At 39.4% G+C, this 72,089-nt stretch overlaps 1 pseudogene across 1 annotated transcript; it reads right to left on the bottom strand.

Annotated features, from left to right (window-relative positions):
* Nucleotides 1–50,826: 50,826 nt before the first annotated feature.
* LOC143547109 (transcription factor bHLH148 pseudogene) lies at nucleotides 50,827–52,367 on the bottom strand (annotated as a pseudogene). Its single transcript, XR_013137720.1, has 3 exons — nucleotides 52,178–52,367; nucleotides 51,770–51,820; nucleotides 50,827–51,736 (listed from the first exon to the last, which is right to left on the bottom strand). The product of XR_013137720.1 is annotated as a transcription factor bHLH148 pseudogene (transcript).
* Nucleotides 52,368–72,089: the final 19,722 nt, after the last annotated feature.

The raw sequence follows: 72,089 nt of genomic DNA, 5'->3' as shown, positions 1-72,089 counted from the left end.
TATAAGTGCTTAAGCACCCGACGTATTCATAAATATACGTGTGTTTTGAAGAAACTTTGTGTTATTTTACTTTGTCAACTCGTGTTCTTGAATCACCGAGTATAGGTATTCCGCACCATACTTGTTGTGTTGATATCATATTGTAGTGATCCAGATTCGGGACTTACAGGATCTAATAATTTAGCCACTTCAATGGCGTCTCCTATAATCATGCCATCATCTAAGTACCATGCATGGAAAAGTAACTTGCAACCATCTCGTACGTGATGAATGAGGGGGTGTAAAACTAATGCAAAGAGAAGGGGTCCTAAAGGATCGCCTTGTTGAACCCCAATAGTTGACTGGATATAATAATTCCCTACATTAGCCTAGCCGGTTGCCCGTATAGAAAATTAACCCATAGGGAAATAGATGGGCATTTGACATGAACGTCCTGCAGGAGTGTGGTCCTATCCACCAGGTTGAAGGCATTAGAAAAATCTACTCTAAGCAAAGCCAACGACCCATCAGAGTGAAACAGATTAAGAAATTTATTCGCACTATGAAGCACCGCCTCCGCTCCACTCGGGACCCCCACCCCGAATTGAAAATCACCAAGGTATTTTGTCATCTCTTTCCCAACACTCCTCATAGACACTTTGGATACCAGCCTTCTCCAAATCGCGCCAACGGCAATAGGCCTAACCCTATTGTCGGGCTTAAGCAGTGGCGTTAAGGGGGCCGGAGCCACAAACTCCGCCAAAGCAAAAGGGCATCTCCCCTAACCACAAGTTAACCACCTCAGTGATAGCCTTAAGCAATACCACGGCAATCGCGGATCCTTCCCCACATAGGGCATCCAAAATATGTTGGGCCCTAAGCCCATCTTTACCACAAGAAGGCTGATAAGATGGGATGCTTATCAAGCAACGCTTTCATAGTAGCGTCACCAAGAGGAGCAACCCTCGAAGAGCACTAAACTTTAACTGCGGCCTTGAAGTGCATATCGGCAACTTTTCGAATACATTGCTTAGCATTGAGGCCCTCCCTCGAATGATCACCCCCGAAGTAGGCCTCATCGTATCTTGAGCCCATATCCATCGGTTGGTTAAAGAGCGATTGGATATGATCAACACATCCGCTTCCATCATCCCTATTTGCTAGGGCCTGCCGAATAGAATGGCATTGTAAGGATTTCCTATTCCCCAACCTACGATCTTGTCGGTTGGAAGGCTTGACAACTTGTAATGTGCAACGGGGTAATATCAAAAGTTTAACTCATGCTTCAATGTACTCTAGCCTAGGCACCACCTTGCACAGCTAGGAGGGATGCTTTTTACTGTCTTTACCGGAACCACATTAACTATTCGAGTAGTGATTTCCAAATTATAACTTCAGGAGTGATGCAAGAAATGACACGACTAATCACCATGCGAATCATGTCTAACAGAGTTGGATTCTTCCTCCAATACATCCCGTTAAGTTGTGGTGTACCAAGTAAAGTTGACTTGTGTACTAAAAACTGAACAACACATGAAATAGATTTGTGTTCATGTTACATTAGACCATGTGGTGCCATTCTCACGACCTCTTGTGTGATCCGATTTGGTAATGCGATCCATAGGAGTGAGCCCGGGGCGTGAGTTTATTCAAACAATCCCTCTTTTCCTATGTTCAGTTCAAAAAAATTATTGAAATTCTAACCCTTACAAAAGTTTAAAAGCAAAAGAATTTTTTACCACGTTTCTCTACTCACCTATACATACAATATTAAGCTTTCAAACATTGCACACAATCATCTTCTAAAATCTTTATTATCTTTACACTTTATCACAAACATGAATATGAATGACCGAATAACCACAACCCGTTCTTCATATCATCTCCACCACCCTAAACTACAACCTGAGCTCCGTTTTTGCAACACCACAGTGGTTGTTTGGCGAGTGGAACTATTAAGCTACCAACTTATAGAGTTATAGTATGTCATGCCAACACAAAAGCCAACTTGAGACATAACCCTTAAATGTGATCTCACATTGTAGAAGAGTTGTTGGCTTGCACTTGGATCAAAGTTTCGGAGGATATTTGATCGTTGGTAAAGCACAACCCGGACAACCAATTTGTTAAAAAAAAGACCGGTAGACTTGAACCTTGTTCCTACATGACCCAATCAATTCGATCGGACACTCGCTATCTATTTTCATTGTTCAACTCTTTGACAACATAAAAAACCAAAAGCTCTGCCCTCCCTCTCTATCTATCCAAGGGATGGAAGGGCAGAGTCCTTTGGTCCCCCCCCCCCCCCCCCGAGTCAAGAATTGGGGCCTCGCAATGACTATTTTATCTCTTATCTTTCTTCGTTCATGGTCCAATATTATGGTGTCCTGGGCGTAGAGTTGGTGGTTAAACTCTACTGCGGTGAGGATACGTAGATGGTTGTCTTTTATTTTTACTTTCTTAGTTTATATATCTTAAATTGCCAAAACCAAAAAATATACAAATAAATATAAAAAATCTATTTTCGTATCCTTCTACTTATCTCAAGAAACTATACAATTTCTGAAAGAATTTAAACACTTTTACATGTAAGTTTTTCGTTTTTTTACGTTTAGAACTTCGTAGACGTTTTCTACCACCTCATTTTTTTAATTAATCTATATTTTTATTTTTTGTAAAAACAATTAATAAGTTTTGGGCTTATTGGGCAAGGACAAGACCATGGCCCCTCCATGTGATTTATTAAAACTTTGAATTAAATCATACATTTTCTGATTGAATGTCCTTTTCATTTTCCATGCCCTTTGTTGGCACTCACATGCCATGCCCAAATTCTTGGATTTTTAAATTCAAGCCATACATTAAAAAATGTGATGCAAAAAACGAAGGATTGAGACATTTGATTACCTATTTTGACAAAAGAAAATTATTATATTAAAATTTTTTATATTATTACACTTTTATCAAAAACTAATATGCGATTTGGTGTGTCAAATATATGTTAAACCTTTACATAAACTAAAATAATCACATTGCAGTGTGTGTATATATATGTGTGTTTTTTTACCTTTTCAGTTATTAATATTATCAATTTGTTAGGTTTTACCTTTTATGTAGATGTTTTATTTCCTCATTTATGCTCATGAGCATGTGTGTACGCCCGCTCATTTAAGTTAGTTTATATTAATTTATGTTTGTTAGTTTACAATTTTTTAATTTTGTCCGTTTATGTTTGTTAATATATTCAATTTTTTTAGTATATTACAATTTAGTCTTCTGTTAGAAATTAAAATCATTGGTCATTACAACTTAGTCTAGTTTTATTAACATTTTAGTGTAACACAATATAGTTAACATATACTTATAATTGGTTTGAACACATTTATGTTGAGTTATGTTCGTTCTTTACAATCTTGAATCATTGGTTTAGTATTAACAAATAATCATGAGCACACTCATTTTCTTAACGGGCAAACACGAATAAGAAAACCCTATTTATCTTACATGTTTACTGTATGAACATGGATATTAAACCCCATCCCAAATGGGTGATTCAGACCCATCTTTGGAGGTATGAATCACTTTGACGTTTCTTTGGTTTACCACGTGTTTCCTACTAGTTCTTTGATGCGCGTGTGGTGGACTAATAGACTTGACTAATAAAAGAAACAATTTCATATATACCATTGAAAACAATGAAAATATCGTATCTAGAATATATACCTAACTTTAACTCCTTTAGAGGGACCTGTATAATATTGCTTGGGTATATATATATATATATATGATACTTTAAATGTTTATAGGAGTATACATGATACTTTAAAAGGATTGAAATGAACTTGTGAGTGATTTGATATAGTCATATAGTAATGCGAGATATTATATATTATATGTTAGTTGATAAAAGAAGAAGCAGCAGCAGCTTGAAGTGTTCGAAAGATGATTATCATATGAGTGCTACATTTGGCTTTTATGTTTTGCTACCATGCATACAAGTCGAGTAAGGGAGACCATAACACAAGGAGAGAACATAGATGTTTTCTTGGCAGGCAATGAGACGAACATTAAGGTATAAGACCAAATGTGTGATTAGTATTAGAAATTTTCGTTTGGCATGAGTTAATAATGTAATACCCACCCACCCTATTACCCGAAAATAACAAGATATTATAATATTAGCAAATATAGTAAAAGTATTTTGAGTTGTTAGAAACATATAAATTCTAAAATTGCAGAAAACGTTAAGTATATTTATTATTTTATCTTTCAAGTCGAATTTATCTTAGTTTAAGATTGAGCTTCGAATAATAGACATCAATCATTACAGGAAAATTTTAATCACATGAGATTATAAATGAATATACATGATATTTATGAACCCGATTGATATGCAATCGAGTATGAACATGGTGTTATGATCGGAGATAAGACTGTATTACCAAAATTCGATCTATTGGTGTCCCTAAAGACAATGTTGTAAAAGTGGGTCTAGAAGATTGAGTACTCTCCGAATAATCGCTACAAGGTACGGCCTTATGACGACTTTCTTTAACTCTGCCCAGTTATTAAGAACCGATCAAAGCTGGTCAACCCCAACCAGAATCAAATCTAATTCATTAAAACGATCAATTGGATTCTATTTTCTCGTAATATATATGCCGACCCTAAACCTAATTCATTATACATATAAATGATTTCAATAATCTAATTAAACTTCCAGATACCACCTCCTAACTCTAGATGTCCTTAACCCTCAACCCAATTGGATTTTCGTCATTGTTTAATAGTCCATTCATCATCGAAGAGAGCCAACCCCAGTTCGTTCAATTAAGCCATCATACAACGTGCTTAAAAGGTAATTGATTTGTGATTTAGGTTCGTCACTAATCAATCTACAATAACCATAACTTAAAATCATATTAACAACGACGGATTAATCCAACTGTTATTTCTAGGGTTTATACAAATTGGGTTTATATTGCTATTGGTTTATAAATTATTTGTTTGATGTATTAACCAGGTTAGAGCATTCGCATCCCGTTCCTCATCCCCATCTCTATAATTACACTACAAAATACTACATTTATCTTTCATGTTTTATTAAATAATACTTTTATCATTACAGTTTTACTCTCCTCTACTCACAACCAATCCAACAAATATTAAAAAATAAATAGGGGCAAACAATGTTCCCCAAATGTTTCCCCAAATTTACAAAAAATCACTACATTTCTCTCTACACCCTATAATTTACACTCACAATCATTCAAAACTCACCCCTATAATTTACCAATCCCCCTCACAAATTATGGGGGATGGGATGGGAATGCTCTTAGATACCAGCCCAGTTGGCTGGTGCACCCCCGGTCAAATTCTGGTGCAAGGTCGCGGGCTTGAGACCCAGCCACCCTATTTTTGATATTTTTTGGTAATTTAATTATATTTGGTCATTTTAATATATATAAATATAATAAATAGTAAATAAAATATGTTGTTATAAAAACCGACAATATTACTAGTATTTTCTCGCATCTTGTTAAAAATTATATTCATGTGTGTATATATATATAATACAACTTGGTTAATTTCTTAGGTTTTATATAAATAAAATTTATTAAATATATCTAAATGGTTAAAAATTACTTTTATAATTACCACAAAAATACATTATATATATATATATATATGAATCAATTAATTTATTTATTTTTATAAAGATGTATTTATAACCTTTTTATATTTATATTTATTAAGCAAGTAATATTAAATACTAAAATATGGAATAAAACTAAAAGATCAACAAATAAGTTTAAATAATATATGTACTTAACAAAATAATACTTTATCATCAATCTCTCAAACCCTATTCTATTTGTCCAATCTTTACGTTCATTTCGTATTTAAATTTTGTATTAGGCTTTAGCGTCAACGCGTGAATCGCCGTCTTCATTCTTATTATCATATTAATCTCGTTGCTCATCTAATAAGGTGAGTATCTCACTTCCCTTTTTTTACTCATTTTTACTGTTTTGGGGACATATGTGTTCGTAGATATTTTATTACTATATATTACTACTTGCAACTGTTAGTCATGTGTGTTTAACACTTTATGCCTAACGTGTTATATGCTTATATGCTTTACTTGAATACATTTCGGAGAGTTCTAACATATTCTCATACTAGTATGATCATACGACCGTCGTGATAACCATCTTCCAGTTTATCTGGTAGCGTGCTTACCTACAACTTATTTACTTGCTTATTGGTTAAATTGCTTATCTCGCTTGACACAGTTTGCTTTTTTTATTATTATATATTCACAAAATCTGGTGTTTTACTCACTCAGCCTAGTGTTGACAAAATTATTGTATTTTTAACGCATATGCAGGTCATCGTGTGATATGATTATCAAGTTCATTTGAAGAAAACTTAGGGTTGCATGTTAGAGAGAAGATAACAAGAGATTGTATTATATTTTGTTTTTATTTATGTAATTTATGGATTATGTACTTTGAAATTTGGAAATTGTTGGATTATTTAAATTGGAATAATAGATATTATAATTTAAAATTTTTGCATGATAGTGTCTTGAGAGCTGTGAGCAATCAGCTCACACCCCGCCATTTCCGTCGTAGGTTGGGGTGTGAAAGTAGACATGTTTTTTCAGTCTTTCTTTATTAAAATACTTATTTCAGTGAATTACGGTTTTCGTCCATATGGTTTGTCCAAATCTATGGTTTTAGTCTAATAGTTTCAAGTTTGCAATTTTCGTCCCTATCAAATTTGCGATCTTTGTCCTTTTAGTTTCATTTTACTTGTAATTAAACCCGAATTTATTAACCTTGTTCAGTCTGGTCGTTAATCCATTTGTGTGCCCTTCACGTGACGGCCAATTTTGTTGTTTTTCTCTAAAAATAAATCTTAATCCTAATTCGCAAACCCCCTCACGGGAGGGGCTTGGGTGTATTTGGGAAAAAGAAAAAAAAAGATAAAATTGTCCCTCACGTGAAGGGCACACTGATAGGTTTAACGACCAGACTTAACGAGATTAGTGAATTCGGGTTTAATTGCAAGTGAAATGAAACCATAGAGACGAAAAATGCAAATTTGCATCTACTGGACTAAAACCACATATTTGGACAAATCACAGGGACGAAAACCACAATTAACTGAAATAAGTATTACAATAAAGAAAGAGTGAAAAGACATGTCTACCCCTGACTTAACGATTAAGTTTAACAGGGTTAGTGATTTGGATGTAATTGGCAAGAATTGAGAACCGTGCTGGGTCCATAAGCAAAGAATAAATTTTTTGGACTAAATTCGCACTATTTGCAAAACCATAAGGACGAAAATGGCACTTTACTCTATTACTCAACATAGTGTGATATTTTGCTTGGCATTGTGTTATATTTTGGGATCTATTATGTTTTTTTGATTTATCATCGTGTTTTTAGTTTATTTTCGTCATTATGTATTTTTTCCTTGACAATGTTTTTTTCTATGGGCTTTGTTCTTTCTTTATTTATTGTAATGAGAAAGACGAGGGAAATATTTTATTATACTTTTTTAGTTTTTAATTATATTTTTAGTTATGATTTTTTAACTATTTTTCTTGAATTTATTTTGAAGGGCTTTTATTTAGGCAACAAATTCTTATCACAGTTCTCATTTTTGTCACCCTATTTATTTAAACATTTTCCTAAAGAATGAATATCATTTTTTTAATTAATGAATAGCAATTTTTTGAATAATTTAGTTTTTTTTTTGTTTTGAAATGACAACTTAAAATAACACTTCTCTCGGTTAGAAAACCTAGCCTAAAGAACAAATGTATTTCTCTTCTTTATACTAATATTCAAATATTTTGTTATAAATATTAGTAAACTTATTATATTTGACACATATATAATATATAAAAATTAGTTTTCGTTATATTTACCATGTTAGAGTACTCTCTAAGTACACCCAACTTCCAAGTCAACTGCCTAAGAACCGTCTATCAACTTTTGTAACATTGCCTAGAAATATGAATATCAAATACTTATTCATTGACATCCCTAAAGATAGGAACCAAATATCGGTGCCATGTTTGGGAACACATGAGATTGTTAGCTTCGTGATTGTTGTTATATTAGACCGTGTGTAGTGGATGGAGGCCCTATGGGGCGTTTAACGTCATGTGACGTCACATCTCTGTAGATCTTTTTGACAAAAATGAGTGTAGTGGATAGAGCATCTTCCAATCATTAATTCATTGTTATTTTATTACTATTATTTATTAAAAAATTCTAACAAAACAACCACCAATCAACCCCCCCCCCCCACCCCCACACACACACACACTTTCCAACGTTTTGTGGCGCTCCCCCAAAGTGAAACAAAAAGTTGAGTTAAATAAAATGATCAATGAAATCTGATTCATCTGTTTGCGATCCTAGACGTGAATCATGCCAGCCCTATTAGACCGTTTGTAGTCATAACTTTTCACACTTAGGTGTTTGTGACACATGGCGGTCGAGTCAGTATTGGAGAGTTTTGTAAATTTTGGTGTAGTGGTAAAAAAACCGATAACTTTCATGCAATCATTGCCACTTAATTTCTTTTCCCCACAAACCAGTGCTATCTACATGACTCTCCAACCTAAAACTTTATCAAAACTTAGGAGGGGGTTGTGTGGGAAGCGTTTTTGGGAGAGTTATGGAGCCTAAAACGGAACCCAAAACGCTCCACTACGGTTGGTCTTAGGCAACCCTTCTAGCCATCGATCTTGCTTAATGCAAATAAATGATAAAATGTTTTTTTCATTGTAAATATTAATAAACCCGAACGTATAAACATGAATATATTTCACAAAATGTTAATTTCATTTTAAACTCAAACATAACATAAGGAATTTAATGTTTTTTTTATCGGTGACTTTCACACTTAAGTTATCTCACTGCGCAAACACGCCGCGCCCCGCCATCCCACTCAGGCCAACTATATTGACATGATTGGGATCCACGCTGGCATCCGAGTTTGGCTTGGCGATCCTGGTAAAACCCAGTTGGCTCACCCCGTGTCACTCCTCAACCTACGGCGGAAATGCCGGGGCGTGAACGGATTTCCCACAACTCTTAAGGTTACTATCATGCAACATTATAAATTTCAATATCTAATTAATAAATTTCAAATAAAAAAATATCCATTACAATATCCAAACAAAATAAATAGTGTATCAAACAAATAAAAACCATAAAACAATTTTCTCATTTAAATTCTCTATCTTTATTCCTTAAGTGATCTTCCAACCTTGAACTATATCACACCACACGATGACTTGCATATGCGTTGAAAATAAAATAGATTTGTCAACACAATTTTGAGTGAGCAACACACCAGTTTAGTGTACATATAATATATCAAAATAAGTAGTGCAACAAGTCATATGAGAATAACAAATTAACCAATAAACAAAGATAAATGAGATGTCGAGAATCACGATGGCTATAACTGTCACACCCCAACCTACGGTGGAAATGTCGGGACGCGAACTGATTGCCACAGCTCTCAATGTTACTATAATGCAACATTATAAGTTTCCAATATCTATTTAATAATTTCAAATAAACAAATATTCATTACAATATCCCAAAACAGATAAAGCATCAAACAAATATAACCATAAAATAATTGTCTCATTAAATTTTCTCTAATATATTTCCTTAAGTGATCTTCCAAACTTGAACTAATTTCACATCACACGATAATCTGCATATGCGTTGAAAATAAAGTAGATTTGTCAACACAAGTATGAGCGAGCAACACGCCAGTTTAAATGTACATAGTATATGCTAGTTTAAATGTACATAGTATATATAAAAATAAGTAGTGCAACAAGTTGTATGAGAATAACAAATTAACCAAATGAGCAAGTATAAATGAGATGTCGAGAAGCACAAAGCTATAACGACTGGTGTATTATCATACTATTCTGAGATTATGTTGGACCTCTCCGAATGCGGTTCACGTAAAGCAAATAAGCACATAACAAGTATGATATAAAATTTGTTAGCACATAAGACAACAGTTGCATTTTTTAGGGGTGCAAACGAGCGAAACTGCTCACGAGCTACTCGAGACGGCTAGTGAAAAGCTCGATCGAGCCGAGCTTATACGAGCCTGAGCCCGAGCTCAAGCCTAAAAGAAAGCTCGTTTAATAAATGAGCCCGAGCCCGAGCTTCACTTATCGAGCTCGAGCCGGCTCGCGAGCCTAAACGAGCCTGTCGTTTATATTTTTTTATAACTATATATATTAATAGATACATATATATTTAATAATTATTAATTGTTATATATAATTTTATGAAAAATAATAACTAAATAACATATTATTTTATATATAAAGTTATTATGAAAATGAATATATAAATATAATTATAAATATATAAAAAATTAATTAATAAATATTAAACGAGCCGAGCTCGAGCTTTATAAATATAGATCAAAACGAGCAGAGCTCGAGCTCGAGCTCCTTATAAGTTAAACGAGCCGGGCTCGAGCCTGGTCAAGCTCGGGCTCGGCTCGGCTCCTTTGCATCCCTAGCAGTTTTGTGTATAAGTGTATATTAGAAATATAATTTACGCATATGTCCCCAAACATTGAAAGCGGTAAAATAGGGGAATGTGTAACTCACATCGATAGACGAACAAAGGTGATTGAGATAATAAGAATGAGGGAAATCACGCGTTGACAATAAAGCCTAAAAGGAACAAAGAGAAGTACGGATATGCTCAGTATATGAACTAGATAGATTCATGAAAACTCGATAACCATTATTAAGTTAATATTATAATAATATAATATTATCCATAAAGATTTATATAAAATCATTAATTTGTTAATTATGCATAAAGTATATAAAAGTAAAATACATCTTTTTAAAATATTGTTAGTTTTATAAATATATTTATAAATAAAGTTTACTTGTTATATATATATATATAAACATAAATATTGGTTTTCGTGTTATTATATATACGTATATGTTTACATATACATACATACACGGACGAAAGACGCGAGAAAACACAAGTTCTAAGTCGGTTTTTAATAAAATAATTTTATTTAATCATTAATACTATTTGTAACATCCCGTTTTATCATTTCGGTTAATATAATAAAATATGAGTTATTATGAGTCGGGCTAGGGTTGGGTTAAATAGATTTGGGTAATGGACTTGGATTAGAAAGGAAGGAAGTAAAGACCATGGGCTTAAGCCCATGACCCATGATATATAAACCTCAATTAACCAATAATCCATTCATTTCACTCATTCCTTACATCATTAAAACACACACTTAAGCTTTCTCACTCTATTTCTCTCTTTCTCTAACTGAAACCAAGAAGAAGAATTGATTTTCGACCCGAGGTAATGATAGTATGATATTGTATGGACCCAAACCCGCTATATCTAGTCGCGAAACAACGAGCTAACACCTTAAACCGTTAAAGTCACGAGATCCGGATGGAATCAGGTATAAGCCGATCAAAAGATGAGCTTAGGGGTCACCCTAGCTCAGATTTGGATCAAACAGGACGAAAAACGGTGAAAAACGGTGGTAAAACGACTGAGATCTCGCTTTTCCGGCAAGATCCCGTTTTTTCGGCGATGACGGCACCGGAAAAACGTGTACGAGGTTGAAAAGAATGTCAGAACCCTAACCTTAATACGTTATGGAAGACTAACGAATTAACAGTAATTCGTTAACGGAAAGATAACTAATAAACCTTAATTCGTTAAGGGAAGATAACGAATAAGCTTTAGTTTGTTATGCCAATTCGTTAAGGAAAGATAACGAATTAGCTAAGCAATTCGTTACAGAAAGATAACGAATGGACCCTCATTCGTTAGAATGATCATTTGTTAGATCATATCGTTATAAAAGGTCAATTCGTTATGCAGGTCAATTCGTTATGAGCCCCCATTCGTTAAAGAACTGAATAACGAATTAGAAAAGCCGGATAACGAACTAGACTTTGAAAGAATGAGAGAAAGGTCCCTGGACTTAGAAAGGAATGATATAATTACAAAGAAGCCCTCGAACTTTATGAGTTGGCAAATAAAATAATAATTAAGAATCCTAATGGAAAATATGTTAAGACAGTTAATGGAAATAAAATTTTTCCAAGCTAACCTGGCAGCTTGACCCCAGCCAGGGGCTATGCCCCTTAGACCCTACTAGGCGCTGCCCCCGGACCCCCATTCGTTGAGGGTTATAATTAGACTAAAACGCGACATGGGTAGTTATAGTTAATCGATACGTGTAATTGCTATACAGTTAGTTGCGCACACGGCTAAAGAGAGGAGTAACCATTAACGGTGAACGTAACCGCACTCAGGTGAGTTTCTAGCCCCATTTCCTTGTCATGTTTTCGGGGTTGTGTGCATACTCAATGTGAAGTATGAATACATTTACCTTAAGTGGTAAGTGTATGATATAATGATTGATGTGATAGTAAGTATGAATGTTTTGTCGGTGCGTGAACGATCTTCGGATATTGCACGTACCGCCAATGGGAATGACCTCTAAGTGGTTGTTAGTGTGTGTAAATGTTATTATGTAACTTGGTTATTATGTAAATGATGTAATGATATAAAGTGTGTTGTAGACAAGTAGAGGTAGAGTGTGATAGAAGTGGCAAGGGTCTAGTAAGGGTGTTAGTGGCATGACGATAGTACGTGGTAGGGTAAGCCTATGCGTGCCTTCGTTATTAAATTGACATGATGTGAGTACCTGGTAGGGTAAGCCTATACGTGCCTTCGTTATTAAGTGGCATAACGTGAGTGCGTGGGAGGGCAAGCCTCCAAGTGCTTCCGTAAAACAAGTGGCTAAGACGTAGGGGACAGTTAAGTAGTTAAGATGTAAGGTGAACAGCTCAGACCGTGGACTGTGTGTCTTCGGACACGTATGTAATTGCATGTAATGGTTGTATGGTAAGTTGCGTGATTAACTAGAGCAAGCGTGAGAATGGCACATGACGTGGATTGAACGGCTGACATCTGAAGATGGAAGAAATGATGTTTTAAATGTGATGTTTATGTTATGATTTAAAGAAAAGATTGAATGTTTTGTAACGAATAATTGAAGTTAACGTTTCCGTGAAAAGTTTTAATTAACTTTGATTTGTAAGAACTGTGTTTATGAGTAAATCCAACGTCAAAAGTAGGGCACCGGTAACGCGGCCTTACAGCTAGGCGATCGTATCTGCTTGATTAATTGATATATTACAACCAACTTCGTGTCCTACAAGGGTTAACGGTGGCGGTTAGGTTAATAAGGAAAAACGAATCAAATTTGATATAATTAACATGTTTGAGTGTCGGTTAAGGCCGAAAATACCATTGTTAGTTGATTTCCAAGATATTTCACATACAAACGAAAATTAAGGTCCAAGTTATTGATTTATGGATTTGGGTTCAAGAAAACTGAAATGGATACGGGTTTGGTTCATGGATATCCGAATAAAGAAAATGGGTTATAACAATATTTACAATCTGGACTCTGGGGTTTGAGTATGGCCACAATGAGATAAAACTATATAATTTGGGCTAAAAGTGTAAAAACATTAAAGATTTAATTATAAATAATTAAATATTAATAAAATAATCAAAATGACTCGATAATTGCGGAAATATTATTAATGAGCAAGCCTGGACCCATAAATGGGTCGGGTAACAGTTACAAATAAAATGTGGTAAAACCCGAATTTTTAATGTGTGCTTGATTGTATAAAATCTTTTTTTATTTCGCTTCAAATTGAAAAGGGGAGGCATATGTTATCCATCAAATATAACGTGGAATGAAAATGTATGACAATTTTTATTATAAACATTTTTCCTAATTAAGAGTATTTTTGGCAAAATTAGCTGGAAACTGTTGGCTTGAATCTGGTAGTTGTTAATTATAGTTAAATATATTTAGATGTTTGGCAGAGTATGTAGATTTTTCATAAAATGACCAAAATGAGCATAACTAAAAAAATAGTAAATATATTTGTTTTGAAAGGTTGTTATAGTAATTTAAAATACTAAAAATTTATAGTTTTTTCTAAACGCTACTAGTAGAAGCTTTAAGCTTTAATTTTTTCTCTTAAGCTAAAATCTTTAAGCTCCTTTAACCTAAAAGCTCTCAACCAAATATACCATGTATCTCTCTAATTCAATGGCATGTTTAGTAAATATCCAACAAGATAAAATAGACAATTATTCCTTAGGTTATGTGTAATAGTTTAGCAAGCAAACATGAGCTAATGACTTTAGCAATAATGTCGGGGAACATAGCCCTGGTTTGGTATTTTTTTTTTCTTTTGGGTGAAATCGCTCACCAGAGTTGGACGATGATATAGAGTGATTAAGCTTGATTTTCAAAGGGGGCCAAAATTTAAATACAAAGATCCTTTATGCTCATTAAATTGGAAAGAAAAAAATAGATTTTTTTAAATGATCTACAAATAATCCCACAATATTCATCCATCTTTCACACAATCTACATACATTTTTCATCCTACTTTTACATAATCTAAATATATTACATATTCTTCATCCTACTTTCATACAACTTACATAATCTAAATCTGTACAATCCATATAACTCAATCTTTAAAAACCTCAAAACAACCAAAACCAATAAAGTTAAGTAACCCGAACACCCAAATTAATTTAACCCATATACAATTAACAAAAATATTTTCAGCCATAGATTTCTTTATCGCCCCAAATATAAAACCGGCCAGAAAAACTCCTTAACACCTTTGGAAATTGAAATCAAGCTCCACCAACGCCCGAATTGTTCTAAAATGGTTCCCAAAAACTCGACCTAAAAAGAAAGCACGCAAAGAAACAAACCATATCAAGTCCTGATATCATCAAACGTAAAAGCATCAGAGGTGGAAGGTAGAGAAAGAAATTGCATGTGCTCGACCTTAGGTTGACATTTCTGATGCCTGAAAATTGATAACGTATTTTTACTATAAATTTCGTATCTATTTGTTTATTTTTTCTTTTAGTAATGTGTGTATTATTTATTCACTTTTATTTTATTTATGTTCTATGCATTGTTTATTATTTATACGTCATAGGAATAATCAAACTCGCATAGTTTTCTTGGAACTAGTTTACGATATCATCTAAATGGAAGGACCTTCGTCTTAAGGTTGGAAAGTTTAAAGGTTCTACAACCAACATTATAACCAATTTTTCAAAAGTCGCTGATAAATATAAATAAAATTAATATTTGAATATTATAAATATATCAAATATAATAAGTTTACTAATATTTATAACAAAATAGATGAATATCAATATAAATAAGAAACATACATTTTTAAATATTTAATTATTCTAAAAATTGTTAATCATTAATTAAATTTTTGATATTCGTTTTTTATTATTGTAGACATACGAATTATGTTTTATTTTTTTAACTAAAAATCAGCACATGTTGATCAACTATATTTGATAATTTTATTCCATGCATCAATCACGTGTTCAAGCCTCACAATTTCCTTTTTTTTTTCTTATTAATTTTTATACGAAAGCCTTACACACATTAGTAGCTCATGACGTTTATGTAGTTGAAACCTACATTTCTTTTACGTGATATTGCGTTTTCACCTTTACATGACTTCACTACAGATGCCTTTTGGCTATGTATCGTGGATACATCATCATGCCATGTGGGCATGGATGGCGCCATCCACATCGTGTCGTGCAAAATAAAGGCCGGAGTTATAGGATCCGACGTCACCACATAACGACGACATCCTTCGTTTTTGTTTGGAATATTCAAAAGGTGGGGTCCACCCCTACTAACAACCCACCCTTTTTAGTAAAAAAATTCTAATTAAAACTAGTTAACTCATAACGTCTAAATTAATATATGGCTAGTAATTAACCCAATACCTACATGGCAACGACATGATAGAATAACTAGATTTTACCCGTTATCTCATAACACAAATCCTAGCTTTGTGAAACTGTATCAGGTAGCCCTAGGCAGGTTTGTACTGTGCCACCACATTATCATTTAGGGGCACATGATTCCCACGTAATACGACCTACTGAGTTGTGGGGTCACCAACAACCCACATGAGCTTTTACTACGAAAATCTAAAGACATAAGTTTTTCAATAAATATATACAATTATTAATTTATATAAAGAGCTTTAATGTATTATTTTTTATACAAGTATTTATTACTTGTAGTAAATGTATATGTCAACAAATACGTGAAATGTATTCACGCATTCTTTTTTTTTTTATAAGTTTAGTTTTTCTTTTAACAGCTAATTTGATTCTTCATTATTTTTTGCTCTTGTAAGACTAGAACCCCGATTTTTACTAGATAACAACTTTATCACAATGCCATAAGGGATGAGGTTGATAGTTTGATACTAGTATTTCTTTTGTTTGTTTTTTATTAGAATTTTGAGCACCATTTTCTTATATCTTTTGCATAAAAATGCAAGAATATATTCAAAAATGGTTATGATGTATAAAATACTTTTTTGGAAATATTATTTACTAAACGTAACAATATTTTCTTATATCTTCGCGACACCCGTTCGTTAATTGCAAAGGTATTAATGGAGTTTGAAGTAAGAATATTACATGCAAAGAAACGTGTCTTGCGATTCAATCTAAATTGGAGGTGTTGTGTTGAAATATATAGTTGACTTGTAGCACCACCATTTTTAATAATGTTCCTTTTGTGATGTCCAAATTGGTGAGTGACATAAAATTGACCTCCTCCTTATGGGTGAAAAAGTTCAGTTTCGTAATTTTTTTTATTATAAGTGGTTGTATGTTTTGATTATTTTCTTGTATTTTCTTTTGTTTTAATTTGGACAGTCTATTAATAAGTGGTTTCTCTTTTATTTAAGTATGTGAAGAGGTAGGTCCCAGCAGAGCCCAGTTGGACCCGCAAGACTCACCTTAAACAGGGACGTCTGCGCAGAGACCAACTGGATCCGCAGGACCAACCATGCTCAGAGACGTGACGTCCTTACGCGCAGTACGCAAGCTGGTCCCGCAGGAAATGCCTCCCAATGGTGAAGGACTCCGCCTGTCCCCGCAGCCTCGGATACAAGCCATTAGGGAAGGCCACCCGCGCAGCATGGCTACACGCACAAGGCACTTAGCTCTCGATCATTCAGTGTCACCTGAAAGAATGAGCCAAGCCGGGAGCAATCCCGCACAGAGGCGGGAGGGGGAATACTCCCGCCCAAATAAGCCAGTCCGTATACTGAAGGATCTTTTACTGTACCTGACGAGGTATGGGCGAAAGATCTGATCAGAGATACGACAGCTCACTGATACAGTATGGCGAGCAGCATGCTCCTGTACTGTATCACTATTAGCCGCTGCCTACTCACCAACTACTGTCATACCACGTGCGTAGCCGGCAGTTGGTGGAAAGGGAATAGTACACAGCAGGCCTGGTCACTATCAGCCGCTGCCTACCCACCAACTACCAACGGGGCACGTGCGTAGGCAACTGTTGATGAACAGGAACACTGTAGCAGCCGGCCATACCTCCTTGGAAACCTACCTTCGGCTATAAATACCCCAAATGGTATGATCATCTCAACATTACATCATCACATTATCATCATAATATACCTGATATCTGCTCTAGCAATCTCTTAATATACTTTTATATTTAAAGAGCAATCTAGTCTGATTCTCACGCCGGAGGGTGGTCACAAGGAGGACCCCCCCCCCCCCTTCTCAGTGACGAGCTCACGGTGTCTGTTTTGCAGGTTATCAGAAGAACCATCTTCCAAGGGTCTAACCCCTCGTGGGAAACAGCTATCCAACCCCCAGGTTACCAGTAATCTGTCAGGGGTCCGGTTAGTGTTTCTTCATTGGCGCCATCCGTGCATAAAGCTAGAACTTTATTTTTCTCCAGTTTTTTCAAACTTCTACAAAGATGGTTAGAGAAATTCCGGTAACCACAACCCCAGCTACTGGGATGAACACCGGCAACACAGTTTTTACGAACACTACCCCGGCTACCGAAGCCGGGGCAAGTGAAGTAAATTTTACGAACACTACCCCACTTACCAAAGCTGGGGCAAGTGCAGTAAATGATCGCCTACTGGGATCCACCGATACCCAGTTTGAGAAACGAAGACTCCCCCGCCAGACTCTCGATGAAGTTAAGGCATGGGCGGAGGCACGACAAAAGGAATTCCAGGCTGAGTTGGACGAACGCTTGCGTTCCGTGCAACAGGCCGACGAATTCGAATACTGGGAGGATGACTCGGAGGAATCCGACTCCGACGCGAACCCTCGCCATAGGGCAAAAGGGAAGCGTAAGGAAACGGAATCCCAACCGAAAAGGCATTTTGGACAAGCCTTCAAACCAAAACGCACAGGTGGAAGTCCACGAGACTTCTCTAAAATGTTCAGACCAAACGTTGCAAATGCAGGAACGTCCAAATTTGCAAGGGACATTGCTGAAGCAATCGCCCCAAAGAGTGCCAAACAAATGCCCAACATAGGCACATATGACGGTATATCTGATCCAGACGATCATTTGAACAGGTTCATAGCGGGGGCAACCGTCAGCAATTTGACGGAACCCACGTGGTGTTACATGTTCCAAATGACGCTGGTGGGGGCTGCTAGAGCTTGGTTTGATCGCCTACCGGTCAACCACATCTACGACTGGGCAGACTTCCAGCAGAAGTTTAGCCAACACTTCAGCCAGCAACGGAAGTATACTGAGGAGCAATGGACAATCCTCAAATGCATACGAGAGGAAGATGAATCTCTGCCAAACTTCATCACTCGCTTCAACTCAAAGAAGCTAAGTTTGGGCAATATCAGCGAAGATCTTGTTCGCGCTGCATTCATCCAGGGCGCACATGACCCAGAGCTCATCCGCACCCTAACGGGTAAAGATGGCATGCCATCCACATGGGATGGCATCATGACAGCAGCAAAACGCTATGCGGAAACAGAGAAGCAACTGGGTAGAGATCTCCCACAGAGCACAAACCTCTACACTCAGAAGACGAGAGAAGACAACGTCCTCACCGCCAGACTAAATAAAAAGCGAAAGCTAGGCATTTGGCAGTCAAGGGTAAACTTTGACACCTCATCCGGCTTGCAACATCGAGTGGGCGGAAGGGATAATGTACAGTCGCACCGGAACTCCAGATGGACGCCACTCACCAAAAGCGTCACTGAGATATTCGCCACTGAAGAGCTCCCATGGCCAAAGCCTCCAATAATCCGACATCGTCACGATGCTGATCGGAGCAAATACTGTGACTTCCACAAGACAAAAGGCCACAACACTGAAGAATGCATAGACGTAAAGGACATGGTCGAAGCATTTGTCAGAGATGGGACGCTCGCGCACCTCGTGGCACAATAAAGGCTGAGCAGGCGGGTGCGTATAGAACCTCAGCTGGGAAGACACGAATCAATTCCAGCTTCAAAATCGAGACTACATGCTGCGTAAAGAACGAGATCCCGAACCAGGTGCGTATCGGCTCGATGGCACTCCCATCCCAACATGGAAGGGAGCTCATTTACACAGTCTGCATGTAAATCAATTCCAATTTGTAAAGAAAAGGCCAAGAGCCACTTCTAATGGAAATGATTCTCTTTAAGAACACCGAAGCTGATGATTTTACATTCATACTTTTCTGAACACTAATATGCCGGTTTTCACCGCATAATTACGTGAAGTCATTGCATGGGAAGGCGGTCCTACCCGCACGAACCCAATAACGTGACAAACCTACACGCAGGTCAGATAAGGGTAAAGTTTTGCCATCCTAATAAGTGCAAGTGACGGTTCTACCCGCACAATCACGAAAGAGGAAGCAAGACTTCCTGTTATCAACCACGTTCAAAGGTTAACTTATCCTCAAAAGGTGAGGAAAACCTACACGCAGGTCAGATAAGGGTAAAGTTTTGCCATCCTACTAAGTGCAAGTGACGGTTCTACCCGCACAATCACGAAAGAGGAAGCAAGACTTCCTGTTATCAACCACGTTCAAAGGTTAACTTATCCTCAAAAGGTGAGAAAAACCTACACGCAGGTCAGATAAGGGTAAAGTTTTGCCATCCCACTAAGTGCAAGTGACGGTTCTACCCGCACAATCACGAAAGAGGAAGCAAGACTTCCTGTTATCAACCACGTTCAAAGGTTAACTTATCCTCAAAAGGTGAGAAAAACCTACACGCAGGTCAGATAAGGGTAAAGTTTTGCCATCCTACTAAGTGCAAGTGACGGTTCTACCCGCACAATCACGAAAGAGGAAGCAAGACTTCCTGTTATCAACCACGTTCAAAGGTTAACTTATCTTAATGCCTTAGAAATTTCGAAAAGGAAAACCTACACGCAGGTCAGATAAAAGTTAAAGTTTAGCCATCCTACCAAGTGCAAGTGACGGTTCTACCCGCACAATCACGAAGGAAGAAGCGAAACTTTAACCCATTATCAACCACGTTCAAAGGTTCTTATTCTAAACACTTGGAAAATTGCTAATTTAAACTAAGTATGCAAGTCATAAGTTTATAAAGCAAGGAACCCAAAGAAGGAAATAACAATCTTATATGCAAAAAGATTAATATTTCAAGAATATATTACAAGAATGGCCGGGTAACTACCCGCCTAAAAGAAAAAAAAAACTATACAAGTCTATCTTAGCAACGGGAAGGGATCTTCAGGATCAAGCTTCAGGGCCGCTTCCACTTGGACCCGCTCCGTCAGAAGAACGGGGTGGTTCGAGGAACGCTTTGAGGACAGCTAACCCATCATCAGCAGCAGCTACTTCGTCCACCTTTTCCACCACTGGATGCGGGAAGGCGGCGTATTGGTTCAATGCTTGGTCATAAATGGCTTCGGTATCCACATCGAACAAAGGGAAGTTGGAAGGCGGGACGCCTTTCTCAACAAACCCTAGACCAAGCAGGAAGCCGGCCTTTTCCCCATCCTCATGAGAAGCGTTGAGGGCTGCGGTCATAGCATCATCGTAAGAGGTCTCTGAAAAGACCCGACGCACAACCTACAAAGAAAACACAAGTATTAGAACCTTTTCTTACAAAAGAAAAGCGTGAAGATAAAACTAAACATACCTGAGGCAACGCTTCTCGAAGAAGCCATTGGAGGGCAGCTTGAGCTTCGTTATGGGCGCGTTCGGCTTCGCTCTTGTTAAGGTTGGCAAGTAAAACTTCCTTTGCGGCAGCCTCTTCGACGCCCTTAAGTTTCCGCTCGGTGTGGTCAAGCACCCCCCTCTGGTCCAGGATTTCCTGGAGTTTCTTGGCATCTTCCATTGCCAAGGCATCATGAGCGCGTTGGAGAGCCTCTAATTTGGCCTTGAGCTCCTCATTCTCCACACGCAAAGGCTCAGCAACGGCTTCAGCCTTGGCAGCCCTCTCGGTTGCGTTTCGCGCAGTCTCCCTGGCCAGCCGAAGCTGTTCATTCACAGCTTGGGCAGCCTTGGAGCGGGCCTCGAGTCGCGCCTGAACTTCAACCTCGAGGGCCTTGAAGGCCTTCTCCTTGTCGGCGGCAGCTGCCGACAGCTGTTGGTTCTCCTCCCGAAGAGCACGCGCCTCAGATACGTCCCTGGCGTGAGCTGCTTTCAACTTGTCGTTTTCACGACAAAGCAGCTCGACGCGCGGCTGCATCCGGGCTTGGAGAACCCGAAGCTCATTGGTTAGCCTACCCTCCTGGTAGCTAGCCATGGCTTCCCCCAACGCACCATGAGGAGCAGCGTGGCGAGCCCAGTCCACGCACTCCACAGGGGTACGAAGGGTTGTTCCTCGGCGTATGTTCCATCGCGGAACATACACTTCATTGGAATCCGACACTGCAAAAGAAACAAAGGCAGTAAGGAAAAGATGATAAAAAACATAAGGGAAAAAGAAAGGAACCCTACGCACCTGTAGGGTCAATGACAGGCCGATAGCCGCCAAACCCATCACCTGAACCTAAAGGAAATCCATCCAACAGGTCAGGCAGACGGGAAGGGGGCAAAGATCGGCGGGAAGCCCTGCGCGTACCTGATGGTCCGGCCGTAGGTGCCGGTGGCGCGGGCATGGTGGCAGCCGCCGTGGTCGCCGTTGTGGTCGCCGCCGCGGTCGCCGCCTCCTCAGCAGCAGCAGTAACCGCCGGCTCCGTGAAGGATGCGGTAAAAATCGCACTCACGGCCGGCGGTGACGTCATCTCGGCCGGAACAGTTGGCTCAAAGGAACGAGCAACTGGACCAGCGGATTCAGGCGCAGGCGCCTGGGTCGACGCCTCAGGAAGGCTGACCGAGCCTACCGTCATTGGCGGAGAGGTACTCCCCTGCGCTTCACCCCGGAATGCGTCAATATCCACGCCTGCACAAAGAAGAAAGTGTTAGATAAATTTATGAAGTAATAAATCTGCAAAGACATTATGATTGTACTTACGGGTTTTCTTGACCCTGAACGTACGGACGGGCGGGGAGGAACCCGATGGAGCCGGCCTCTTGGTACCGGTCACCGTCGTCTTCGTTGGTTCTCCGGAGGTAACGGTCGTAGCCTCCGGAACAGTGGTCTTCTCACCACCGGGCTTCCCCGCCACCTCTTCACTATCTGACTCCGAGTCAGATAGAACCACTGGATCAGATGTGGAGGCCTTCTCCTTCCCCTTCACGCCGGCAGCAGCCTTCTTCTTCCGCACCAACGGAGGAGCATCTGAGGATTCCTCAGAAGAAGACGGGTCAGGAATTCCAGCAGCGGGTACAGCATTGAGGGATTGAGGAAAGAATATCGCCTTACCTGGCCGCCGGTGGCTCAGGATCTCGTGTCCCGGCGGATAGACCTCCACAAACCGATCCGCCGTTTGCTCCAGGATGGGCAACTCGCCCTCGTCCAGAGCACGAGTACCAATCCGCGCGGGACCGTCGGTTTCCCGCGGGTACAGAAGCGACTCCAAATCATTTCCCTCTGAAAGAAAAGAAACAGTTAGAAGACAAACTCGTATCAAAAAGAAAGACAAGACATACCATAGGGAATAGAGTTCAAACCATATTCGAGAAGGATGGGAACCTGAGACGCATCCTTCCACACCCGGCTCATCCCTAACATGACCATCCCGGACTCCGCAAACCGGTAAACCGGAGATTGGATCCGGGATATCTTCGAAAACCATTCCGCCTCCTGGTAGTTGGGGGCGTGAAGGCTCGGTATCGCTTGGCCATTTTTAAACTTCATGGCAAGGGGGATAGCGCGGGCAGAAATGTAGAAGAATTCCTGCTTCCACGCGCGAAGACTGCGCTCGGTGTCGCAAATCTTCAGACCCTTAATACGGGTCGTCAAGGTGTACCACCCCTGGATGCACCTCCAGGTATAGAAGGTCATCAGGCGGTCCACATGGGGCTCGATGCCCAAAATCCGGCACACCCACTCAAAATGGCGAATCTTGGCGATCGCCATGGGGTGCAGCTCGGTCAAATGAACACCGTGCCTCTCAAGGACACGGTAAACAAATTTTGTCAACGGGAATCTAAGATTCCCATAGACAAAAAATGCAGCATAAACCCCGATCTTGCCTCTGGGGGCATCATACACGGTCTGGTGGGTTTCAGGAAACTCAGGCTCGAGATGATCGAGCATGAACTTCCTGACAACATACCGGTACTGATCGCCGGGCAGAGCACACTGGCACTCGCCAGCAGTACCCCTGTCGTCAGCTATAGCTTCAGCATCACGAGAAGACATCTTGCAGAGAAAGAAGAGAACGATTTCGAGAGAATGCTCGATTGAATAAAGGAGTATTCGCCGGAAATCGCCTTAAAGATGAAGAGAAGAGTAAAAAGTGTGAATTGCAAAGTAACCCTCTCCCCCTTTATATAGTAATCGCAATTAATGCGGTGAAATTAATGCGGAGGAGAGAGAAATCGAATGTGCAATGAAACTATGACACGTGGCAAAAACCAAGCGGGCAACAGCTGTTGAAAGGATGTATGCCAGTAATTTCGCGGCCACGCGCCCGAAAAATCGCGCCCACGCGCCTGAAAAAGCGACTGGAATGACCATGTTCTGTCACGTCACCATAACTTCCTGCACGTCCTGACACAGTCAGAAGAAACCGTCGCACGACGTTTCAGAGGTTTGGACTGTTCTTATCTTTTCACCAACTCTTCGAATTTCAAAATTCAAAATTTTGAAAATATTAAAAAGTAAGCGGGAAAATACCCCTTACCCCTTGGCAAACAAGTAACCGTAAGACGGATGCGGGTACAGTGTAAAGGCAAAACCCTTCACATACCTAGCACCCGCAGGGAATTGAAGCCAAATAAACCTTGGCAAACAAGTAACCGTAAGACGGATGCGGGTACAGTGTGAAGACAAAACCCTTCACATACCGAACACCCGCAGGGAATTGAAGCCAAGTACCTCGGCAACCAAGTAACTATAAGACGGCTGCGGGTACAGTGTTCAGGCAAAACCCTTCACATACCTAGCACCCGCAGGGAATTGACGCCAGGAATACCTTGGAAGTAAAGTAACCGTAAGACGAGCGCAGGTACAGTGTTAAGGCAAAACCCTTCACATACCTAGCGCTCCGCTGGGAATTGAAACCAAGAAGGATCTTCTGGGCAATGCTTGCGGAAACGGAAATAACATCCCCGCATAGCGGGAACGTCGAGAACTACGTTGTTTGAAGCTCCAGGATGGAATTGGTGGTCTTAACATAATTGATCACTATGTTCAAAACTACCAAAACCTCATGGAAAATCCATACAACTGGGACTCAATGCTCCTGACTTGCGAGGAGGTTACAGACCTACCCGCATCATACCCAAAGACCAAGCAGGAAACTCGGGCATTTCTGCAAGTGACAAGGACTTCCGCGGAAAGAATCCCCATGGAAAACCTTACAAAACCCTTTTCAAAACCCTTTGCTCAAGTCCAAAAGTTCACCTCACTTTATTAAACACTCAGGAGAAGAACATTGGACTGGGGGGACTTGAAGAGGTAGGTCCCAGCAGAGCCCAGTTGGACCCGCAAGACTCACCTTAAACAGGGACGTCTGCGCAGAGACCAACTGGATCCGCAGGACCAACCATGCTCAGAGACGTGACGTCCTTACGCGCAGTACGCAAGCTGGTCCCGCAGGAAATGCCTCCCAATGGTGAAGGACTCCGCCTGTCCCCGCAGCCTCGGATACAAGCCATTAGGGAAGGCCACCCGCGCAGCATGGCTACACGCACAAGGCACTTAGCTCTCGATCATTCAGTGTCACCTGAAGGAATGAGCCAAGCCGGGAGCAATCCCGCACAGAGGCGGGAGGGGGAATACTCCCGCCCAAATAAGCCAGTCCGTATACTGAAGGATCTTTTACTGTACCTGACGAGGTATGGGCGAAAGATCTGATCAGAGATACGACAGCTCACTGATACAGTATGGCGAGCAGCATGCTCCTGTACTGTATCACTATTAGCCGCTGCCTACTCACCAACTACTGTCATACCACGTGCGTAGCCGGCAGTTGGTGGAAAGGGAATAGTACACAGCAGGCCTGGTCACTATCAGCCGCTGCCTACCCACCAACTACCAACGGGGCACGTGCGTAGGCAACTGTTGATGAACAGGAACACTGTAGCAGCCGGCCATACCTCCTTGGAAACCTACCTTCGGCTATAAATACCCCAAATGGTATGATCATCTCAACATTACATCATCACATTATCATCATAATATACCTGATATCTGCTCTAGCAATCTCTTAATATACTTTTATATTTAAAGAGCAATCTAGTCTGATTCTCACGCCGGAGGGTGGTCACAAGGAGGAACCCCCCCCCCCTTCTCAGTGACGAGCTCACGGTGTCTGTTTTGCAGGTTATCAGAAGAACCATCTTCCAAGGGTCTAACCCCTCGTGGGAAACAGCTATCCAACCCCCAGGTTACCAGTAATCTGTCAGGGGTCCGGTTAGTGTTTCTTCAGTATGATCTTTAAAAAAAAAGATTAACAGATTGTTTGTGTAGTCCAATAGGTGAATGTCATATGGCATCTACTACTTTTTTTTTTTAATTTTTTTACTGTATGTACATGTGTTATCGGTATGTGTACGTACAATCTTCTTTGTATATAAATATTTGTCTTTTCATCCCTACTAAAAGTACAATGCTTCCCTTATAGTTTACGTTTAATTCTAAAAAAACCCTAAACTTTAACTTTTTAAAATATTAACTATTTATTATATACAATATTATATTAATTCAAATTTTATTGACTTGCGAGTTAACACGCCGAAACACGCTAACATGCATAGTTTAACGTGTTTTGTGTATTTTTGTTCAGCTTAAATGTTTGTGGGTTTACATAAAATAATTTGTATTTTATATAAACTTTCGATGATATTAAAAAAAATTATATTTTATTCTAACAAATTCTTTTGCACTTGTTTTTTTATTAATTCTAAGAGTCCGCGGGGGAGGGGGGGGGGGGTTCTTGAATAAAGTCTATTCGTACAAAATCAACAAAGTGAGGCCCTCCACCGGCAGTGGCGGATCCAGGAATTTTATTCAATGGGTTCACTGTTTTTAAATGCTCTAATTTTATACGACCGACCATAAAAATTCCCAGTTCGATTCGAAGGTTTGGGTCGGTTCAACGGTTCGAGTTGGGTAAGATTCATAACATAACATAAATATGATAAATTAACAAAAAACAAGCATCGTCATTAAAAATAGACAGGTTTTGACCAATTATGGTAGACGGTAACAAACATACAAGACAAAGGTACAACCCATTAAGCATAACATAAATTAAACAGTAGAATATGCGAGTTAACCTTAATTTAATCATTCATATTTATATAATATTATTTCACATATTAAACCAGGTTAACATAGTTCAACGGTTCGGGTCGGTTCAACGGTTCCGTCTTCAAATGATTCATTGAAGAAAACTTCTTTCAACACTCGCCATTGCAACCAGTAAAACTAACGATAACTTTAGTTTGTTTACTAACGGAAGATCATTAAAATCTATTCTTGAGGGTTGTTTACTACTTAAAGTTGATTGAATGTGTGATTGTTCACTTGGAAAATATCTTATAATATTCATAATGCCTACAAATCAAATTTAAAATCACTAATTTTCTAATTCAATTAACAAACTTCAACAATATCATTCTTTCTAATTGTAATTTTTAATAAATAAACATAAATAATTAAAGCAAAACATCAAAATATACCTTACCTGAAGACTGAAGTGAAGGAGAGATGGAGACTAGGATAGACTTAAGAGGAGGGCCGAGGGTGTCGGCCTGTCGCGACGGAAAAGGAGGCGGCCGGCGGGGAGCAGAGGTGGACTGTCGGAGGTTGAAAAATTGATAGATGGTGGGCTGTAGCCTAATAGGGTTTGAAGTTTGAAGTCTTGAATTGCTGTGATGTTTTGTTTGTATAATTAGAGATGTGGGGTAAATAGGTAAAAAAAACTAACTAACGCTACTATACAGAGATTCAAACCCGGGCTGTGGAGAACTGTGGAGAAGTTAATAGTGCAGCGTTACCATCAGACCAAAGTTGTTGATTAAATATGGGTTTACTCTTAAAATATATATGGTTTCACTTTCATAAATTATAACTATATTATCTATTTATCTATATAGATAAATAATGATTTGTCGGTGCCACAAATGTTTACTCTCAATTTGACTTTCCCTTTAAGCGAATTTATTTCTAGCCATTAACAAAGATTGATTGTTGGTGTGATGGCTTGGTGTAATATATTAAGGGTCTGTTTGTTTACCACTTAATGGGACCATTCAGATGTATACGTCTAAATCGGTCAGATGCAGATGTGTTTGGTTGTTAAAATAAATCATCTGAATGTGTTTGGTATACCACTGAACCATTCAGCTTCAAAATATCACTGAATCATTCAGAAGACTCATATACCCACTTCACCTATGCACCATCTCCCACCCCTTTCTTCACCTCCGCACCGTCAACAACCTCTGCCACCGGACCTGAACGCCACTTCCGACCTCGTTGCTAACCAGGTACAATTCATATTCCTGATTCACTCGATTTCGTTTTCAATTCCATCCTCTATCGATTCATAGTTAATCGATTTCTGATTTCTATTTAATCTGTTTTTATTTAATTCAGTTTTTTCATTGTTTGATTCAATAGAGTTCTGAATTTTGGTTTCTGATTTCAATTCAATTTGATACGTACAGATTTTTGGATTCAATCGATTCATTATTTTTTTGGGTTTTATTCAATCTGGTTTTTGGAATATTGAATATGATTATATGGTTTCTCCATTAGATGTGAATTTTGGAATAGTGGTTTAATCTCAGTTGTTTGTCATTAGGACATTGTGATTTAGGGATTAGTTTTTCTTACTTTAATTGAATGAAGCAGTAGCTTAATCACAATTGTTTGTATATCTGTTACGGGACAGTTTGTGAGAAATGGGACACCATTGAAAGTAAGGGTTTTGTAAACATATAGCTTTGTAAGTTTAAATGCTTATTACTCTTGAAAATATATAGCTTTGTAAACATAATTCACATAAATGATTATTCTTAAGAATTTTATAATTTTGGTTCTTACTGCACGTGCAGTATCTTTGATCTCTTCGAGTACACCCATACATATTACCGAGATAAAAGATGCCTTTTTAGTAACTTTGGTGTCACTGTGTTACAAGTTTAATTTTACTTACGATTTTAACCTTATTTATATAGTCAGTGTAGACATTCATTGTGGAAACAAAGTATTGGTCACTTACGGAGCAAAAGGAAATATCCAGATATTTTCTTTCAATATTGTGATAAATATGTCAAAGCTTATTTGAGCGAGTAAAATTAAGTTTTTAGTTTCTCAGCAGCCATACATATGCTAAATTTATTGTTTAATATTAGAAGAGTTTTGGTTTGCACTTTGCAATGGCAGTTACATCAAATATGTTGGTTTTCTGTTTTTTTTTTCAATGTTTTTGTTTGTATTATGGAGTCTTTGGTATGTTTATGGTGCTTCCAAATGTTTTAAGATAATGTTTGCGACCCACATAAATGAACTTGAAAAGGAAACGAGTTTCATGGTAAAATGACTAACTTCTGTAGCCATTTTAGCAAAATGGCTAACTTCTGTAGCTGTACCGAAATTTCAGCAAAGCTGATGACTAAAAAATACACCGCTGACCTGTTTTTCTAGATTTTATATAAAATCAACTTTAGTTCGGATAAATGTGTATTATATATGGTTGAAAAGTGTTCCAAGTCTGCTATGTTTTACCTTTGATCATGTTAAAGTACTTCAGGTCGTAAGAGTGTCAAAATCGAATGTGAAGAGGTGTTGCACAGAAAGTGCAGCACTAAAATTGGGTGTTGAGTACAACGGTGAAAACCTTTGACACGCGAGTTGTTTCATGTTTATTGTTGAGCTTTGATCCATTATTGTAGTTATGCTTTGGGAATGCATTATGGTGCTCTGAATAATTAATATATCCCGTTAATTAATGACACAATTGAAATTAATCATGAGTCCTCACTTAGCTATGACTAATCTTTCGTGGTGGTAAATTATAGGTAAAGCTAGTGTGGTGGTTTTATTAAAGTGACCGAGTCAAGTGGACTAACAAGGCGGCTTTATGCAAAGTTAACGCGAGGTTGGAGATGATCAAGTCTTCAGAGCGAGTCAAAGAAGTTGAGAATTGTGATATTGTTTTTTTTCATAGATAGTGTTATGTCTATTTGGTCAAGTTTAAGATATAAACATGCTATTAAGTATATTACGTAGTTTCTTTAAGTAATTAGTTATGGGCCTCATGTGTTATTGAATCAGCCGTATTTTGTGAACTATTGGTTATTAAATAGGTTTTGTTCTTCGTAAGGATTACCTTTTATACAAACGAGTCATGTCAAATTTTGATAAAATATGTTCTTAAGAGCTTTGACTAGACGTCTAGACATATATATTTCATTCATCACAAAATAGTTCAGATGGGTAAAATAGTTATTCTACACATTCATTCAAATGTCTAGCCATACAACAAAATCATTATGTATTTTGGTTAGTTATAAAGAAAGTTTGGTTGGTTATAATGAAAGTATGTTTTAATATGTATTTGGTTGGTTATAATGAAAGTGCAGTCATTCTGTAAAGTTATTAAGATCATGAATAAACGAATATATGTCATTCAGTAGGAAATAGCTTAGAGGGGTAAATTAGTCATTCTGCATAGTCATTCAGATGTCGAACCAAACAATATTTACTGGTTCAGCACTTACTGGTTCAGAGCCTCTTAATCATTCAGCACTTAATGGTTCAGCACTTGCCAAACAACCCCTAAGTCTTAAATTCCAACTATAATGCAACTCAAGTTCGACTTATGTTAGCTTAGGAATGATAGATTTTTTTTTTTGGTGGACCCAAGCTTGTTGGTTATTTGGTTCTAAAGATTCATATGCTTTTTATTCTTTTACGTTATATTTTTTTTAGAATATTAACTAATGTCTATATCTATCGAATTCTGGTTCATCACTGTAACGCACGAGTTAAATGAATTCTCTTGGTTCGCCACCAGTCACCACAACGCGTAAGCTTTTTTAGCGTTAGTACCGACTGAACTCATATTAGGTCGTCGTAATACGGATTTATTTTGTGCTACATTTTGGGGTTTTTTTCCGTTGATTTGTTGTTTTTTGTTCACCTTAGGTTTTTTTCCTTTTTGTTTTAAACATGTTACTTTGTTGTATCTGTGGTGTAGACCAAATTACTTTGTTGCTTTACTTTCGGTACCGTAACTCGATACCGATCAAATTCGCATCGTGTTCGCCACCACAATGCGCAATTTTTGTTATATTATTTTGTTGTATATAACAATCAACAAAATGTCCTTTCGATTTATTTTCAGTGTCGTAACCCATCATCGATCAAATTCACTTCGACTAGCAACCGCTCCACTCAGGTTGATATGCTATACGACTACCAATAACATCAGCCCGGCGCATCGCGCCGGCTATGACACCTAGTTATATTCATATTTAAAACATAGTATCACCAACATCCATGTGTCATGCATTTGTGAGTGTGACACATATAAGGTGTTTATGATTGATAATAAAATTTAATTATAGTTAATGATTTGTATGAATATTGTGGGTTTTCACATTCTCCCCTTGTTAAGAGAATTTTGTCTCAAAAATATAAATTCCGAAGCTTAGTGGGTTCCCGTGAACCCGTTCATCACACTATAGATCCGCCCCTGTCCACCGGAGCTTTGTTCGTTAATTCCGCTGTAAGGTGTTTGACTTTTTACCTAACCTTTCGAATATTTTCAGTGTTTATTTTATATATTATGATAACTAAATTTTAGTGTATTTTGTTTTTCTTATAATTTTTAAGATACACTTTTGTAATGTATTGTTATCAAAGAAATCAAAATTCTCTACTTTCTATTGGTGAGTTTTGTAAGCGTTTGAAACACTCCTCGAAATTGATTCATACCATTCTTTTTAGAAAATAAGGTCCGTATTTCTCATTTTAATGTGCCGCAAAGCACGTTTTGACGCACCCAACAACTGATCGCGGTTTTATGTTTTCATATCCTTTTTTGATACGGTTTAGTGGTGTCACTGCAACATGCGGGTGTTAGATTCTAGTTATATGTTTAAGGGCCTAGCAAGTAGATTTAATATTTAATCTAATCTAACTATCTTAATAAAGAAAATAATGAGGATGGTGTGGCAATCTCATATTTATTTTTGACCTAATCTCTTTTCTCATTCATCCTACTTATCCATGGGTTATGGAGCTAAACCATATTAACAAATGGGTTATAATTTCCTTTCTAATTCTCTATTATCTCATTTAATTCATCCTAACAATCCATGGGTCATGAGTCAAGATAATTTTGGCAAATGGGTTATAATTTCATTTTTAATTATCTAATTTCTCATCTTATTTATCCTAACAATCTATGGGTCACGGGACAAAACAATTTTGAGAAATAGGTTATCATTTTCATTCTAATTCTCTAATATCTCATCTCTCATCTCATTCATCATAGATATCCACGGGTAATTGGTCAAAACAATGTAAGCAAATATTGTATATAAAAAAATCGATTGTAAATTTGAGATTTTAGACTTCTTATTGTTTGTACTATATATTTTTATTTTTACCTTTAATTTTGTTCATTTCTTATTTTTATTATTTGAAAAATCCCGTGTAATACACGGGTTCAAAAGCTAGTTAATTATATGCACAATCACATTATGAATATGAGATGTATACATCAAATACGTGTGATGTTAGATGTTGTGATGTAAGATGTTATATAAATTAACTAGCTTTTGAACCCGAGTATTACACGAGATTTGTCAAATGATAAAAATAAGTTAGATCATTTATTTCAATTGTGATTTTTAACATACTTATAAATTAATTTAATGTAGATTTAATGGAAAAAACTAACGGGTGGTTAACAAAAAGTACTAAAATAGCATGGTTTTAATGGTACGTCAAAAAATTTTAAAAAAAAGTATTAAAGTTGTGTAATTGGTCAAACCTCATATATAAATGAAACTTAACTCAATAATGAATAAAATCCACACTATGTTATAACCCACTTGACAAAATAATTTTGACCCATGACCTATGAATAGTTAGAAAGAATGAGATGAAAGATTAGAAATTAGGAGAAATGTAGGCTTGAGACCTAAGTTTCAACATTTTCTTTTATTAATATTGTAAGATAAGATTTAGTGAAAATTCCTAAAATAGTCCAAAGTTAGTGAGAGATTCTTAAAATAATCCCAAAATTTAAAAATTCCTAAAATAGTCCAAGAAAAATCATCTCCGGCGACGCATAGGTATTCGTGACATGAGATTTGGTTAACCAGTCACATTATGACACGTGTAAAGGTGACGTGAGATTTACAATGAAATCTATCTTCCCAGATACTTTTCAAGCCAAAATCATCTTCACGGAAACTATGGTTTTTGAATGACATTTATCGGGCCCGTGAGTTTTCAAAAGTCATGGTTTTCCGCATTTTTTTGAAATTCATTTTCTCGGACGCATTTAAGATGAAATTCATCTTTATTTGCATAAAAAGAAGAGTTGTTAGAAAAGATGAATTTTGTTACAAATCTTTGCAATTCGATGGTTTGTAGATTAAAGTCATCTTTTTTTGCATAGAAAGAATAGATGTTAAAAAAATATGAATTTTGTTACAAATATATGGTATTCGATGGTTTTTAGATGAAACTCGTATTTTTCGGAAGTATTGGTTTGTTCTAACATTTTTCAAACTCCACCACTAACCACCACACCACCACCATAATCTTTTCATGTATTTTACCTCTAAAGATTGAATCATTCTTCATACGCATATCAAACCACCACCACCATAGCCAACCATCGTCCGTCGCCGTCCACCACCACCATTTTCCGGCCAAACCTATTAAAGTCTCATAATCTTTACATACATTTTTCTTCAAACCCATATCAACCACCCACCACCACCATCCACCACCTTCTTGACACTCCATACTCAACCAAAGATTAAATCTTTCTTCATACCCATATTAACCACCACCACCACCATCCACCACCACCATCCACCACATTCTTAACACTTGCCACAATCACTTTCTTGATGAGTAAAATTTAAATCAATCTTCATACCTAATTTATCGGATTTTTAAAACTTTTATGAAAATCATCTGAGAAGATTATTGGTAAATTATGGTTTTTTTTTGTAATTTTTAGAACTTTTTTGAAAATTTATCGTTTTTTTAAAACTTTTTTGAAAATCATTTAACAAAACTAAATTCACTGGAAAAAGTATCGTTTTTTTTTTCAACTTGTTTAAGTTTCTCTTAGTAGATGAAATTCATCTGAAATACGTCTAAGGAGATGAATTTCAAAAAAACGTCAGTTTCATCTGTTTTTGAAAACTCACGGGCCCGATAAATTTCATTCGAAAACCATGGTTTCTGTTGAGATGATTTTGGCTTGAAAAGTATATGGGAAGACAGATTTCATTGTAAATCTCACGTCACCTTTACACGTGTCATAATGTGACTGGTTAACCAAATCTCACGTTACGAATATCTATGTGTCGCCAAAGATGATTTTCCTTAGACTATTTTGAGATTTTTTAAATTTTTAGAACTATTTTGAGAATCTCTCTAACTTTGAACTATTTTGAGAATTTTAATTAATGATACATAAATTAAACAGACAGATCACACGTACAAAATATAAATGGACCTAATGTATTTTGACACACTAAATGTTTTCATAGGTAATAATCAATTATAACAGAATGTCATTTCATCTTTCAAAATTGCAGTATATATAAGTTTTAATAAGAAATGTTATCTATTAATTTATTTTCTAGCTCCAAGATATGAAAACTATCTAGAATAAATGAACAATAAGACTTTTTTGTTTTCTTAAGTTAGAAACTAACATTTTATCCATAAATGGCCAAGTGATGACATGGCTGTTTTTTGTTATTTTCTGATGATAGTACTCACTATAATATAGTAGAATAAAACGCATGTGATACGAATAGTCATTATAAATGGTTAAGTGTGTGTGTGATTACTCTTAATCAAGTAAATGCACAAATGCACACGAAGCATTGAAATATCACATCTTCAAAAGAAGCCAATAACTAACAAAACAAAATTGGAAATTATGATCTATTAGTTGATCGTTTAGATTAAAGAGAATGGCCATATCTTAAAAAGATATAAGAACTTGAGAAGATAAAATAATGGTCGATGCACGATCACCAACCACACCGGGTCAAAGTTGAAACATACAACAGACGAACCAAGGTTTATGTATGACTTGATCGTCTTAAGTTCAAAGAAAAAAAATACAATGTTCTCATTTTTTAAAGTGAATTAGTCATGCCCATCCATGAACATTCAAGACGCTTTCAAGAAAAGGGTAAACTGATATATGGTAAGAACATATAAAGATTACCCATAAATAGTTATATATAAATCTCTTAACTTTTACATAATTACTAAAAATTTATAGTACTAAATATTTGCAAACTGCAATGAAATTTTCTAGAAAGAATCTTTTTTTTATAATGTTTCAAAATACCCAACAAATTATTGAAAGATGTCGTTGTCCTTTAATTAGGTTAAATAAATAAAAACATTTTTGCAATGATCTAACAAATCTTTCATGATTTTGAAAACAACCGCAGTCCGCAGCCAGCTAATACAAGATTATATGAACTGTGCAAGCAAATTTGGTCAAATGTCATCTCTCCCTAATGTTTTGGATCAGTATTTTGTTACTGAAGAAACACTAATTGACCCCGGGCAGATTACGGATAATCTGGGGGTTAAATAGATGTTTCCCACGAGGGGTTAGATCCGGCAAAGATGGTTCTTCTGATAACCTGCAAAAAAGACATCGTGAGCTCGTCACTGAGAAGGGGGGGTACCTCCTTGTGACCACCCTCCGGCGTGAGAATCAGACTAGATTGCTCTTGAATATAAGTGTATATTAAGAGATTGCTAGAGCAGATATCAGGTATAAGATGTAAGATACAAGATAAGATGAGATGATCATACCATTTGGGGTATTTATAGCCGAAGGTAGGTTTCCAAGAAGGTGTAGCCGGCTGAATAGTATTCATGTTCTACCAACTGTGGCCTACGCACGTGCCATGCTGGTAGTTGGTGGGTAGGCAGCGGCTGACAGTGACCAGGCCTGCTGTGTACTATTCATTTTCCACCAACTGCAGGCTATGCACGTGGTATGACAGGAGTTGGTGAGTAGGCAGCGGCTAATAGTGACATACAGTACAAGAGCATGTTGCTCGCCATACTGTTGTCAATGAGCTGTCGTATCTTTGGTCAGATCTTTTGCCCATACCTCGTTAGGTACAGTACAAAAGATCCTCCAGTATCGTACGGACTGGCTCATTTGGGCGGGAGTATTCCCCCTCCCGCCTTTGTGCGGGATTGTTCCCGGCTTTGCTCATTCCTTCAGGTGACTACTGAATTATTGAGAGCTAAGTGCCTTGTGCGTGTAGCCTTGCTGCGCGGGTGGCCTTCCCTGATGGCTTGTATCCGCAGCTGCGGGAACAGGCGGAGTACTTCACCATTGGGAGGCATTTCCTGCGGGAATAGCTTGCGTACTGCGCGTAAGGACGTCACGTCTCTGAGCATGGTGGGTCCTGCGGATCCAGTTGGTTTCTGCGCAGACGTCTCTCTTCGAGGTGAGTCCTGCGGGTCCAACTGGGCTCTACTGGGACCTACCTCTTCAAGTCCCCCCAGTCCAATGTTCTTCTCATGAATGTTTAATAAGTGAGGTGAACTTTTGGACTTAAGCAAAGAGTTTTTGAAAAGGGTTTAGTTTTAAGGTTTTCTACAGGGATTCTTCCCGCGGAAGTCCTAATGTCACTTGCAGAAATTCCCGACTTTCCTGCTTGATCTTTGGGTATGATGCGGGTAGGTCTGTAACCTCCTCGCAAGTCAGGAGCGTTGAGTCCCACTTGTGTGGATTCTCTTTGAGGTTTTGGTAGTTTTGAACATAGTGATCAATTATGTTAAAACCACCAATTCCATCTTGGAGCTTCAACCAATATAGTTCTCGACGTTCCCGCTATGCGGGGATGTTATTCACGTTTCCGCAAGCATGGCCCAGAAGATCCTTCTTGGTTTCAATTCCCTGCGGAGCGCTAGGTATGTGAAGGGTTTTGCCTTGACACTGTACCCGCACTCGTCTTACGGTTACTTTACTTCCAAGGTATTCCTGGCGTCAATTCCCTGCGGGTGCTAAGTATGTGAAGGGTTTTGCCATTACACTGTACCCGCACCCGTCTTATAGTTACTTGGTTACCAAGGTAAGGGGTATTTTCCCGCTTACTTTTGAATCTTTTTGAAATTTTGAAATTCGAAGAGTTGGTGAAAGGATAAGAACAGTCCAAACTGTTGAAACGTCGTCCGACGGTTTCTTCTAACTGTGTCAGGACGTGCAGGAAGTTATGGCGACGTGACAATACATGGTCATTCCAGACGCTTTTTCAGGCGCGTGGGCGCGATTTTTCGGGCACGTGGCCGCGAAATTAAAGGCACGCGTCCTTTCAACAGCTGTTGCCAGCTTGCACTATGCCACGTGTCATAGTTTCATTGCACCTGTGATTTCTCTCTCTTCCGCATTAAATTCATCGCATTAATTGCGATGAGTATATAAAGGGGGAGAGGGTCCTTTGTAATTCACACTTTCACTCCTCTTCTTGTAAACGATTTCCGGCGAATACTTTCTGCCAAGCATTCTCCTGAAATCATTCCTTTACCTCCAAACCATGTCTTCTACTCACGATTTCGAAGCTGCTGCCGAGGAATCTGACGTGCACGTCGAGATCCCGACGTCTACGTCTGATAAAGACGATAAGAGCACTGCTGGCGAATGCCAGTGTGCTCTTCCCACTGAGCTTTTTCAGTACATCGTCCGGAAGTTCATGCTCGAGCCGTTCGAGCCTGAGTTTCCGGAGCCACACCAGACGGTGTACGATGCCCCCAAGGGCAAGATAGGGGTGTACACTGCATTCTTCGTTTATGGGAATCTCAGGTTCCCATTAACGAAGTTTGTATACCGTGTCTTGGAGAGGCACGGGGTGCATTAGACGGAGGTACACCCGATGGCGATCGCCAAGATCCGCCACTTTGAGTGGGTGTGCCTCATTCTGGGCGTGGAGCCCCACGTAGATCGGTTGATGACCTTCTACTCCTGGAGGTGCATCCAGGGGTGGTACACCTTGGTCAATCGGATCAAGGGGTTGAAGATCTGCGTTACCGAGCGCAGTCTTCGGTCGTGGAAGCGTGAGTTTTTTTATATCTCCGCTCGCGTCGTCCCCCTTGCGATGACCTTTAAGAATGGGAGAGCACTCCCCGCCCTTCACGCCCTCAACTTCCAGGAGGCGGAGTGGTTCGCCAAGATCTCCCGGGTCCAGACTCCGGTATACCGCTTTGCGGAGTCTGGGATGGTGATGCTTGGGATGAGCCGGGTGTGGAAGGAGGCGTCACAGGTTCCCATCGTCCTCGAATACGGTTTGAACTCTGTCCCTTACGGTATGCTCTGTCTTCTTTGTTTATATAGGTTTGTCTTCTAACTGTTTGTTTCTTTTATTTCAGAGGGGAACGACTTGCAGTCTCTCCTGCAGCCGCGGGAGAGTGATGGTCCCGCTCGGATGGGTACTCGTGCTCTCGATGAGAATGAGTTGCCCATCTTGGAGCAAACGAGGGATCGGTTTGTGGAGGTCTACCCGCCAGGCCACCCTATTCTGAGTGCCACGCGGCCAGGTAAGGCGTTATTCAACCCTCGACCTCTCAATGCTGAAACCTCTGCTGGAATTCCTCTAATCTTGTCATCTTCTGATGAGGAATCCGCAGATGGTCCTCCGTTGGTGCGGAAGAAGAAGGCTGCCGGCGGGAAGGGGAAGGCGAAGGTTGCCTCCACTGCCGATCCGGTGCATCGGTCTGATTCAGAGACCGAGAGCGAGGAGGTGGCGGGGAACCCTGGTGGTGATAAGACCACTGCTCCGGAGGCTGAGACGACCGTCACCTCCGAGCAGCCCAGGACAACGACGGTGAGCGGCGTGAAGAGGCCGGCTCCATCGGGTTCGTCCCCGCCTGTTCGCACTTTTAGGCTCAAGAAAACCCGTAAGTACAAACTTCCTTTACTTTTTAACTTCATATCTTTCCGCCATTATACTTATATCTTCTTTGTGCAGGCGTGGATGCTACCGCATTCCAGGGTGGAGCGGGGAGGAGCACCTCCGGACCCATGACGGTAGGCTTGGTCAACCTACCTGAGGCGATGACCCAGGCGGCTGCGCCTGCTTCAGTTGTTGGTTCAGTTGCTCACCCAGTTGAGCCAACTGTTCCAACTGTGATGACATCTCCGCCGGCTGTCAGTGCCATATTTACTGAATCTTTCACTGAGCCGGCGGTGACTATTTCTGCGGGTACTTCCGCAGCGGCGACCACGGTTGTGAGTTCACCTCCGGTGAGTTCACCTCCGTTGGTTTCTACCGCGGCGGCCTCTATGCCTCCTCCGACGTCGGCAGCTATGACCGATCCTTCAGGTATGCTTGGGGCTTCTCGCCAACCTCTGGCTCCTTCCCATCTGCCTGACCTCTTGGATGGATTTCCCTTGGGTTCAGGTGATGGGTTTGGCGGCTATCGGCCTGTTGTCGACCCTACAGGTGCGTAGGATTCTTTTGGCCATTTTTTTTTTTTTATATATCATCTTTTCCTAATTGCTTTTTGTTTTTTGCAGTGTCGGATTCCAATGAAGTGTATGTTCCACGATGGAACATCCGCCGAGGAACAACCCTTCGCACGCCTGTGGAGTGCGTGGAGTGGGCTCGTCACGCAGCTCCCAGTGGTGCGTTGGGGGAAGCAATGGCTAGCTACCAAGAGGGTAGGCTAACCAACGAGCTTCGGATTCTCCTGGCCCGGATGCAGCCGCGCGTCGAGCTGCTCTGTCGTGAAAACGACAAGTTAAAAGCAGCTCGTATTCAAGAAGTAGCTCAGGCGCGGGCTGTCCGGGAGGAGAACAAGAGGCTTACCGCAGTGGCTGCGGAAAAGGAGAAGGCCTTCAAGGCCCTCGAGGTTGAAGTTCAGGCCCGGCTCGAGGCCCGTTCCAAGGCTGCCCAAGCTGTTAACGAACAGCTTCGGCTGGCTAAGGAAACCGCACGGAACGCAACCGAGAGGGCCACCAAGGCTGAAGCTGTTGCTGAGCCGTTACGCCTCGAGAATGAGGAACTTAAAGCCAAACTAGAGGCGCTCCAACAGGCTCATGATGCCTTGGCGATGGAAGACGCCAAGAAGCTCCAAGAGATCTTGGACCAGAGGGGGGGTGCTTGACCATACTGAGCGGAAGCTAAAGGGCGTTGAAGAGGCTGCGGCTAAAGAAGTGTTGCTTGCCAACCTCAACAAAAGTGAAGCCGAACGCGCCCGTAACCAAGCTCAAGCCGCCCTCCAGGAGGCTCTGGTTGCCAAGGAATGGCTTCTTCGAGAAGCGTTGTCTCAGGTATGTTTAATTTCATTATATCTTTACGCTTTTCTTTGTAAATAGAAAAGGTTTTGATACTTGTATTTTTTCTTTTTGTAGGTTGTGCATCGGGTCTTCACGGATACGTCTTATGACGATGCTATGAGCGCAGCCCTCAACGCTTCTCATGAGGATGGGGAAAAGGCCGGCTTCCTGCTTGGTCTAGGGTTCGTTGAGAAAGGCATCCCGCCTTCCAACTTCCCTTTATATGACGTTGATACTGAAGCTGTATATGACCAAGCAGTGAATCAGTATGCCGCCTTCCCGCATCCGGTGGTGGAGAAGGTGAACGAAGTTGCTGCTGCTGATGATGGGCTAGCCATTCTAAAGACCTTCCTTGAACCGCCACGGCCAACTGATGGTGCGGGTACAAGTGGGTTTGGAGGGAGTGGTCCTGAAGCTTGAACCTTAAGATCCCTTCCCACTGTTAGGATAGGTTTAGCTTGTATAGATTTATATTCTTGTATGCGGGTAGTTACCCGGCCATTGTAATGAATTATTATAAAATATAAATCTTTGTGCGGGTAAGACCGCTACTTTCACTGGATGACTTGCTTTATAAACGTTATACGACTTGCTCATGCACACTTTAGTTTAAATTAGCAATTTTCCAAGTGTTTAGAATAAGTTAACCTTTGAACGTGGTAGATAATAGGTTGAAGTTTTGCTTCCTCCTTCGTGATTGCGCGGGTAGGACCGTCACTTGCACTTAGTAGGATGGCTAAACTTTACCTATATCTGACCTGCGTGGAGGTTTTCCTCATCTTTTTGTTAGAAATTTTCTAAGTGTTTAGAATAAGTTAACCTTTGAACGTGGTAGATAATAGGTTGAAGTTTTGCTTCCCCCTTCGTGATTGTGCGGCTAAAACCGTCACTTGCACTTGGTAGGATGGCTAAACTTCACCTATATCTGACCTGCGTGGAGGTTTTCCTCATCCTTCTGTTAGAAATTTTCTAAGTATTTTGAATAGGGTAACCGTTCGACGCGTGGTTGTCAATAGGTTAGTTCGGTTTCTATCATGATTTGTGCGGTTAAGACCGGCACTTTCATTTAGTGGGATCACCAAACTTTACCTATGACTGACCTGCGTGAAGGTTTGCCGTTTTTTGTGTTTATGCGGGTTTTGCCGCCTTCCACAAGCAACGATTTCTTTACACTTATTTATGCGGTGAAAACCGGCATCAGTGTTTTGAATAAATTAACCGTTCGACGCGCGGTTGTCAATAGGTTAGTTCGGTTTCCTCCATCATAATTTGTGCGGTTAGGACCGGCACTTTCATTTAGTGGGATGACCCAACTTTACCTATGACTGACCTGCGTGAAGGTTTGCCGTTTTTTGTGTTTATGCGGGTTTTGCCGCCTTCCACAAGCAACGACTTCCCCACTTATGTATGCGGTGAAGACCGGCATATCATTGTGGAAAGTTCATAAGTATAAACGTAAGATCATCAGCATCAATGTTCTAAGGAGAATCATTTCCATTAGAAGTGGCTCTGGGCCTTTTCTTTACAAATTTGGAATTGATCTACATGCAAACTGTGTAATTGAGCTCCCTTCAATGTTGTTGGGATGGGAGTGCCATCGAGCCGATATGCACCTGGTTCGGGATCTCGTTGTTTACGCAGTATGTAGTCTTCAACATTGAAGCTGCAGTTTTATTCGTGTTTTCCCCAACTGGGGTTCTACACGCATCGCTCAGCGTTCGTTACGCCACGAGGTGCGCGAGCGTCCCATCTCTAACAAATGCTTCGACGATGTCCTTCACGTCTGTGCATTCTTCAGTGTTGTGGCCTTTTGTCCTATGAAAGTCACAGTATTTGCTCCGATCAGCATTGTGACGACGTCGGATTATTGGAGCCTTTGGCCATGGGAGCTCCTCAGTGGCAAATATCTCGGTGACGCTTTTGGTGAGTGGCGTCCATCTGGAGTTCTGGTTCGACTGTACGTTATCCCTTCCGCCTAACCGATGTTGCAAGCCGGATGAGGTGTCAAAGTTTACCCTTGACTGCCAAATGCCTAGCTTCCGCTTTTTGTTTAGTCGGGCGGTAAGGATGTTGTCTTCTCTTGTTTTCTGGGTGTAGAGGTTTGTGCTCTGGGGGATATCTCTACCCAGTTGCTTTTCCGTTTCCGCAAAGCGTTTAGCTGCTGTCATGATGGCATCCCATGTGGATGGCATGCCATCTCTACCCGTTAAGGTGCGGATGAGCTCTGGGTCGTTCGCGCCCTGGATGAAAGCAGCGCGAACAAGATCTTCGCTGATATTACCCAGACTTAGCTTCTTTGAGTTGAAGCGAGTGATGAAGTCTGGCAAAGATTCATCTTTTTCTCGAATGCAATTGAGGATTGTCCATTGCTCCTCGGTATACTTTCTTTGTTGGCTGAAGTGTTGGCTAAACTTCTGCTGGAAGTCTTCCCAATCGTAGATGTGGTGGACCGGTAGACGATCGAACCACGCTCTAGCTGCCCCAACAAGCGTCATTTGGAACATGTAACACCACGTAGGTTCCGTCCAACTACTGACGGTTGCCCCCGCTATGAACCTGTTCAAATGATCGTCTGGATCAGATATACCATCGTAAGTGCCGATGTTGGACATCTGTTTGGCACTTTTCGGGACGATTGCTTCCGCAATGTCCCTTGCAAATTTGGACGTTCCCGCCTTTGCAGCAGTTGGTGTAAATGTTTTGGAGAAGTCACGTGGGTTTCCACCCACGTTTTTTGGTTTGAAGGTTTCTCCAAAACGCCTTCTCGGTTGGGAGTCCGTTTCCTTACGCTTCCCTTTCGCCCTATGACGAGGGTTTGCGTCACTATCGGATTCCTCCGAATCACCGTCCAAGTACTCTCCGAATTCCTCAGGCTGTTGGAGTGAACGTAAGCGTTCATCCAACTCAGCTTGGAATTCTTTTTGACGTGCTTCCGCCCACGCTTTAACTTCATCGAGTGTTTGGCGGGGTAGCCTCGTTCTTTGTCTCTCTAACTGGGTATCGGTGAATCCTAGTGAGAGATTATTTACTGCACTTGCCCCAGCTTGGGTAACTGGGGTAGTGTTCGTAAAAACTGTGTAGTCGCCGGTATTCCCCCCAGTAGATGGGGTTGTGGTTACCGGAGTTTCTTTAACCATCTTTCCAGAAGTTTGAAAAAACTGAAAAGAAATGAAGTTCTAGCTTTTATGCACGGATGACGCCAATGAAGAAACACTAATTGACCCCGGGCAGATTACAGATAATCTGGGGGTTAAATAGATGTTTCCCACGAGGGGTTAGATCCGGCAAAGATGGTTCTTCTAATAACCTGCAAAACAGACACCGTGAGGTCGTCACTGAGAAGGGGGGGGGGGGTACCTCCTTGTGACCACCCTCCGGCGTGAGAATCAGACTAGATTGCTCTTGAATATAAGTGTATATTAAGAGATTGCTAGAGCAGATATCAGGTATAAGATGTAAGATACAAGATAAGATGAGATGATAATACCATTTGGGGTATTTATAGCCGAAGGTAGGTTTCCAAGAAGGTGTAGCCGGCTGAATAGTATTCATGTTCTACCAACTGTGGCCTACGCACGTGCCATGCTGGTAGTTGGTGGGTAGGCAGCGGCTGACAGTGACCAGGCCTGCTGTGTACTATTCCTTTTCCACCAACTGCAGGCTATGCACGTGGTATGACAGGAGTTGGTGAGTAGGCAGCGGCTAATAGTGACATACAGTACAAGAGCATGCTGCTCGCCATACTGTTGTCAATGAGCTGTCGTATCTTTGGTCAGATCTTTTGCCCATACCTCGTTAGGTACAGTACAAAAGATCCTCCAGTATCGTACGGACTGGCTCATTTGGGCGGGAGTATTCCCCCTCCCGCCTTTGTGCGGGATTGTTCCCGGCTTTGCTCATTCCTTCAGGTGACTACTGAATTATTGAGAGCTAAGTGCCTTGTGCGTGTAGCCTTGCTGCGCGGGTGGCCTTCCCTGATGGCTTGTATCCGCAGCTGCGGGAACAGGCGGAGTACTTCACCATTGGGAGGCATTTCCTGCGGGAACAGCTTGCGTACTGCGCGTAAGGACGTCACGTCTCTGAGCATGGTGGGTCCTGCGGATCCAGTTGGTTTCTGCGCAGACGTCTCTCTTCGAGGTGAGTCCTGCGGGTCCAACTGGGCTCTGCTGGGACCTACCTCTTCAGTTACAAAAGCTACCAATCACATATTGACTAAACACTAACTGTAAATTTTGAAAATCCAAGTTGCTTTAGAAAAAAAGAGAATACTCAATTCATAACTCTCGACCTTGGATCAACTTTGAGTAATCAGTCATTTTTTCCAAAAGTTTACCCACACATCAATTATTATATATAATAAATGGAAAGTTTGGCGCCGCATGACCATGATTGGTCCATGTGGCACCATTTGATTAGATCAAACTAATTTTTTTTTAATTTGATAACTAAACGGTTAGTCACGTTGACTCGCCGTTGCAATATCCGGAGCCAACAACGTTCGGGTATTACCAACGACCGGGTTTTACCGAGTTTTTTGTTTTAGTTTTGGTACCGTCTTAAATGTAATCGAAATCGACCAAAATCGCATAGACTCGCCGCGTTTTGTTTTTATTCCGATATCGTAACGAAAACCGACTGGATGTTGATTTTTTATTTAGTAGTAGTATCCTCACGAACGTGGCAGAAACTGACATAATTTGCGTAGACTCACTGCCTCAACGCATGAACTCAACAATGGTCGGTTTTACCAACACTCGAGTTTTACCGACCGGCACCACCTCATTGGTCCATCTCAATTGTTATAATTTTCTTTTTTGTTTTATAACGTACGTAACCGAAATCGACCAAATTCGGGTCGACGTACCGATTCAACGTTTGAGACCGACAACACTTGACTGTTACCACTGTTATGGTTTTACCGACTTGTCCCGGCGCAACGCGCCGGACAAAACACTAGTTAGTAAATATTTAGTAAACACATGTTGATGACCCATTATAAATATCAAGTAAACACCGGTCATGACCCGTATTAAAACAGTGGGTATCTTGACAGTTGGGCCATGGGATATACTCTAACCCATCTTAATTCCATATAAATTCCACATCACTCATTTTTTTCTCTTTCACTCTATGTCATCCAAAGAAAATGGTTTAACCCCCATTTAACACATAATTAATATAACAAATCAATTAGTAATTAATACATAATTAATGCATATTGTTCCTTTTAACCCGTTAAAAGCATAACCCATGAGCCATTTTAACACACTTAACACAAGTGGGGAGTGGTTTAATCCATCTTTAAGTTCCATGTCACTTTAACCTATGTATGAGTTAGAGTATACCTCAATATATCTCATCTTTTGTAACCTAATTTTTAAACTGGTTTTGTGATCGTTATTAAACGTATTTAACCGTTATAAAAAGACACTTTCCTGAACTAGTGTTTTCACATCAAAAATTTCTATTTTCAAATCATTCTTAGGCTATGTGTAGTGGAGGGGCTAAAATTGGATGTGAATTGTGACACGTGGCGCCCAGTCAGCAAAGGGGGCGAATTTGTTTTTGGGGTGTAACGGTGTAGGGGCTACAAGTTGGGCCCACAGTATCTTTTTTTATTATTTTCTTTTTATAATTAAACTAATCAAATAAAAACTAATTTATTTAAAATAATAATATAAAAATGCATTAAAATTAAAAAGAAATACAAAAAAAAACATAAATAAAAAAACATATAGCTCGGTTGGCGTACATGTTTAGGTTCGAGTCGGGAAATTGAAACGAATAGCTCGGTTGGTTTAGGTTCATCGGGTTCCATTGTAAGTTCACGTTCGGTTGGTTTTGCGAACCATGGTGTTGACCGAAAGGAGGGAACGGGTGGTTCGGTTGGTTCGGGTTGTTTCTAGGATTCATTTTGCATATACATATATATACCAACACACAACATATATACATATACATATACATATATATACACACAACATATATACATATATATATATATATATATATATATCACACAACATATATACATATACACACATATATATATATGTATGTATATATATAACACATAACACACACATGCATAAAATAATAATATATCCATCCTCCTTCATGCGATAAATCATCTCGCCTGCGCCCCAATTTGCCCCAAATTCGCCCAGGGGGGCGGTGTTTGCGCCCATTGTCGCCCAAAATCGCCCAAACCCCGCTACACATAGCCTTAGAGTAAAACTTATTCTATATAACTCTTAAAATTTAAGTTCCAATTTATATATAGCAAGAGAAACATTTATTGATCACCATCAAAGTGTAACTAGGGATAAGAATTCGATTCTCTCTATTATCTTATGAAATACTTAAATCATTGACTTCTATCTGTTTTGAAAAAAGATAGTGAATAATAAGTTCTAATTGAAGACCAAGAAGTGTTGTGAAGTAGATTTGTTAACATTCACTAAAAACAATTATATATCCTCTTTTTTGTGTGTGGTAATCTCCCAAATTCTATTTTCATTAGTTTTCCCCACTAAACTTGTGGAGTTGTTTCAAGGATTTTTCATGAAAATCAGTATTAAACTAAAATTAAGTTATCTATCTTCTCTACAAGTTCTGGTATCAGAGTACTATTGGCTTAATTTTTTGTTAAATTTCTTTTACATGATTAATTTTGTCGGTTCACAAATCAATGTTAACTAATTTTACAAATATTGATTTATGCCGGCTTAAGCAAACTATATAGATTGGTGTTGTTTGGCCATCATGGCTACAAGAGAAACGTTTCTTTAATTAGAAACAAGCAATTCAAACATACATCATCATACTCAGTATATCCAACTAACAGTAAAGTTATGGTAGGGTCTGAGGAGAGTAAGATGCAGACAGCCTTACCTCTACTCCATAGGGATAGGGAGGCTGTTTCCGGTGAGACCCCCGGCTCGATAGTAGTTTTGCATCAAGCCTTGGACATAAGGCACATAGCACTCAATCATCGGGACACCGGTTGATTGGTGCATGTACCCTTGTCTTTCGGCTATCAACCCCACCACATGATGCCTGATTAACTTTCTGCCACTTTTAACGTTATTTTCACGAGATTAGTAAAAAATTACTGCAATTCACACATATATACATTATATGCGTGCACCGCAAGCAAGACGTCAAGCAATTCAAACATACGTGAAGGTTAAAAAAATCATGATATATCATAATAAGATTGAATTGACTGTGTAATAATATGAACAGTTCATTTTGTTATTGAGGGTGAAATCATATGTAAGATTCAGTAATACTATTACTTTGAACATTGAGTTCAACTATTATAGGTCCTTTAACATGCTAGTTGTAATAGGCTAAAACCTAGTTGTAAACTATATATATAATCTTGGATGGCATGACAGTGGATAGGGCTGTCACTTTTACCCGAAATCCGAAACCCAACCCGAGAAAACACGTACCCGAACCCGAAATAACCCGACCCGAAAAACCCGAACCTGAGAAAAGACTAACCCGAACCCAAGTAATTCGGGTTGGTTCTCGGGTTTGATTTGTAAGTTTCGGGTCAACCCGAATAACCCGAACAAACTTTTAGTTTTGAAATTAAATATATATTTAGGTATAATATGCTTAGTCTTAGCCACTAAGGTTATCAAAATCTAGTCATAACCGATTGTTGTCATTACAACTATCATAGATCGATTGTTTGTTGTTAACTTAAGTTTTCCGTTTATTACTAATAGCAACCGTAATCGAACAACTAAATCACGCCCGATAGAAAGCGATTATGGTTCGAGTTAGTTTTAATCTTCTTTTGGATTATTTTAACTAGTTATGTTGATTTATTATCTGATATTATTTGCTTACGAGAAAACAATAATATGTTATTTTAGTTTTAGCATTGTAGTTTTTAAAATTTTTTTGTTTTTTGTTTTGTTTTCTAGGATACTCGAAACCCGATTAACCTAACCCGAAAAAACCCGAACCCGAATTACCCGAAAAACCCGTGAAAGATTTGGGTTGGGTTTCGGGTCAAGATTTAAAACTTTGAAACCCGAAGAACCCGACCCGAAAAACCTGAAACCCGAAAAACGAACCCGAAGAACACCCCTAGTAGTGGATACATGGGTTGTCATTGTTGGTGTCAATTAGGCGGTCTGTGGACTTTTGTTGCTCTCCACGGCGCTTTCGGACTAATAGGTTTCATGTTACGTCAATTCGAACTTGCTCGATCTGTTCATCCAACTCGAAATCTCGTAAGAGAAGAACTTTTACGCAGTACATGAAGTGCACTCTTTAGACAATAGAATAAAAACCGAACAGTAGATAACCCAATAATCGAATAAGACAAGGGGGGTAAGAGAATTGTCTACTTGATAGGCTATTTCCGATGTCTACATCAGTCATTACAACTTGGGCAGCGAGGGGGGACTGATGAACTAATCTAAGTACTAATATTAAAAAAATAATAGTACACCTACTTCCCTCAACACAATGTTATATTTGTCATTGACACCACAATTATTACCCTCCAACATATCTACAAACGTCTACCACATGTTGCAATTGCCAAATTGCCATCGACACCCCTACCTAGCTCTTTCTACCCCACCCCTCATACAGTCATACATGATACAACAACCACTAACATAATATACACTTCCTTTGCCTTCTACTTGTCACCTTTAATGTGTTCATGTGTAAAGTATGTCTTCAAATCCTGGATAAAGCATAAAGACTTGTTTTTGGTTCTTCTGATTTAGGGGCATTGGGATTTAGGTGCAAGCTTATGATAAGTAATGGTGGCGAGTTTTGGTGGTGAACAATGGGAAGTGGAGGGCGAAATTGCCTGTGATTTGAGTGGACAGCTCAACCTCTTTGGAGGCTTAAAACAATGTCTAAAAGTGGGGCATTGTAAAAAAATTATCTTGTTTTCACTCTAAATAAATTAAGATATGTTGTCATTATCTTTTTGCAAATACAAAAGTAATGCAACTACTCACATCTCCAAACCTAATTCAGTTTAAACAACGTTCAAATCACACACACCAACCTAAATCCGAAATTACATATGTGTAATTATTAATTTCATTTTAGAGATTGGGAAGTTGGGGCATAAAGCTCCATCTTTATTTCATTATCGTTAGAGGGGCCTTTGTGATAACGATGGTTTAAGCCTTTAAGGTGACAATGGTGTAGGATTATATCACTAGTGCTTTCAATGATATGAAAATTAAAATGATTTTTATATAAAAGTAACTTTTTGGTAAAAAGGAATTAATGATAATAACAACAAAATAATACAATATGCTTCTTACTCAAATTAATCGATCAAACTGATTACTAATACAAAGATTAAAGTAAAAATATTGTAAAAAATAAAGAAAATTCAAAACTTGGGTTAACACGTTTAACCCATCTTCAACAATGTGTTGATGTAACTAGCCAACTTGGTAACAAGGGTGGATAAGGCGTGAGACTTGAGCAGATAGCCTAGATGCTAGTGGATGGTGACAATAAATTTTCACATGTACTAAACTGCTATATGCTATGATAACCATATTTCTGCTTCCAAATATGCTTCTAAATGTTAGGAAATAGTTCTACCTTTTGTTGCATATACATGGATACTTGTCTAATTTTTCTTAATAACAAACTCATTTACCCTTAAATCTACACTTATTTGTTCACAGCAAGACTCAACACCATTTAAGAGATACACCTTGATACCATTAGCATACATGTCTATATTATTAGAAAAATAGATAGAAACTACACCTCCAACCAACGATGTGGTTCCACTAACAATTTTGTGTGTATGTATAATTGTTATAACCATTTATAGAAAGAAAAGAAAGATAGAGAAAAGAGGCACATGGTAATAAAGACCCATGAATACCACTACCCATATCTCTGACTATGGAAACTTGGATTCACAGAACATACATTAATGTTTTACTATCTATTCTTTGCTAAAAAACACCATCTGCAACTCCAACTACCTTCCAAAACACAAAACAAAACAACTTTGTTTTGCCAGTAATTCCATTAATATCTCTATGTTTATAATCAGTCCTTCAATAATAACAACTTTTAAATGATTGGAATTCAACATCAATTTCTTTCCATTCAATAATATACTATAGCTACATCTAACCAATATTCCTCATTAACTTCAAAAGTATTGATCAAAGATAACATGAAATACGAGCGTATAGTACGATACCCAATAGCCATCAGGCGTTTGGTTGGTCGTCAGGGGGTTTTCCCTTAGAGGTTTCCCCGTGTGGTGGTCATGGGTTCGAAACTCTGGAGCGCCATAATAATGGATGATTGAAAGTATGTCTTAGGACTCGAACTCGGGTATTGGTGAATGTTAGGTCTAATGACTTATCGTGGAGCCAAAATGCCATTAAAAAAAGTACGGTAACCAATAGAAAATCACAAGTAACCATGCAAACGCTACAGTTGAAACAAATACAGGTGAAATTAATCATGCAAGGCATACTAATTGAAGAGGAGAAAACAATGACAGTTACCTAATAATCACGCTACAGTTTACAATTAGTGTAATAATTATTACGCTCGTTTTAAATCTGCGCAGCGTTGTAACTATTACACTAGTTGTGCCATCACGTCTTTTTTTTCCCTCACTTCACACGTTTTACATACCTACTACATCTGATCCAAACACTACAAGTGTTTATATGATTCTCATATTTATCTATTTCTGTTCATAATAAACTTATCATATAACAAAACAACATATAAATTCCTTGATAATAATGAGATTTGGATGGCTAAATTCTATACTTCCAACCAAAAAATAATAATAACAACAAATAAAAGAGAGAGGGAAAATGTATTTTAACAGTGACATAGACAGTAAAAAAGTAACAAAGACAGTAAAAATTAAAAAAATAGAAACACAAAGAGTGTATCAATATCACGAGCGCGGTAGAGGCTGACCCAAATTACCCAATCCAGACCCAGACCCGGAAGTCGACCCGCCAGACAGAAGCTCAACAAGAGCAGCCATGGCTTTAACCTGCATCTCAAGAGCCGGTATATAATCAATAGTCTCTTCCAACACAACCGGCAGCGGCTGTTTTCGACAACCCGGTACTAACCCACCAAGCACACGAGACTTTCGTTGCACCGCGGGTAAGTTCTTCGTCTGCAACCGCAGTATACTCACTCTCGGTTTCTTCAACCGGCTGTTCCCGGTTGCAGTAGCAACCAATCCCCTTTGTCTTCTGTTATTCTTCGATAACTTAATCTTAAGTTTATTCTTTAATATCGCTCGGCTCCACCGCGTGCGCCCTTTGGCTGTTACGGCTAGTATCCGGTCAGCCGCCTCACGGACGTCTCGTTTCTTATTTCCGGACGTTTGGCGGACGTGACGGATGGCTTGTAACAGCTTTGAGCTGTAGATGTTTTGTTGACATTCTGATTTCCAAGGCGTAATTGGATTGTTATTATCGTTGCATGAATTATTATTGTTGTTACCGATTGATTGCGTTTGAATCTTCTTCCGTTTTCGCCGTTTTGATATGTCACGTGCTCCGTCTGTGGTGTTTGTTACCGGATTTGTAACCGCCATAACAGAAAACCGTTACGGAATTTGTTATTCAGATCGGATTGATTATTACGGATTTTGTTATTCAGATCGAATTGATTATTACGGATTTTGTTAATCTAGATGACTGATGACGACGACGACGACGATGCTAATAATAATAAGTTCCTGTATAGATTCAAAGGAACTTGTCAGAAACAAAAGTTTTCGGTATCAACAAATTCGTATTCCGTAATATTATCCGAATCAAATATTAACGAAATCGGAAAAATTCAACGATCCCTGTCCGATGATGTTTTAATCGGTTTTAAGGAGCAAGACGGTATTCCTGGTGTCATATGACACCTTAACACGTCGTAAGTAAGACACCTTCCACAGGTGTAAGGTGTGTTACGACAGTGCTGGATACCTTATCACACCGTAAGATGTGATAAGGTGTCCGGTTCACAATCAAAATCAATATCAAACCAATAATCAACCAGCAAAACAATCAAAATAGAATTAAAAGAACAGATTGATTATTACCTGTGAGCGGAATTGGAATTGGAATTGGAAAGGATGGATTATGAATAATAATGTATGAATGTATGATTAATTGGATTGGAGGAGAGAGAGAGGAAGGGGTGGTGGGATATAAAGGAAATGAAGGAATCACATGGAAGCACGCCTTGGACAGGTCTTTAAAATTAAAAACAAAATTTGTAAATATAAATATAAATATAAATATAAATATTATAGTTGAAGCCCTCCCTCCCACGTTCATTGCTTTACGGAATGGGGCCCCCAGCTTTTGTTTCTTTATATTTTGGTAGTGGTGGCATGGGCCCACCTCATTACCCATTAGGTCGCCTAAACCTCGTGCTCTTCCTACGTTACTTGCCCCGCCCAAACCACCAACATCTTTATTATTATACAACACAAATACATACAATGATAATAATTATTGAAATAACTTATATTGCAGATGATGATATGTTTAATGGAAAAGATATTGTTTTAGTGACTGTAATTGTGTGGAGTTCTTGATTTCAAGTGTGTTGGAATTTTGAGATTCGATAAGTTAGGAATATAATTGTTGAGCGTGTGAAAGATGGTGACATTTAGATGAATAGGATTTTGGTCATGTCATTGTTTGTAGGTGAAACTAAGGGAGGTTTAAATGGTATGTTGATCCTATCACTTGCAAAAGTTTCTATCGTCCGCTTCTTGTAATGTGACCCCCCTAAGTTATTATGTGTATGAATGTATGATAGCTGATTGTATTATAGTTTAAACATGTAACTGAAATCTATAGTAAAATCTAGATGTAAAGGTTTTGTTCATGAAGAGGGTGTTTATAGATAAATTTTGTTGTCTTATGTACTATCATTTAAACATAAAGTATACATAGCTTTTTTTTTTGATGGGATTACTCCATAAATTAATTAACTTTGAAAGTTGTTCCGTTTAGGTCACTGATAAAAACTTTTGTTTCAATTATGTCATCGAACTTTCATTTGTGTTCCAATCCTAGATATTTTACCTGAATAGCAGATAATCTAGTTTTTTTTTTAATTTTTCAATGTTTTTACTTTGCATAATAACTTTTAAAGGTTGCGAAAATTAGTAAAAATGCGAAGTATAATTTTAAAATTCCGAAAATTTGCAAAAATATTCGGAAAATTGCAAAAATTGAAAAAAAATGCAAAATGTTCAATTTTTTTTTGGGAAAATTGCAATAAATTATAATCCTTTTAGTTATAGAGGTGGCCAATGGGTTTGGTTGGGTCGAAACGGGTCACTTATAAAAATGGTTGTTTTGGTTCGGGTCGGAACGGGTTAGGGTCAACAGGTTCGGGTTAGAACGAGTCAAGGTCGGAACGGGTCAAAACGGGTTTCGGAGTTTTTTTTAGACCAACGAATCAGCGCGTTTTCAACACGTTACAGCTTGTGTTAACAGCAAAAGCTCGTTTAAGCGATTTTTTTAGTTCTTTTAAGCACTTAACAGCTCGTTTAAGTGATTTTTTGGTTTGTTTCAGCACCTAACAGCTCGTTTAAGCGATTTTTCAGTTCGTTTCAGCACATAACAGCTCATTTAAGCGAATTTTTAGTTCGTTTCAGCACCTAACAGCTCATTTAAGCGATTTTTCAGTTCGTTTAAGCACATAACAGCTCGTTTAAGCGATTTTTCAGTTCGTTTCAGCACGTAACAGCTTGTTTAAGCGATTTTTCAGTTCGTTTCAGCACCTAACAGCTCGTTTAAGCGATTTTTCACCTAATCGCTTAAACGAGCTGTTAGGCGCTGATACGAACTGAAAAATCGCTTAAACGAGCTGTTAGGTGTTGAAACGAACTGAAAAATCGCTTAAACGAGCTGTTACGTACTGAAACTGACTTGAAAAATCGCTTAAACGAGCTGTTACGTGCTGAAACGAACTGAAAAAATTGCTTAAATGAGCTTTTGCTGTTAAAACGAGCTGTAACGTGTTGAAAACGCGCTGATTCGTTGGTCAAAAAAAAAACTGACCCAAAACTCGTTTTGACCCGTTCCGACCTTGACCCGTTTTAACCCGAACCTGTTGACCCTAACCCGTTCCGACCTTGACCCGTTCTAACCCGAATCTGTTGACCTTAACCCGTTCCAACGTGAACCAAAACAACCCTTTTTATGTGACCCGTTTCTATCCTAACCCGTTCCGACCCATGACCCGTTTCGACCCAACCCAACCCATTTGCCACCTTTATAACTAAAAGGATTGTAATTTATTGCAAATTTCAAAAAAAAATTGAACATTTTTGCATTTTATCTTCAATTTTTGCAATTTTTCCGAACTTTTTTTTGCAAATTTTCGAAATTTTAAAATTATATTTCGCATTTTTACTAATTTTCGCAACCTTTAAAAGTAATTATGCAAAGTAAAAACATTGGAAAAAAAACTAGATTACCTGCTATTCAGGTAAAATATCTAGAATTAGAACAAAAATAAAATATCAATGACCTGATTGGAATACAAGTTTTTATCAGTGACTTATTGAAACAACTTTTATAGTTGGTTACTATTTTGTAGAGTAATCCTTTTTTTTATGTATGTTTTTTCTTAACATTGTAATAGGTCTCATACTATTGGTTAGTACATAGTTAGCTTTCATATGAACTTTGGGGAGTATGGTACTATCGTAGATGCTTGTGGGTTTGTTTTTGCAAGTTTTTAAAATGGTGTCCATTCGATTTTTGATATTTTGGTGAGTTGATAAGCTAGGAAAATAATTTTCAAAGCATGCTAAAAAGTGAAAGATGGTGACATTTAGGTAAACAGGATTTTGGACTTGTCATTGTTTATAGCTGAAACTAAAAGGAGGTCTAGATGGTATGTTGATCCCATCACTTGCATAAGTTTGGTATGTTGATCCCATCACTTGCATAAGTTTGCATATGACGTTGTACGTTTCTTGTAATTCGACAACCCCCCCCCCCCCCCCCCCACCCCCACCACCACACACACACACCAGTTATCGCTCATATGATAGTTGATTTTATTATAGTTTGAATAAATATAAAGGAAATCTATCATAAAACATAGATGTAAAGTTCTTGTTCCCCGCGAGAATGTTTACATATACATTTTGTTTTCTTATGTATTATCACTTATACATGTAGTCATAGTAGTTTTCTAATGATTACCATTTATTCTATTATTATATATGTAATAACTTTGTATCAAATCTCATTCAACATTTAATTTTACTTTGTCTAATAACTTCTTTGCAGAGTTCAAGATATATATGGGCATACAAAGATATGGTCACATAATGTGATTTTGCTCAGACTAAAGATACAAGCTCTAATCGTCCTAAAAACTAAAGACAAAAATTGCAGCCTTATTCAAAGCAGAAATTGCACAACATGGATATCTACTCGATGTTTAGGATATGAAGAATAAAAGCCAAATATTTATATTATAGGCGTATGTTGTTACAAGGTAAATGAGAATCAGAATGTGGTACTCAATAGGGCCTTCTTTTGGAGAGTATGGACCTTTTATTTGCTAAGAAAGATTTGGGGCTGTTTGATAGCCTCTTTAAGAGATAAGTCTTAAGTTTGAATGGTTAATAGATAACCATTAAAAGGTAGCCTATTAATCATTTAGACTTAGTGTTACCTCTTAATCATTAAGAGACTATAAACCATTAAGAGGCTACCAAACAACCACTAAAGTATGTTAGTCTCATCACATGAGGGGACATCTAACGATCGACATTCGACATGAAATTCAGTGAGGGTTTCTCTTGTGATAGATTATTTAAAGAGAAAAATAAGAGTGGTACTGTAATAATAAGCTGAGTATGGATGGAATGAATACCTTTGGGGTTCTAGTCATGTATTTATAGGCTCGAGGGCCAAAGGGTGGCATCATCTACCTTCTGAGGATGGTTTGCTTGCCTTAACGGGACGTTGGTTCCCTCCTAAAATGTAGTGGCCTTATCTATATTTTACTTTTAAAAAATTGACTTTGCCTTCTGTAGGCTTTCTTCAGCCTTCCATAGGTCGCTGTTTCTCCTAAAGTCCGTCCCCTAAAGTCTGTTGCCTTGGTAATTGGATCCTTTTTTGTATGTCGCAGGTGATCCCTTCTCGACTGAAGAGAAATTCAATTATAATCTTTGGTCGTATCATTTTTCGAAATGAGACCCCATACGCTCAAATTGGGCATCTTCGGGTTAGGTGTGCTTGATCAAGACAGGAAGGCAATACCGACCTCCGCAGATGCAAGGTGTGTTTGATCATGCAGGAGGGCCAAATCGACCGTCGGTGGTGCATATTTAGGACTAACCCTGTCATCGATATTAATACTTTATTCCAACACCGAGGAAACATGTTAGGATGTGTTTTCACAATAATAAACAAACTAGTATGGTCAAATGGGGTTATTCATAATTAAATTAGTTGTGACCATAGTTGTGAGTGGCTTTTAAAGATCATCTTCATCTTATAAAAGTTTCACTATTAAATGAATAAGAATACTCTAAAATGAATCAAGAGAGTATGCTCTTGTAAATCAAATATCTTGGGTAATTGGGTACTCTTAGTGTGAGGGTCTGAGAGGTTTACTAACAGTAATTTTTTTATGATTCCATAAATTCATACAATTCAATTAAAAGCTTTGTTTAAATTCAATGGAATTTTATATATTCCCCACCACAACACCTTGCATTCATGTGGATTTTCAGTAGATTTATGTCCCCTTATTGAAGGGGTATGCACCCGCCTTAACATCGAGCGGGGTGGGTCAACCCACAAGATATAGACAAGAGGCTTGAAATCAAGATGTCATGAAGACACAAAGCCAAAACCTATGAGCAAGCGCATGAAACATCTGCGCGTGGCGCATATCACATACGCGCAAGCGCATGAAACATCTGTGAGAATAAAGAGAAGACCTTGCGCATCCCCGGGATAGGCGCATAAAGGCCGCGCGTAAGCGACATACAACAAATGAGACAATAGTCTAATCCAAATCAGGATAAGGACAACCATGATTGTACTCATCAGGCAACCTTCCAGAAGGTATCTTTTAAGGAATAAAGAATGTGCTGATGTTGACAGCTGCCAATGAAGGGTGGACAACTCAGCAAAGCCCATGTGCCACCACGTGATGGCACATGGGTCAGGTGAAATACCTTGGTCAGAGAATAATCAATGAAAAAGCACCAGGTGTCCTAAGTACACGTGGCGCGAAGCAATAGGAGGAGGCCAAAAAGGCCCTAATTGGGTCTGAGCCCAATCATTGGAAACCCTAATACTATAAATACCACACCACCTCAACAGTGCAAAGGCAGGCAAGAAAATATATTCTAAGTCCTTTACTCATTTTTACATCCTGATTATCTTCTCCTACAATACCTGATTCTCACACCGGAGGGTTACCCCAAAGAGGACCCCTCTGTCCCTTTCTGAGGGGTAAGCTCACGGTGCTGTTCGTTTTGTAGGTGGAAGAACTCGTATCTCGGAAAACCATCGGTGATATAGCACACTCGTACCCGAGGAACGTTGATCGTATACAAGTAAGTCGATACACGCTTCTTCACTTATTAAAGATATCTGAAAAATAACAACAAAATTTAAATTTGTTTCTTTCATTTATTTCATATATATATATTTGTCTATTATAACTATGTATTTTGCTTCTCAATGGAAAATATATTTATATTGTACAATAAATAAAATTGAACAGAAGTACTTAATGATCACTTGAGATATTACTAAATTTAATTGGTCATATACAAGTAAGTCGATACCCGAGGAACGGTGCTGTTCGTTATGTTACTCCTGTTCCCAACACCAACAGGAGTAACATTTGTGTACCGAGATCACTTATGCGCAGTAATAAGTATATCTCGAGAGGGGAGAATGAAGCTTCCAGTGGCAAACAACGCGCCAGAGGAATGGATTCTCAACCCAAAATTCCCAGAACAAACAATCACAATCGGAGCTACGATATCAGATGACACAAGAGTGAGAATGAAAAGATTGCTCACAACGTATATGTCAGTCTTCGCGTGGCAACATTCTGATATGACTGGGGTTCCGCGAGACCTGGCGCAGCACTCTCTCAACACATTCAAGTCCGTGGAGCCAATTGCTCAAAAGAAAAGAGTCATGGGAGACGAGAAGACAAAGGCCATGAATAAGCAAGTAGAAGATCTACTGCGCGCGAATATCATTCGCCCAATACGATATCAAACATGGGTAGCCAATCCTGTGATGGTAAAGAAGAGCAATGGGTCATGGAGAATGTGCATTGATTTCAAGGACCTCAACAAGGCGTGTCCAAAAGATTGTTACCCCCTCCCAAACATTGACATGAAGGTGGACTCTGTGGTGCCATTTAAGCTCAAATGTTTCCTGGATGCCTATAAGGGCTATCACCAAATTCAAATGGCACCACAGGATGAAGACAATACTGCTTTCAGAACTGACAAGGGTGTTTTCTGTTACACAAAAATGCCCTTTGGTTTGAAGAATGCAGGAGCCACTTACCAAAGACTCATGGATGCAATTTTCAACGAGCAGATTGGAAAAAACTTAGAAGTCTACGTGGATGATTTGGTGATTAAAAGCAGGGAGGAAAAACAAATGCTCAAAGACATCGAAGAAACCCTTCGGCGCCTAAAGGAAGTAAACATGAAGCTCAACCCTAGCAAATGCACATTCGGTGTTGAAGAAGGGAAATTTCTCGGCGTAATGGTCACCAAGGATGGTTTCAAGGTGAACCCAGAGAAGGTGGAGGCTATCCTCGGCATGCCCTCACCATCCACCATGAAAGAAGTTCAAAAAATGGTAGATTGGTATCAATTAACAGGTTCCTAGCAAACCATGTAAGCAAATCTACCCCATTCATTAACACACTGAGAAATTGCTTAAAGAAAAGCCAATTCAAGTGGACGCCTGAGGCCGAGCAAGCTTTCAGTGAGATAAAAGAATGCCTGATAAATCTGCCTGCGCTCACAGCTCCACTACCTGGTGAAACTTTAACGTTGTACCTGTCAGCAGGAGAGCGCGCCATTGGCGCAGTATTATTGGTGGATCGCAAGGGAATCCAAACACCAATTTATTATGTAAGTCGGGTGCTGACAGATCCTGAGACGCGCTACACCATCATAGAAAAGTTAGTTTTATCACTAACGCATGCGTCGCGCAAGCTTCACAGATATTTCAATGGTCATCCTATTGAAGTCCTGACTGATTACAACATCCAGCAAGTCTTGCGACGTCCCGCGCTCTCAGGAAGGCTGACAAAATGGGCGCTGGAATTAGGGGAGCACACGATCACCTATAAGCCTCGTCCAGCAATCAAGGGACAAGTCTTAGCTGATTTCATCGCAGAAATCCCTGAAGGAAAAGTCGAAGAGGCTCAGCGCGAAGTAGACCCTCCGCAAGCCAATAATGAAGAAAACGTTTGGAGATTATTCACTGATGGAGCTTCAAACAACGAAGGGTCCGGCGCAGGCCTCAAACTGGTGGATCTAGAAAATCATGAGTATACTTACGCAATCAGGTTGGATTTCAAGAGCACCAACAATGAAGCTGAGTATGAAGCCCTGCTGGCTGGTTTGCGCATCGCGCACAAGTTCGGAGTTAAAAAGCTAGAGGCTCATGTAGATTCATACCTGGTAGCAGCACAAGTCAATGGCCTATATGATGCCAAGGAGAACACCATGCCTCTGTATCTAGAGCAGGCGAAGAAACTCACCGAACAATTTGACTTTTTCAAAATCATACACATTCCACGCAGTGAAAATAAGTCTGCCGACGCGCTAAGCAAGATGGCATCAACCAGCTTCGATCATTTTGGCAAAGATGTCAGGGTGGAAGTAATGAGCAACCCGTCAGTGGGAGCGAAGTCTGTTCTTGTAATTCATACAACACCTTCATCATGGATAACTCCAATAATGGAATTCTTGAAGGAGGGAAAGGTACCAGACGATCGCGCACAGGCGAGGAAGATAAGACACAAGTCGCAGAACTACGAAATGCTCGATGGTACGTTATATCGACGCTCTTATCTTGGACCACTCATGAAATGCCTAGACGCTGAGGAAGCAAGCTATGTGATCAGAGAGATACACAAAGGAATCTGTGGAATACATGCTGGCCCGCGCATGGTGGTTGCCAAGGCAATGAACGCAGGTTACTATTGGCCAGGCATGTACTTGGACGCGTTAAAAGAGATCCAAAAATGCAAAGCGTGTCAGAGCTATGCGCCAAATACCATGCGGCCAAAGAACAAATTGATTCCGGTGACCTCTGCATGGCCTTTCCACAAGTGGGCAATCGATATTGTGGGTCCCTTACCACAAGCGCCAGGGCGAGTAAAGTTTTTGGTAGTGGCAGTAGACTATTTCACAAAATGGGTTGAAGCCAAGCCACTGGCAAAAATTACAGCCGAGGCAATGAAGCAATTTATTTGGAGCCACATCGTATGCCGTTTTGGCCTGCCCGTGGAAATCGTGAGCGACAATGGCAAACAATTCACTGACAGGAAGATATCCAGTTGGTTCAAGGAATTGCACATCAATCAGGTCTTCACTTCAGTATACCACCCTCAAGGGAATGGTCAAGTGGAACGCGCGAACCAAAGCTTGCTGAATGGGCTGAAGAAAAGGTTGGAGGGAGAGTCCCATGCATGGGTCGAGGAGTTACCTAATGTCCTGTGGGCACACAGGACATTAAGCAAAACCAGCAATGGCGAGTCCCCGTTCAGCCTAACCTATGGAACGGAGGCTATGATTCCAGCAGAGATTGGATGCCCATCCTATAGAGTGCTCATGATGAGTAAGACGGATAACGAGCAAGAAAGGAGGTTGGATCTCAATTTGCTTGAGGGACGCGGAGAGGCGGCTATCATCAGTGAAGCCAAATACAAGAAAAAGTTAGAAAAATACTACAATCAGCGCGTGAAAGAGTGCCACTTCAAGAAGAATGATTTTGTTCTTCGGAACAATGAAGCTAGTCGCGCAATACCCCCGGGAAAGATGTCTCCCAACTGGGAGGGACCTTATCAAGTCTCGGAAGAATTGGGAAAAGGCGCATACGCTTTAAAAGATTTAAATGGAAAGAAGATCCCGCGCACATGGAACGCAGCACAACTTAGAAAATGTTTCATGTAAAAGTTGTCAAGTTTGTAATCAAGGCTTTTTAAGCCATTATGAACAATGATACGCTCTATATGCGTTCTATTACCTTTTGCATACATGTTTCACACTTCCCTTTATTAATTTTGAGCAATATGACAACATTGTATTGACATCAAACTAAAAATAAAACGAAGTAAAACATACATGCGCGAGCTTCAAGCTCAGACGCGTTAACAAGTTTTAACTCTAAAATGTCAGGGCCTTAGCCCAATAATATGAGCCTTAGCTCAAATTACTCATAGCATCCATCCTACGTATTGCGCAGCTGGACCATAAAAATACCTAAGCACAACTAAGGCAAAGCACATGCCAAAGCATAGTTATTAAGGTCTCAGGTCGGGCCGCGCATGGGATTATAATGGATATAAGCAGAGTAACACATACTGACACGTAAAGGCTAAAAAACTCATTCATAATTCCCTATAATAAATTCACGATAACGTCGCGCAAAAGAGGAATAATGAAATGCCAAGGCACGTGTCAGCATATTCAGAATATCGCAAAAAAAAAAACTTGAAATATGACAACTGTTAAGGATTAAGCAAAAATAATTTCCTTACAACCTTGTTCAAGTTTCAATGTGTAAGCATACCTTATATTCAACAAGCACACACATGCAATATAAAGAGATGAATTGGGAATGCGCAAGATGCGAATAAGGGAAAAACAAAATTTCATTCCGAAACATAGAAGTTTACAAATTTACAAATGATGAGGTAAAAACTACAAACACAAAAAAAAAAAACAAGAAGGGCTTTTCAAGTCTCTATGTTAATATCAGCCTCTTCATCCTCCTCATCATTATTTCCTCCCTCAGCATCTGGCGCAACCCGCTCCTCGTCATCTCCAAACTTACCATAATCAAGCTGTTCGTCTTGAATATAGTCGTCTTCTGTCATGATAGCGTCAGGAGTAGGTCCTTTGGCCACGCCGGAGCCGCTGGCAGAGGTAGCGTTGCCCGCGCCATCATCATTGCCACCAGTCCCTTCACATTCATCAAGTAATTTCTTTAAAGCGCCAAGATCGGGCTGTTCAGCAAGCGCGGCTATCTGCAAGTCACAAGGAACAGTATAAGTACCAAAGATTATGAAAATAAGTCAAGTAAACTCATTAAGGTTAAAATACCTGCTCAAGGATGGGAATTGGAGTATTCAAGTACTTCTCCCCCACCTCAGCCATGTCAGCGCAGACAGCGTCGAGCTGATAAGGGTAGTCGGATGGATTCTTCTTTAGCATGCCATATTCATAACCATCCTTACACCCCTCAGCCCGACCCACCAAGCGCGACGCCGCATTATAGTCCATCACAAGGGTCTGAAACTCGTCTGAGTATTTCATGGCATAAGCGCAACGAGTCACACCCTGTGAAATCAGCCATTGACGGTCCTGCGCGAAGGAAGAAACAGACGTCTCAAGAGCAGGGATTTGAGAGTTTTATAACTTAACAGTTTCCTTGACTTGTTCTAGCTCGTCTTTGTCAGACGCTGCTGCCGCCAAGGCTTCATTCTTTTCCGCTCGCGCAGCATCGAGCTCTTTCTTCAGGCGCGCAACCTCAGTCTCCAATAAAGATTTTTCAGTATTAACCTGCGCAATAGTTTGGTCACGCGCCTCCACTGCCAACTCCAGGTCACGCGCTTGACGCGCGTACTTGGCCGCATCTGCCTCTGCCACTTGCAGTTTCTCCCGTGCAGCTTGCAGCTCAAGCCCGCGCTTCACAAAAGCAGCGTTGGAACTTGCCCGGTTCTCGCTAAGTTCTGCTTGGAGTTTCTCAGCTTTCTCTCGGGCATCAGAAAGATTCCAAGCAGAAATCTTAGCCTCTTGCTTGGCCTCCACAAGGGCATCACGTACCTTTATATAAACATTGCGAAGCACTTGGGAGGCAGCAAAAAAGCAGACCCAGCAGAAAGGTGGTCATTAAGCAAATCCACGCGAGCGCGGTCCTCTTGAAACCTCCTTTTAGCTGGAGGAACAGAGTGAGCCCAAAAGTCTTCACATACGCCCAAGGATTGGAATGAGCTCTCTTCAGTGATACTCCAGCTCGGGCGATATATGTGATCGGCTCCCTACAAACACAAAGCAACGCAAAGAAACGTTTTAGTTATCTAAACACTAATTTGGAAGTCTGCACAGCGGAGCAAAATAAACTTATACCTGAGGAGAACCGGCAGAAAGATTAGCGCCAGCTGATGAGCTCCTGCCTGCCCCATGAGAAAAAGGCTGCGCCATGAAATCTCGTGGCGCTATAGGGCTTACGCAGCCACCATCAGAATTTTCAAAATTAACCTCCTTGTCATCCTCTATAACAGGTCTCTTCTCCTGCGACTTGGAAGAATCAAAAATAGTCTCGCAAAGAGGGCTGCGCGCAGGAGGAGGTGAGGGAGGTCTTGACGCTGTTAGAGCAGCGCGAAAAATAGTCTCCTGCTCCTTAGTGATCCCAATGAGGGGAGATTCAGTACTTGTTGGAGCAGGAGCAGAACTAACGGCGCCAGCGCTAGCAGTGCCACCAGCAACTTGTGTGCCAGCTATAATTCCTATGAAAAAACCAACATAGAGAAATGATTCATGACTTGAACTAAAGGAAAAAATCAGACAATCAAAGCGCAATAAATACCTTGGCGCACCGCAGTCGGCGAATTAAGCATCGCCATGAAGTCCATTTTCCCCCTTTTTGACGGCAAAACAGAGGACTTCAAAACAATTTTCGGCATAGCCTTGGCACCTTGCTGCGCCTGAGGTTGAGCCACCAACGTTGCCGGCTCTACAAACATTTGAGTGAACAAAGCTTCATTAATAACTCTATCGGAATCACGCACATAAAACCACAAAATATAAACAAAGTATACCTGTTGGAGAAGATGAAACAGCAGGCGCAGCACCGCTTCCCTTGTCTGCCGCGTGCAGAGATGAGGTGGCAGCACCATACCTCGTGTGGACTGGAGGATTGCCCACACCTTGAGGCAAAGAAGACGAGGAAAACTTGGAAGTAAAACCCTTGGTTTTCTCAAGTCCCTTCACTTGAGTAGGAGGAAGATTCTGGGCAACAGAGGCATCATCTTTTTTCTGTTTTTTACTGGCCCCTGCGCCAGTTTTGCATTTAGCCTTGCGCTTGAGTTTTTGCGCTTCAGCTTCTTCCTCCTCCCCTTCCTCTTCCACAGGCTCCAACCCATAATTAGCGAGCGCATCTACAATACGCGCAACAGAAATGTTAAAACCAAATTTGGTATTCTAAGGGCCTAAACACAAATACAAGGGCTTACCAGGCGCATCGCTGTCAAAGCAAAATTCTAAGTCGACAGGGATGAACATATCATCGAAGCGATCAGGGAAAGCAACTTCCCCAGCGTTCAGGGCGAGAGAGCCACCTTCTGTATGCTCGTCATAGGCGGCGTGGATGTATTCCTTGCTTTCTGCATAAAACAAGACAAGTGATATCAGCAAAACGAATTATACTCGCGCAAAATTAATGCAATGAACAAACAACCCACCTGAGCCATCAACATGGATGACAGGCTCAGTCTCGCTGTCAGTCCACCTCTTGCTCATACCAACCCCCACCAACGCTTCCTCGCAAATATTCTTGGCGGGGGATGGTTCAGCAGTTAATTTTTTAACCCACGCGCCAGATGGATTCTTAAGAACGTCATCATCCGCGGGCGCGGAAGTAATCGCGCGCATGGTCATACGAATGGGAATAACACCAGCCTTGATATAAAAGAATTTTTCAGCCCAGTCATGAAGGCTTTTGAAGGTAACAGTGCGTCACTTAACCTTCTGACTGCGCGGTGTGAATGAGAACCAAGAATCTTGGATTTTCGGCTTATAAAAAAATTGAAAGCACCGAGGGGTGGGCTCCTCGCGCTGAGCTTTGCACATGAACTCAAAATGAGTCATGCGCACTAATCCACAGGGATGGACTTGAGATATATGAATCCCGTAAAATTGGAGGAGCGCACCTATAAACCTCGTCATCGGAAGACGAAGATTACAGCGGGTGAAAAAGTGAGAATATAAAGAGATATAGCCGGCGGGAGGATCCGCCGCCGTCTGCCCGGCTGCCGGGAGCAGACAACCATACTCAGGGAGAAAACCCTGAGAAGCAATGAGACTATCAAGCTCAACTTGCAGGGGAACTCGTCCCATCTTTTCGCCGTTTTATTCTTTCCCCCCTCCTCCGACGAAGCCTCGGCAACCCGAATGCCCTTGCCGGTTTTCTTCAAAGTAGACATAACCACTAATTTTACACGGCTTTTACTAGGGGAAATTGTGGTGTCTGGGTTATCAGACATACAATTGCGAATCGAACAATATGGTTACTTTAAGCACGGAATTCAGGGACGAAGACGAAAGCTCTTAATCGGAATGTAAATGATAGGCAAAAGCTTTGAAAATGACAGTGGAGATGAAGAAAAAACCGTTCAAAAGGTTTGGTTTTATAGGCCCAGGGGAGAGAAAGAGAAACAAGTAATAATCAGATCTACGCTCACGCGCCCCCACTCGCAGGCGTAGGCCAACATAAGCGCGACACGTGTTCCTGACACTGCATGAGGAGACGTGAAAGGCCACTGTAGCACCTCGAGCACACGAAAGGTCTGACACATAACGTCTCTATCTCTGATGCATGTCAACACCAACCAACCACGTGCATTGACGATTCGTTTTAACCAAAGGGATGGAATTTCGCGCAACGCGCATACAAGAAAAGAAAAAGAAAAAACAAGCCCTATTGAAAAAGCAAACTATTAAGTCTAATATCTATCTTACCTCGCTCGCGCGAGACAAGACACACATTAGACTGGGGGGGCTTGAAGGGGTATGCACCCGCCTTAACATCGAGCGGGGCGGGTCAACCCACAAGATATAGACAAGAGGCTTGAAATCAGGATGTCATGAAGACACAAAGCCAAAACATATGCGCAAGCGCATGAAACATCTGCGCGTGGCGCATATCACATACGCGCAAGCGCATGAAACATCTGTGAGAATAAAGAGAAGACCTTGTGCATCCCCGGGATAGGCGCATAAAGGCCGCGCGTAAGCGACACACAACAAATGAGACAATAGTCTAATCCAAATCAGGATAAGGACAACCATGATTGTACTCATCAGGCAACCTTCCAGAAGGTATCTTTTAAGGAATAAAGAATGTGCTGATGTTGACAGCTGCCAATGAAGGGTGGACAACTCAGCAAAGCCCATGTGCCACCACGTGATGGCACATGGGTCAGGTGAAATACCTTGGTCAGAGAATAATCAATGAAAAAGCACCAGGTGTCCTAAGTACACGTGGCGCGAAGCAATAGGAGGAGGCCAAAAAGGCCCTAATTGGGTCTGAGCCCAATCATTGGAAACCCTAATACTATAAATACCACACCACCTCAACAGTGCAAAGGCAGACAAGAAAATATATTCTAAGTCCTTTACTCATTTTTACATCCTGATTATCTTCTCCTACAATACCTGATTCTCACACCGGAGGGTTACCCCAAAGAGGACCCCTCTGTCCCTTTCTGAGGGGTAAGCTCACGGTGCTGTTCGTTTTGTAGGTGGAAGAACTCGTATCTCGGAAAACCATCGGTGATATAGCACACTCGTACCCGAGGAACGTTGATCGTATACAAGTAAGTCGATACACGCTTCTTCATTAAAGATATCTGAAAAATAACAACAAAATTTAAATTTGTTTCTTTCATTTATTTCATATATATATATATTTGTCTATTATAACTATGTATTTTGCTTCTCTATTTATATTGTACAATAAATAAAATTGAACAGAAGTACTTAATGATCACTTGAGATATTACTAAATTTAATTGGTCATATAACTTGAAATGTAAAATAGTGTAATTATTTTCTGACAAATGTTACATTAATTTACTTTGCATCAATAGTATATACTGTCACACCCCAACCTACGGCGGAAATACCGGGGCATGAGCTGATTGTCACAGCTCACAAGGTTACTATCATGCAAGATTATAAGTTTCAATATCTATTTAATAATTTCAAATAAACGATCATTAATTACAATATCTCAAAACAAATACAATTCAAAATCATAAAATTAATTCTCATTAAATTTCTTCTAGTATAAGTCCTTAAACAATCTTCTAACTTCAACTACATCATACGATGACCTGCGTATGCGTTGAAAATAAAATAGTTTTGTCAACACGAGGTTGAGTGAGTAAAACACCAGATTTCCATAATTATATAATAATAATAATAAATAAGAGAGCAGACTGTGTCAAGTGATAAGCAATTTAACCAAGCATATAAACAATTCAATCAAACCATAAAGAAAAGGCTAAACCGCTGCCATGCGAATGGGCATTGGTTACCAAAAAAGTGGTGTCGGTGAAACCATTGTCAATGTGTCGGACGCTGGCCACTACAACTGTCGTATGATCATACTAGACTGAGATTATGTTGGACCTCTCCGAATGCGAAAGCATATAAAGCATGTAAGCACATAACAAGTAAGGTATAAATTGTTAAACACAAGTGACAACAGTTGCAAGTCGTGTAGTATATAGTAATAAAATAAATAGAACGCATATGTCCCCAAAACGGTTAAAAATGAGTTAAAAGGGGGAGTGAGATACTCACTTGATCGGATGAACGAAATAAAAATGATGGTGTGAGAATGATGAACCCTTCAGGATACACCGACAAGGATTCCTATTTACATAATATAACATGAGTTAACTACAAAAGGTATAACACGAATTAATGAATTAAGATTTCGGTGGGATTTGAGTTAGGTTCGGGATTAGAATGTTATTGATTGAACAATTTATTTTCTATACGAATTATTATTGTAAAGATTAATATTATTGATTATATTTTATTAGAAACACTACTTTTTATTATTTATAAAATCATCATTAATTATTGTTGATAAAATATAAAATCAATTACTTAAATAATTTTAAAGAATTAAAATATAAGATATGCTTATAATAATAATATCCAAATCAATATATAATTAAATAGACAACTTAAGTAAAATAATGCGATTAGATATAAACTATGATATAATATTTGAATAGATACAACACGATATATAAATACTTAGTAAATAATTACAATATATAATAATAATGTTTAAATAAGTCTAATACTTATAATAGTAATATTTTAGATAAGTATACTTACATATTTATTAATATTATACCATCTTATTTAAGAAAAACAATACATACATATAAAGATTCAGAAAGTTATTTCAAGACAAGCTACGTCAAGCAAAACATGTCGGTTTTTGCAAAACTAAACTTTACGTATCATTGCTATTAGTTAACACAATTTAATTAAGAATTAAATAACAAAAATCTATATTTACAAAAATATGTGCGCTGGCCGGGGCTCGAACTTGCGCCCTGGCCGGCTCACAGATGTTACCACCCACCCAAAACCAGTCGTGCCAGATGATCAATTGATTAAAAGATGAGAACGATGAGTTATAACCAACTGGCCGTTCAACCCAAAACCCTTATGAACCCTAATAATTTCAATTGCCTAATCTGCTTGTTAATCGATGAATTAATGTTAGGGTTAATGTAACGCAATGAAAAACGACCTGGAAACATGAATCAATTACCTATTGACGTGATGTATTGATGACGAACGACGAGACGGAACCCGACGGCCCAGAACGAGGAGATTAGATAGGCTGCAGCAGGTATTAACCCAATTACTCGTGCAGTTTATATCGCGATGTCCGAATGAAGGCGTGTGTAAGTTTAATTGTATTTTTATTATGTATAAATTGTTATTCAAGAAAACATAGATGGCGGTTTCGGTATATGGACGAACATATATTTTTTTGATCTTATTTCCTAATTAAAGATGTTTGTTAAGTCGATTATAGCATGACTAATGTAATCGTTGATTCAAATTCCTAATATACAACGAGAATTATGGTCCAAGAATGTTAAACGGGTTTCGGGTAAACGGATTTGGGTTAATGGATCCTGTTCATAATACAAGTTTTAAATAGTTTGCTATCTAGTCCCTGCAGTTCTAAGGTGGATACAAAGAGGGTTGAAACTAACTTTAGGGGTATTTATGTATATACTTGAAAGTTATTAAATAAATACAAGAAACAATAATAATAGATTATTATTAATTCGGTAAACACGACATTTTATTGGTTAATATTTACCCGAATATGAAAACGAGTCGGGTATCGGATATAAAATATTATTTTGAAAACCCGAGTTGTTACATACACCATAGTTCAGGTTTAAACTCGAGGTCTTCTCTTTAAGAGGAATAGACTTCTACCTAGTGGGTTAGCATAGAGATGAACTCAGTAAAAATTTGATGAATACCGGTTCCGAACTGTACCGATACCCTACTGATTACTTTATTTAATCCAATTGTAATGTTTCTTACATTGTAGTTGTACATAAACAAAACATTAACGTTGAAATGCAGAAAAGGAATATCATCCTAGTAATATTTCTAAATGAGTTGCAAATGGATATGGCAATTCACCAATCATTGATGGTTCTAGAACTAAGCGTACATTAGATGCAATAGTACCTAGAATTACAACCAGGAAAATATATAAAAGATCGTTAGGCCTTGCGGGCTCGCCATAATAATTATGACCCGTACCTTTAGCCAATTTAGCTCTTAATACATGACATTTCATTACCGATCCCCAAATCTCAAATAGTTGATACCGAATCTGTATTGAGGATACTTGTTTTAATACCTATTCAATATGGTATTATTCATTACTGATACTCGATACCATTTGCTCAACCCTAAGTTAGCCCCACATTTTAGCAGTACAATATAAAATAAATAAAAAACATAAATAATAAGACATCATCATTTGCTAAAAAATGAATACATGGCACTCTTTTTTATTAGGAGTTAAGTGCCATTTTAGTACCTGTGGTTTGAACTACTACGCAACTTTAGTACCTATTCTTTATTTTATGCAAATAGCTACCTCAGTTTCCAAATTCTTGCATTTTTAGTACTTTTTTTAACCCCGTTAACTTTCATCCGTTAAGTCAGGGGCATTTGTGTAATTCTATTATTATTTTCTTATTTCTTTTATTTGATCCTTCCCCGTTTCATTATTATCAGATCCTAACTCGTAACCCTAATTCTCTAAACAAGTAACTGATAACCGAGTTCGCCCAATCGATTCCCCAAATTCGTTCATCAATCGTCAATAACCCTAATCGACCAATCGTTATGGCTGAATTGTGGGTTGTGCGACCAGATTCTTCAAAATTCGATCCCGATGTTGAATATGGTGAGTTTGATTTTACAAATTCTCAACTGTTTGAATCAAATACTTTACTTGTTGATCCTAACATTGTGTACACTTTAATTTTTCAGCAAACGACCCGTACCAGTTTACAATACAAATTCATCACGGTGGCAAGTTTAGCGATGGTCCAGGAGGCAAAACTTACAATTTGGGTCATGTGGACTTAATTGATAAGGTGCATTCTGAGTATTTTTCAGTCATTATTCTAAAGGATATGGTTGAAGAACTAGGGTATTTAGAAGAAGATGTAATTTCATACTATTACAGGGTCCATGGAGTAGACTTAGATGTTGGTTTAAGACCATTAGGTAGTGATAAGGATGTGCTTGAAATGACTGAACAAATTCAACATACTAGAGTTATTGAGGTGTATGTTGAATATTTCAAAACACATGCTAGGAAAAAACTGATTGTTGATAAAGGTGTTGAAGATTTGAATGTTGAATGGGCTGCTGATTATCAGTTTAGTAGTGATGAGGGTGTTGTTGAGAAGGAGGCTGTTGAGGATGATAAGTGTGATGATGATTGGAGTGATGAGGGGTCAGATGATGTTGAAGGGAGGAGTGATGTAGGTAGTCAAGAGAGTGAAGATTTAGATTACATAATAGATGAAGACTACTTAGATGATGATATAGATGTTAATGATAAAGATGAATTTAGGGCTGCTGTTGACTTTGACATAAGTGATGAAGGTGAAGAAGATGAAGTATTTGGAGATGAAGATTTAGGTTTGATTGATGTAGATGAATTTGATGGTTATAGTGGTGATGAGACACCATTGGAACAAGCTCTTAAGCTTAGTAGGAAGAAGAATAGTGGTACAGAAGATGTGAATCATCCCTTTTACATTGGCCAAACTTTTGATGATAAAGATTCCATTAAGTGGTTGGTCAAGCAACATGCAATTGAATCAAGAAGGGAATTACATGTTAAGCTTAATGACAACCGTAGATATAGGGTGATTTGTTTAGGTGTGGACCCTAGCCATGTTAGGTATGAAAGTAAAGAGGATGGGACAAAAGTAGTTGGGAATTCCAAGGATAGATCTCAAGCATCTTCTAGTGGGACATCAAAGGGTAATTCTGTAAAATCCAAACCCAAAGAGAAGGACCAGGTTCCCACTTGCCCTTGGACATTACACATATCAAATGTTAGAAATAAAGGTAGTTGGACTGTGAAAACATATTTTAAAGAGCACACTTGTTTGCAAACAAGAGATGTGAGCTTGTGCACCATAAATTGGTTGGCCAGAGAAATTGAACCAACCATTAAAACAAGCAATTCAACCACTAAGCCAAGAGATTTAGCAGAAGACTTGACAAAGAAATATCAAGTGCAGATTACCCCATATCAGATGAGCAGGGCTAAGACCATGGCTAAAAGAAAAGTACTTGGAGATTTTCAGGCTCAGTATGGTTATCTAAGGGATTACACTGAGGAGCTTATTAGATCTAATCCAGGTACAGC

This window comes from Bidens hawaiensis, unplaced genomic scaffold, assembly GCF_021521415.1.
Source record: "Bidens hawaiensis isolate Kalapana, Puna unplaced genomic scaffold, B.hawaiensis_p1.1 tig00014618_1, whole genome shotgun sequence".
In the NCBI taxonomy this organism is placed as follows: Eukaryota; Viridiplantae; Streptophyta; class Magnoliopsida; order Asterales; family Asteraceae; genus Bidens; species Bidens hawaiensis.
This window is presented reverse-complemented; position numbering and strand designations above follow the sequence as displayed.